This window comes from Diabrotica undecimpunctata, chromosome 7 (genome assembly GCF_040954645.1).
Source record: "Diabrotica undecimpunctata isolate CICGRU chromosome 7, icDiaUnde3, whole genome shotgun sequence".
NCBI lineage: Eukaryota > Metazoa > Arthropoda > Insecta > Coleoptera > Chrysomelidae > Diabrotica > Diabrotica undecimpunctata.
In genome coordinates, this window is record NC_092809.1 from 144996800 (window position 1) to 145068888 (window position 72089).

Below are 72089 nucleotides of genomic sequence, written 5' to 3' on the forward strand. Positions count from 1 at the left end.
CTACTAGATGCCATATAAAGAATACTGTCATAGTCTAGTTTAGAGCGAATTATCGCTCTATATATTTTAAGAAGAGATTCTTCGTCAGCTTCCCAAGAGAAGCTAGCAAGAGATTTAAGTAAATTGATTCTTTGGGTACAGTCTCCTTTAAGTTTCTGAATATGCTGTCTCCAGATAAGCTTTTTATCATAGGCGATACCAAGAAGTGTCAAATAATTAACTGTTTGTAAACGAAGTCCGTTTAGAGTTATAGAAGGTGGATTAGGTCTATGCTTTTTGGTAAAGTGAATTACTTTGGATTTAGGAGCTGAAAATACAAATCCAGCACGCGTAGACAAGGTATCTATTTTGTTTATTGCATTTTGTAGCAAAGTGCTGGTGGTAGCTGTGACTCTGCCTTGGCAGTATAATATAATATCATCAGCATATATCGAGTACCTGACTGGTGGTTCTATATATGAGGAAAGTCATTCATGCTAAGTAAAAATAAGGTAGTGCTTAAAACTGAGCCCTGAGGCAAACCAAAGCATATAGTTTTGATATTTTTCCATTTGTTAATACTCTAAAATACCTATCGACTTGTTAAAAATTTTGTCTAAAATTTTTTAAAAATAAATAAATGTTACCAGTTAAATTATATTCCGTTAATTTTCTTAGAATTAGAGGTCTTTGTACAGTGTCGAAGGCACTTTGGATATCTAAAGTTACTGCTATGACTTCGCTTCTATTCGAAAATGCGTTAACAATGTCAGTATGTAGTGTGACCAGGTTATCCATTGTACTTCGATTTGATCTAAAGCCTGTTTGGGATGGGCCAAGAATATTATTTCTTTCTAGATGCCATCTTTTCTAACAGTTTACATATTGAAGAAGTGAGAGAAATTCGTCTATATGACTTTAGCAGATTTGGAGATGAGTCATTCTTTTTGATAGGACCTGTAGTTGCTTGTCGCCATAACTTTGGGAGCTGGTTTTGAAACCAGATCTTATTATATAACTCTAGCAGTTTCAGATGTGTGTCTGGATGAAGATTTTTTAAGAATATTGATAAGGACCTTAATATGAAAAATTAACAACCAAATATATATTAGAGAACTGTCCAGCATTAACGCCAAAGTGCATGTTCTACAATATATCAAACAAGCTTAGCGATATTTTAGGTCTACAGTACAATATTTCAAACACAAAAAGTTTCTTAACCTTAATTAACAATGTAATACAAATTATTGTTCGCTATCATTGTTTCGCTAATAGCTAATTTGGCTGATGCGATTTTGTTAATAAAAAAAAAAGTACAAATTATACAGATAAATATGTATTATAGTTTTCATATCACTTCATTTTATATAAACATAACAATTTGGTTATTAAATTTTTCCATTAGTGGCCCCATGGTCCAGCTCCCCATCCTCTTAAAGCCAAAGCGGGAACTCCCCAGACTCCAGCAACATTAGGTCCGCTTGGGCCAACAGCTCCACGTCCGGTGACAATTCCAGCAGGTCCAGCGGCTCCAGCTCCAGTAACGATTCCGGAGGGACCAGCAGCACCAGCTCCAGTTACGATTCCAGCAGGTCCTAATGGTCTAAGACCAATGCCAGGGACGCCCAATCCCAAACCTAAGGCAGCAGGACCACCTAAAATACCACCTACATTGGGACCAGTTGGGCCGACAGCACCACGTCCGGTGACTATTCCAGCGGGACCAGCAGCTCCAGCTCCGGTTACGATTCCAGAAGGACCTGCGGCTCCGGCTCCAGTTACGATACCTGAGGGGCCGATTGGGCTAAGAGCACGAGCATGGAGAAGGCCTGGGTTTCCCCATCCCAAACCTAGCCCTAATCCTAAGCCTAAGCGGTCAGCAGATGCGGAAGCTACCAAGGCGACAAAGGTGAGAACAATCTGAAAAAAAAATGTGTAAAAAATAGAAGTGTAACACTAACTTATTTGAATCTAATACATACACATGGTAAAAAAACGAGTAAACACGAATCAGTTAAACTATTAAGGAAATCAGGACATGAGCTAAGTTTTAAGACACGTGACAGTCTAAGGTTAGGAAATGTCATATTTTCATTATCTTGTTACCTGTTACCAGTCGTAATATTCAGACTATATATAGTTACCAAATATTGAGCAAAACCTTCTGCTATCTGTTGCCTATAAACTCAATGTTATTTTTGTAGCATTTGTGTTATAGAAGTAGCACCTTTTATCGGAACAACCACATAAAACGTCATAGATGGAAGATGGTTCTTAATAATTAATCCTTCTAAGACATATAACTCTTATTTCTAGCTCAACATGCCACATTCCGGGTACCTGTATTGATCTGCAGGCTAAACTAAGTAAAGGTAGCCAGAGATAGCCAGGGAACCCTTTGGTCCTGGAATCGGCGTCGATGGCAAATGAGTCAACAAATGGTAAATGGCATAAGACAACAGAAGGCAAAGTGATTGGTTTAAACCAAGATGGGAAGGCAAAGGCTAAAATGAATCCAGCAATAAAAACAAAAACCAATTTACTAATTTTATATGACGATATAGACACAAAAGATAAAATTAAACTAGAATTTAAAAATTGAGAAGATCCAGAGGAAATATGGAACGAAATTAAAAACCAAGTTAACGAAATCTACACAAGTAATGGTTACAGAAATACGAAGAACGAAGAACAGTAAATGGATGATAGAAGATATCTTAAAATTAATCAATAGCCTTAACTTATTAAATCAAATAAATCAGAATATAGACATGTGCCTCGAAGATATAAGAGAAATAAAAATAGCAAAGTAAAAATGGACGAGAGAAAGGTGCGATGGAATGGGTAATATCTAAACACGATTTAATGTGCACAAAAAAGTAAAAAATTAATTGACAAAATTATTGTAGATGAGAACGAAATAAGTCTCAGATAACAACTGCAGGATATTATTCCATGTCCACGAAGATGGAGAAGCCGTTGAAATAATGATCGCTAACGAATAATTCTAATATGGCACGCGAAGAAGGAAATTAATATTAATAGCATAATAGTGACTTCCAACAATTCGAAGAGGTATATATAAATCAATCAACATACACTAAAACAAACAATACTTTTTGCCTTTGGTCAACTGATAATTCGAAATTTTGGACGATTATCCACTAGAACAAGTAAGTCATTTACATTAATTATATGTACAGGGTGTAAAAAACTTTCCTGACAAACGAAGACGAGAGATTCCTCAGATAATTTTAAAACAATTGAACTCAATTCACCTGGCCCTAAAATGATTCCTAAGGCAGCTAGACCTCTTTGAAGATGGCGGCTTGTAATTAGTTTTACTTCAGAACCTACAAACCGCTTCTATTTAGAAAAACGAAAACTGGTACTATTATTTGTTTTCCAGAGTTGAAAATCGATTCCATCAATTGCGAATTTATATTATCGGGTATAGGCGTCTGTTTTGGGCAGGTCAACGGTTATTTTAACGCATAACTTTTTGTCTTTAACTTTTAAGCGTTTGTGATACTAGATAATTAAATTTTCGTTTATTCTAGTACTAAAAGTACTCTTACTTTTAGTCTGGAGAATACACTGTTTTTCGATTTGAAAATTTTTCGTTTTTTCATCATGAAAGTTAGAGTGAAACGTACCTTAATTAATTTTATAATTTATGTTTTTGGTTCAATAAATGCAGCAGACAATTCGTAACAAAAGTTTGGTTGAAGAAGCAAAAAATCAAATTGAAACAAAATTTTATTTAAAGATTTTTAAAAACAAAGCATTTAATACGGTGGAACGAAACTAACACAAAAAAATAAGCATTAAAAGTAGATAGTTATAAAAGATGCTAGATGTGATGGCCATAAGTCTCTATGCATAATTTTGCCTTTTTACTTAGAGAACGCCAAATTCTTTAAAAATTGCAAAGTTATTTTTAAATTCACTGCAAACATCTTGTATCCTTAGACAGAGTTGTGCAGGATTTTGTTTCGAAACGGAATAAACAACTACTTTTATGTATCTCAAAAAAAATCGTAAGGATTCAAATCCGGCGACTTTGCTGGTCAAGCAACTGGGCCGTCTCTTCACATCCAGTGGCCTTCGTAGTTATTATCCAGAAAGTCTCGTATATTCCTACTAAAGTGGGCTGGCAGCTGTCATGTACAAACCATAAGTTTTGCCGAATTAAAGGCACATTATCTAACAAATCAGGTAAAACATTTTGCAGGAAATGTAAGTAATCAGCTTCATTTAAACGAGCAGGTAATTCCACAGGTCTTAGTAGATAATTTTTAACTATCCCTATCCAGATGTTTATACTAAACCTATGAGGATTTCTGCAGTACAAATAAATTACTTATAAATAACTCTCACAAAGAACAACTCAAGTATATCTTTGAAAATACAAGAGTATAAAGATCTATGATCGACTACATTCCTTTAAATAGAGAGCTATTTTCTTCCCAAATTTTGAATGTAAGGCCAATAACATCTTCAGAGATAGGAAGCTATCATAAGCTAGTACTGTGAAAAATCCGAATAAAAACACATTATAACATAAATTTAGAGATAAATGATAAATAGACAAATGCTGAGATGTGTATATTTGCAGACGACAGTATTAATTGCGGAAACTGCAGAAAAACTGAAATACAACTTAGAGAAATGGAACCTAGAAGCAAGCAAATACAACTTAAACGTAAACAAAGGGAAGACTCAAATAATGAAAATATCAAGAAAACAAGGGACGGAAGATCAAATAGAAGTAATGATAGATCAACAAAAAATAATACAGACAAATTCATACAAATACTTAGGAACAGTAATCAACAACAAAGGAGACATCGAGGATGATCTTAACAACAGAATGAAAAACACAGGAAAACTATTCCAAGCACTAAATAGAGGATTCCTCAATAACAAAGAAATATCAACAAAGCCCAAGATGACAATATACAAAACAATATATAGACCTACAGTGACATATTAAGCAGAAAATTGGATATTAAACAAAAGACATCAGAGCAGAATTCAGGCAGCAGAGATGAAATACCTCAGAAGAACGATAGGAGTAAAAAGAACTGATAGAATCAGAAATGAAGAAATAAGAGAAAGACTCAAAATCAAATCGATACTCGAGTCAATCAAAGAGAAAAAATTGGCATGGTTCGGACATCTAACCCGGATGGACAATAATAGACAAGTAAAAAGAGTGTGGGTCGCCAAATCAATAGGGAAGAACGGAAGAGGAAGACCCATTAAAGAATGGAACAGTGACATCTCGCAGATACTGCAGAGTAAGGGTAAGACTTGGCAGGAAGCAACACAGATGGCATCCAATAGGAAGGAATGGAGAAAGTTCGTTAAGAGCTAGGACACCTCAGAAGACTGTCAAATATTATAATTTAATGAATTGTATTTTAAACGGCCCAACACCGAAAGGTACAAATGGGTCTACTGATTAAGTAAAGTAAAGTATAACATAAATATATATATATATATATATATATATATATATATATATATATATATATATATATAACATAAAAATAGAATTGCAGAATAAACCACAAAAATAAAATTGAAAATATACAAGACAACACAACAAGATATTCATGTCAAATAAGAATTAGCAGAAAAATGCAGAAACACATATATCGTCCAAAGCGATGAAGTTGAGAAAAGCTGGGCAAAACTCAAACCAAGCATCTTAGACTCAGCTAAATAAGCTCTGGGAGATAAAAAGATAAATAAAAGCAAGTCTCTCCCAAAGCGAAAATCTTCTTGGTTCTGTACAGAGGTAAAGGAGAAATGAAAGGAAAAGAAAAAAGCTCACCTATAGTACATGTCAAATAAGACACACCAAGCGTACGAAGCTTACAAACAAATACGCAATGAAACACATGCATTTGTAAAAAGAATACAAAACGGGCACTGAGAACGCTAAATTACCTGAAAGAATGGAAGAACTGAAAGAACTAACCCGAATCAAATGGAATTTCCTTGGCCTTAGTGAAACGAGGCTACCAGGAGAACAATGTGCAATACTTAATTCTAGACATTTGTTCTATTAGTTCCATAAAGAGTACAATACACATGTTGGCGGTGTAGTACTATTGGTCCATAAAAAAATCAAATATCTTTTAACAAAAACTGCTGAAATCTTGGAGAGTCTTATACATCGTTCTTAAACTACCAGAAAAGTACAGAATCCTAATAATTTAAGTATACGCTCCCCCTGGCCAGTCGTCATCATTATCCGTGACCACTGATGATGAGCCACCACTGTGGCTCTAAGGTTTTAAATGATGTGAAGGTCAGTTACACGCATAACTCCTTAAAAAGTCCAGCGTTTTATATCTTAAACCGTTATGCAAAATATGCAAAAATAGAGCAAAACAAAACAACTCTGGAATTTAAGTACAACTTGGAAACCTTCAAGAACGAATGCTCAAAAACACTGTACAAAAAACGATAAAACCAAAAAGTCATATGCGAAACTTTGATAGTGTAGAGGGCCAATAATATTGTATAAAAGAATTTTTAAAGGGGGCAGTAAAAGAAGTGTTAGGCAAGTAGGAAAAGACAGTACAAAGAAAGCGCTATTGGAAGGACGAAGAAATCGAAGAGAAAATAAAAATCAAACGTAATAAATACAAAACATCTCTGAACGTAAAAACGGATTAAACTAAAACTGATTACCCAACAGCTCAAAGAGAGGTATGAAGGGAAATACAAAAATACTGGGAGGAAAACTGCTTCAGCATTTGCACTTACTTGGGAATACTTTGAAAAACTAGTGACGGAGGAAAGGGAAGAATGTCTATAAACACAGCAAATACATTCGTATGTACAAGTAAATACAATAGCATCCCCACTTTAAATTAAGAGCAGAAAAGTAAAATAATCATGTCAAATGTTGAAAAATGAAAATTCATCAGATGCAGGTAATATCCCGTCATAACTACTAAAATACGGAACCAACAAGCTATACAGGAAGCTAACCAGCATGTATCAAAAATGTGTAAAAGGAGAGAATATACCGGACGAGTGAGGAGCTTCGGTTAAATCAATCATACATAAAAAGGGAGCTAAAGACATATGTGACAATTACCGAGGAATAGCAGTAGCAGTGATAGGCACGATCTCGAGAGTTTAAGGAAAATTAATACGAGACTAGAGGGAGAATACAGTGATATGAGAAGGTTTTATCGACTATTGACCATCTCTTTACAATTAGCCAACTTATAGAAAAAAAAAAAACGGCACGAAATCAAGCAATACACCTAATATACATATATGTACCTTCGAAAAGCATACGACAGTGTACCATAAACAAAATTATGGAAAGCTTTTAAAAAAACAATTAATGCAACTTTAATCAAGGCAGTGCAACAATTTAAAAACAATACGAGTAAAATAAGGATAGGCTAATAAATATCCAAAGGGTTTGTGATGGATAAAGAACTCAAACAAGGATGCACATTGTCTTTCGCAAGAAAGCCTTTCGGTAATTGAACATCATACTGCGGGATAAAACAATTTTGAGAGAAAATAAACACAGAGTATTAGCATTGTTAAAAGCATTGTTATATATAGAAGCCAAATATGGCCATTGAAGAAGACAGCTATAAAGATTTTAGAAGCAACACGTATGGATAATGATAAGACATGGAAACAAGATAACTTAAGAAATCATGGACGTTAAACACAGACTAACAGAGGACATCAAAATCAACCAACCAAGATGGTACGCGCACGTACAAAGAATGGATGACAGTAGAATCCCAAAAAAGTATTAAACTGGACACTGCAGGAAAGACGAAAGAAGGGCAGACCAATATTAAGTTGGAGAGGAGTTGACAAGAATATAAAAGCAAGAGAAATAGAAGACTACCTTCTGAATGACCGAGACCAATGGAAACTGGAAATCAGAAAACGGCAAAGAACGTTTCAAATTGATAGTATATATATATATATATATATATATATATATATATATATATATATATATATATATATATATATATATATATATATATAGACATGTGGAGAAATATTTATAGTTATCTACAGTTTTTTAAATATATAATAAAAATAATAAAGTACCATACCATGGAGTTCATGTTGGGTGGTTATTGAGACACAAGATCAAACTGATACTACATCGTTTTCGCCCCTGGTTTAAATACTTATCTAAGAGCATTATCTGGCCTTCAAGATTATTAATATTGCTACATATATCTTAAAAATTGTAACGGGTTTTTGGAATAGACTTAACGGCATAATATACATATTTTATATGGACAGTTTTTTAATAATCTTAGAATATATTTATTTCTGTATAATTGATACAATATTTACTACTAAACAAAATATCAAACTTCAGATTATTTATTAGACATACTTCTATGATACGTATATATGGTATGCTAAATGAAGACCAGTATATTATTATAAAAGCTCAATGCAGATTGATTCAGGCAGCTTACGATCATAATTTGGATGGCTTTAAATATTTCTATATCTTTAAAACTGATTAGATTCTATTTTGGACACAACGTATGTCCTTAAAGTTTTGGCACAAAATTCATTTGCTTTAATATTAACAGAAACAAAATAATATTAAGTTACCTTTGAAATCAAACAGTGTTTATTGTCAGTTCAGATTTATATATTTTAAAGTTTTCGCTTTAAGATAAGTATAAGTTACAGATAAGAAATCTATTAAGTTGATTAGCTGCACTGTACTGATGTCGTCCACATGTCTTCTTCTTCTTCTTCTTCTAATGGCGCTACAACCCTTTGTGAGTCTTGGCCTGCTTAACAATGTTCTTCCATTCTGCCCTGTCGGATACTTTCCTTCGCCACTGCCTGATGTTCGTGGTTTTAAGATCCCTCTCTACGTCGTCTATCCATCTTTTACGGGGCCTTCCTTTTGTTCTGTTTCCTTGGGGCTTCCATCTCTGGAATACTTTTACAGCTCGATTATCTGGCATTCTTTCTAGGTGACCAAGCCAGTTTAGTCTTTGTGACTTTACAAATCTGACAATATCTGCGCTCTGCATTAGTTCATCCAGCTCGTGGTTCATTTTAATTCTCCACGAACTATCGCTGCATTGGATTGGTCCAAATATCTTCCTTAGTATTTTGCGCTCAAATATTCTCAGTTGATTTTCATCATTGGTTGAGAGGGTCCACGTTTCACATCCATATGTGACCACTGGTCTAATTACTGTTTTGTAGATTCTCAGCTTAGACTCACGATTCAGTCACTTACTTTTCATTAAGTCTTTGTATGCATAAAAGCACTTATTACCGCTAAGAATCCGTGCTTGTATTTCTTGACTGATGTTGTTGTTGTCCTTTATTATTGAGCCTAGGTAGGGAAAAGTGGAGGTATATTTGTAGGTATGGTTGTCTACTTTCAGATTCTCATGTTCATTCGATTTTGTGCACTCCATATATTTTGTTTTGCTTTCATTTATATATAGACCAAACGTAGCAGCTTCTCGTTTCAGTTCTATAACTTTTTCGCTTAATATTCTTTTGTTGCGGCTTATTATGGCAACATCATCCGCATATGCGCATATTTGCATAGATCTTGTATTAATACAGCCGTTTACATCCAGTTTTCTAACAACAGCTTCTAAAGTTAGATTAAAAAGTGTTGTTGATAAGGCATCCCCTTGTCTAACTCCATTTTCAATATCAAAGGCCTGCGTCATATCTCCATCTATTCTCACCATAGCTTTGGAACCCTCCAGAGTCATTCGTATAAGTTTAACCAACTTATTGGGTATCCCTAACATAGATAGTTGCTTTAACATCTTTTGTCGATCTACTCCATCAAACGCCTGTTTGAAATCGATATACAAGTTGTAAATAGGTATGTTATATTCAACACATTTTTCATGTATACCTCTTAACATATGTATTTGGTCTATAGTTGACCTCTTTGGTCTGAAGCCACATTGGTATTCACCAATAATCTCCTCCGAAAACGATTCCAGGAGGCTATATATAATTCCTGATAATATCTTGTAGATGACATTTAAAACTGTTATGCCCCTATAATTTTTGCAGAGTCGTTTGTCTCCCCCTTTGTACATAGGAAGTATGATTCCCACTTTCCAATCTTCTGGGATGACTTCTAGTGTCCATATGCGGTCAATTAGTTTATGGATACGCCTCCATAGCGCATGTCCACCATTCTTTATCAGTTCTGCAGTTATTCCATCTGTGCCAGGTGCTTTGTTATTTTTTAGATGTTTTATGACGTTTATCGTTTCTTCCAATGTTGGTTGCTCAACTAGTTGTTCTGCTGTGTGGTGGATTATCTCTTCATCTTCGTTTTGTTCTTTTTCTGGGTTTAACAGCTCTTGAAAATGCTCCTTCCACCTTTTCATTATTTCCTCTTTCTCGCTGATAATTGCCCCATTTTTGTCCTTGCAAACTGTTGATCTTGTTATGTATCCTTGGGTGCATTGCTTGATTTCCTTGTAAAATTTTCTAGCCTCTCTTCTGTTATTATAATCTATAATTTGTTGTATTTTTCTATTCAATAATATTTTATTTTTTGTTTTCCTGTTTGCAATACATAACTAATGTCTCCAAAATTTTCCCACTTTTAGTTGTTCGAGCACAGTGGTGCCACCTGCTCTGGTGGCGAAGTACTAAACAATTAAATAAATTGTTTTCTGTCCCCTGACCTGTCGAAAATTTGCAAATATTAGTTGCTTTCAGCAAAAGCTTGCTATTGATCTGATGAAATAAAAGCCATATATGAGCCATATACATATTATGGCATTGGAGCACAACTTAGTCAAACTTTCCAAGTTTGAATCAGAATCAATAGAACGGTATAAGAGTTATTTCAGTATTTCTAGTATGGTAGTCCTAGAATAACCAAAATGAAAGGGTTTAATAAAAGTTCCAAGTCTAGTCAGTATTCTAGAATAACCAAAATGGAAGGGTTCAATAAATGTTCCAATAGTAGTAAAAGAAATTGAAGTTATTATAATAGCTTAGTGCAAAAAAATGTTGACACTGTTTTGATTTTTCTAAATAACAAAATACCAACGTAACATTAATAATCAAGTTCATTCTATCAATTAAAATCTGCGATTCAAATATATCTGCACTAGTAAATCAGGCAAATATAAAATCAAAACCATTATAATCCGTAAGATTTACATACTACGAATAATTTCAAGATCCGTTATATCGGTAAAAAATATTTTCAGCATATTATACTCAATATATTCAATGCATATGATATAATTAAAAATCATTTATAATATTTTGTGTACGTATATAAACCAGGGTACAAGATGAACGATATCAGTTTGATCCTGTGTCTTAATTGAAACAGCTCAACATGAATGCAATGGTACATTTGAAAATATTTGGTTGATCATTAATAAAAAATCGTTTTTAGTGTTTTTGTTTTTAAATAAAAACCCAAAATGCTTTCTTAAATATATTTTATCAAAGATTTGAATCAGATTTTTTTCAAAAATATGTTTATTTTTGAAATGTTTTAATTTCTTTGGATCTTGGTTTAGAACAATTTCTTTCCGTTACACATTTTTTTTGCAAAAGCATTTTGATAATATTTAGAATAAGAATATATACTCTCTTAATTATAAAATTTAAATTTTTTACAGATTACCCTTACTTTTGCCGCCTTACTAGCGACTGCCTCTGCCTCACACCTAGGTCTAGGTTTAGGATTGGGACCTGCCGGTCTCGTCCACCCCCATGCCCTTAGCCCGATTGGTCCCTCTGGAATCGTCACCGGAGCTGGCGCAGCCGGTCCCTCTGGAGTCGTAACCGGAGCTGGAGCTGCTGGACCCGCTGGAGTAGTCAACGGTCATGGAGCTGTGGGTCCAACTGGCCCCAACGGACATGGCGCCATCCTTGCTGGTCCTGGTGCTTTAGGTTTAGGTTTGGGATTGGGTCTTGCTCGCCATGCTTACAGCCCGGTAGGTCCCTCTGGAATCGTTACTGGTGCCGGTGCTGCAGGTCCATCTGGAGTCGTTACTGGAGCTGGTGCTGCTGGACCCGCTGGTGTAGTCAACGGACATGGAGCTGTAGGACCAACTGGCCCCAATGGTCATGGTGCTATCCTCGCCACTGCTGCCTTAGGTTTGGGTTTGAGATTGGGACATGCCGGTTTAGGACTTGGTGGATGGGGTCATGGAGTTGGTCATTTGGGTCTTCATGGTTGATAACAAATAGCACTTTCTAGGAAATAAACTTTTTATTGAATTTTGCAATGTACTGATATTATTTATAGTAAATGCTGTATTAAAAATATTTCGAAGTTTTTATTTATATATGTATTTTAATACAAATATTGACGAAATGTTTATACGAATAATAGTATTCTACACTTAAAGTGTATATAATGTTGCTTTTGTCATTTGACACTGCTGTTTTACAGGTTTATATTCTACTAACGGTAAGTAAAAGCATTTTACACATATAATTAATTATTTTTTCTTTTTTTACTTTACTCTTCAGTGAAGTGAAATAAGTAAATAATAAGACTACGTTTAAATCTTCGAAATAATTCAGCAATCTAGCCAGTTTTTAGTTAATGTTTACCTATAAAAAGAAAACTTACATGTTTATTGTAAAGAATTCGGTGTTGTTTTTAATCTACTTAAATTAAGTGAAAAAAATGATTTTCTTTGAATGTTGAATAACTAGTCAAATGGTAATTAAAATACAATTCCAAAATGTTGTCTTTTATAAAATTAAAAAAACTTAAAAATAGCATATTCTGAAAATTGTAAAATTAATTTGTTGCTTCAAAACTACAAAATCTCACAGACAAATTTAATAAAAACCAGAAAATTTAAACAATACATATAGAAAATTTAATTTCAAAAATAGAAAGAGGAATAAATATTTGAGCAGTTTCCCATTTCACGTGGGGAACAGATTTCGATATTTATTTTTTCAATATACAGGGTGATTAATTAAGAATAATATTTCTTGCGGTTGTAGATTCTAGACCTCAAAATATGATTATTCTGCCCAACATGCCTTATACCAATATTGCTAGTTTCCGAGATACCGCGTGTTTAAAGTTTAAATATGGATTTTAATTCTCGCAATAATTTAGTTAGTAATTTTTAGTTAACGCTTTAGTAGTTAATGTTTTCACAATTTCTATTTAAAAATTGACAATTTTACGTATTTTGTTCCGAGGATTGCTAATTTAGACTCTAATTTAGCTTTGCCAATAAATTTGGTTTGATTTGGTTAAATTTACAATAATAAATTTTATTTTCTAAATGTATAACAATAACAAATTAAAGAAATAAAAAATAAAAAAACAAAAACCTTCTAAAAATACCTTTTTGGGTTACATTTATTGTAAATATTTAAAATATGTTATCACATACCTCAATACACTGTATGATCCGATTTCGCAAAGATCTCTTATTATCAAATAATCTTTATCTATTAATTTTAATCACATTCGTAACTTTTTCGATTTTCTGTCTCAATTCATAAATTAATTCTTATTTTTTTTGTAAAATAATGCTTTTATTTGCGACCAAATTGAAAAATCCAAAGGATTAAAATCAGGACTTCTTGGTGGCCTAACAAACTTACTTCTACGATCAATCCATCGATGCGAAAACGATATTGATTTAAGTATTGATGAATTTCTAAAGAATAATGTGGTGGTGCCCCGTCATGTAAAAATCACATGCTTTGTCTTAAGGCGAGAGGTATATTCTCTAGTAACTCGTATAAATGTTCTTGAAGAAAATCCAAATACAGAGGTCCATTGAAATTGGTTGGCAGTTCAAAAGGACCTATTAAGTAGTCTCATATTACATGACACCAAATGTTAACAGTAGAGTCGTGCTGAAAATGAGTTTCTCTCTTAGCATGAGGATACCACAAATGATTAATTTTCCAATGAAATATTCCTCGTCTGGTAAATGTTGCCTTATCTGTAAAAAGAATTGTATCCAGAAAATCTGGATAAATATTTTGTTTATTTTATAAAAATTTAGCAAATTGTAAACGAGCAGGTAAATCTTCAGGTAGTTAATTCTGAACAGAAGTGTAATGGCATGAATGCAGTTTTTACATCTTCGATATTATAAAAGCAAGCGATTGGCTTATCCCTGCTGCTAGACTTAATCGGCGAAAGCTGTTATCTGGATTCTCTGCAACACGAATTAAAATTCCATCTTCTTCATCGACAGTAATGGTTTTTGAAGCTTCGTGATGACTTTTAGCACATAGAGACTCTGTTTCACCTAGGCGGCTGTAAAGAAACAGTTTGTAGTTGGGTTGAATTCGATTTGAGTATAATTGTGAATATCTTCTAGCCGCAGCAGTTCCACTGTAATTTAATTGAGTAAAAACACATTTCATATCACGCATCTTATTGTTGAAAAGATCGTTATGCATAGGCATTATTTGCGAAATAACTTTTTTTCTTATTAATTCCCTAATTGTTAAGACATAGTTTACTAATTCAACCCGTAATCTTTTTATTATCAAATAATATTAACGGCAAGTTTAATTGCTAAACTAACTGTCTAAAAATGACACACGACTACTTAAACAAATAAACACTCTTCCACGGAGTTCATAACTGCATTGACAACGACACAAGCCTATTCAGAAAAGAAAAAAATCAAGTTGCGTCTAAATTCGTGAATGTAAGGTTTATTTTATATTAAGAGATCTTAGCGAAACCAGATCATAATGGCGAAGGTACTAACATAACGCCGTACCGTAATGAAATATATTAATAAGAATATTCTTTTTGACTAATTAAAAAATCAATTTCTTCTCAGAGAGCCAACTGAAAAGGTACTCATTATTCCAGATGGTAATGCATCTCACTGCAACTCAGTTGAAATGCTTGAGTTTGCCGAGGCTAATGAAATAATTTTGCTCAGTTTAGGTAGCTATATATTGGCAATAATAGAAATACTAATACTTAAGTTATTATTGATGAACGAGATTTACATGAAACAATGAATTGTTCCAAGATGACAGGCAAACATATAGAGCAATGCAAATCAAGAAAGAACTAAAATTAAAAAATCTGAAGATCTTTATGCAATAAAATCTGCCAAAACCAAGAAGTTCAACTAGACCAGATACAATTTTAGGTGAACTCTTAAAAATAATACAAGAGGACAGCATCAGTATTCTAGTTAAGCTTTTTAATGACCTGTGTACTACTGGTGAAATATCTGAGTAATGGTTTAAGTCTGTTTTTATATCAATTTTGAAGAAGTAGCAGGCAAAAAGATTCGACAAATTAATTAGTGGGATGACATACCAGCCACACATTGAAAATTTTTGTTGTCATTATTCATCGAAGAATAAGAAGTTATTACGAAAGTACCAAGTCTCTTTGAAACCCAGTTTGGATTTAAGAATATGCTTGGTACCTGTGAGACACTTTTTTGCTTAACTGTACTTCTCCAACAATTTTGAGATTAACGTAAATATATTTATGAGGTTTTCATTGATTACAAAAGGCATTTGATAGGGTACAGCATCAAGTGCTTTTAAAAATATTAAGAACCAAAGGCATTGATTGTAGAGACCTACGTATCATAGAAAACTTGTATTGAAAGCAGATAGCAGTCGTTGGAGTCGTTGGGCGATTAACCAATGAATGTTATTAAGAGGTGTCAGATAGGGATGTAATTCTATTCGCGGTGTTATTTAATATCTTAGACTTAATTGCAATTTATTAAATATTCAATATAATCATCGATAAAGTCATAAAAAGCGTCAGTAAAGGAAGACGATACAGAATGGGAAACAAGGAGAGACCGAATAAGGACTGACGACATTAAAACAAAATGTAATGTACAGGTTATAAAAGAGTAGACAATAACTAGAAACAAAAAATGGAACAATCCCATCAGTGAATTGGAGGACTGACAAGAGTCGTTATAAGAGCAAAGGCCATCACGTGGCACAAAGCACCAAGTGGTAAGGACAAGCAAAATAAACGCTACTATGCGAAGGGCACTCAGGGGGTTGTTGGAGAGCTGGGGTCGTGGATAAGTTGAAATAAATGGGTCGGATTGGGGTATCTACACAATCAATGAAATAAAGGTGTCCTTACACAAATCTCCTGGACACTTGGCAAATAGGGACAACAAGAAAAAGAATATCTAGCTATTTGAAAGGAAAAGACGCCGCTTCGAAAAATCCTAAACTTGCCGGATTTAGGAAAAAAATCCCTAAAATAAAAACACATAAAAGGGTTAGGAGATTATTCTAAAATAAAGCAAACAAAGTAGTTCAGAGAAATGGAATAAACATTTATTTCTGTCTCAAACAAACAGTTATCAAACATATAAGTGGCATAAAAAATATACTATATAAATAATTGCCAAATACAGAATAAAAAAACTTACATGTGGCCGTTTAGAAACTTCGTTTACAAAGGGGTTGGAGATACTACAAAACTTACAAATGTTATCGCACAGAGATTAACCTTTTTTTAAACAAACAAAACAAATGAATATCGAAAAGAACAAAGCTAGCTGTCATATGTTAACATTACATAAAAAAAAACAATTAAAATGACAGCTGTTAAACCATAAAATTTACAATTTATTATTTATTACAAATCCTTTAAATTTTAATGAAAGCAATTATTGTTTTAGCAAAAAAATATCTGTCTTTACTTTAAAATTAAAATGTTAATTGTTACCTGATTTCACTGTTTAGCACTTAACTTTCAAAAAAAAACTTGTTAACATCTATGGGACTGGAGCTGCAAAGGATATAACTCTCAACTTGAATAAAAATAAACCATTTCCATACGTAGGCAGGAACGATTGGAACAGAAACTTGATGGAGGAAATCAAACTGTCGACGGGAACATTCTATATAAACATTTTCCAAATTTCATCATTGCCGGTGTACTGCACAAATCTTATGGGTGATTACTCTGATCTAAACTGCCACATTGCATAGAGTATCATCACCTTAACCGGTCTTAAGATATTACACAAAAAAAATTGAATCGACTCGCGATTCAAAATCTCTTCTGTCTGCTCTGCTTGGGGCTTAAATGTCGACTCCTCGATGCCTTACATTTTACAAATTTCAACGCAAAATAAATTTCCCTTTACGTCTCACAGCTAGTTTTTGCCTACAAACTTAAAACAAACAATCTACCCTTTTTTGACCTTGTTCTTAGCAACGAACCGACAAAAAACTTCTTGAGTATTTACTTTTAAATTGGTTAACTGGAAATTTTTTACCTCACAATACATACAGAGAATAGGGGAATATTAATGTAAACAAAGACAAAAAAATATTCTCAGTTAATACGTCTTAGAAAAACCGTATACCTGACTTGCAATATTATATTAGGGGACTCGAAACAACTTTTAAATATTCCAGTTTATTGCGTTTTAACGACGGAAGACAAAAACAGCTGAATACCAAAACTTGATATTTAGAATATCAACTTAAAATGCCATAATATATTGATAGTTTTAAAATTCATTTGCAAACAGAAAAACAATAATATTCCACCAAATTTAAAACGCTACAACTTATGAATATTGCATTTTAATTTGTATTGTATTATATTGAATTATGTTGCACTGTATTGTAGTGTATTTTTTTATGTATATTATTGTCATTTTTAAATACTTAGGAATATTGCATTTTAATTTGTATTGTATTATTATATTGAATTATGTTGCAGTGTATTGTATTGTATTTTTATATTAATAATAAAATAAACAATGAATTTTACTGCAGAGTATGTGTAAAAAAATGTTTGCATCCAACTCCTTTCATACATATATGAAAATAAAAATATAGATTTTCATCAAAATATTGATTCAATCCTTCTGCTATGTCTTACCTATAGCATTACATATGTAACGATTTTGCAGATTGACTCCCAAATAAATTTGTAACGGCGAATGCGTGTATAGAAGTGTAACTTCTACCGGCAGTCCCACTGGACTGCCACACCCGTTTTTTTTAATAAACATACAAAGTTATAGGTACCAAGATATAGATATGACCAGTTTCGGTTAATCAATTTGATTCAGGTATTACAATTGTTTTTAAGATTAAAGTGCTTAACAAAACCTTAAAATTTAAGATCAATCCGTTATTTATTTGAAAAGAGATTCAATTTGTTTATCACCTATGTCCTTTTTTGTAGATTTACTCAAGAAATGGTGAAGGTACTAATTTAAAAAAAGTATCATTAATATGAATAAAAAAAGCGAGAAAAATCATTTCTTTAGCAAAATGTTTTTTAAAAAATTACTGTCGTATATTTAACTTAAAAACATTTAGATTAACTTTTAACATTACTGCTCGTAAATAATAGTGTATTACTTTATGAGGCGGAGAAGCATGACTTTTCTTGACGCGCCCGATATTACGCGCTGAACGAAGTGAGGCGCGTAATAGAGGGCAAGTCAAGAAAAGTCGCTTCTTTGCCGAATAAAGTATACTATGTTTTTTTTCAAACGTATCAATTTTCAACCATAAATAGTACAATTAATAATAATAATAATAATAAATGTCTTTATTAACAACAGATTAAATTTTCTTTACAATGAAATATAATATCAGTAGGGCGAGATTCAGTTTGTGCACCACTGTGCAACAGCGGCACACAACTGCTCTTCCATCTAACCCCCCGAAAATAGGATAGATAGACTATATCTAAATAACGAAATTGTATTTACAATAAAACATAAAAATATTAAGTACATATTAAATTTATAAATTATAAACTATTTATTTATTTTTTTAATTCTTAAATTTTTAAATTACTGTTCAGCTAACAACTGCTCATAAATTAATCTCTTGAACTTGACTCTAGACAGATTTTTAATATTGTAGGACAAACTGTTAATATTGCAAGCAATTGAATATGAAAATGAACGTTTGAAAAAGGATGTTGTATGTTTAGGTAAAGTGAGGGTATTCTTGTGTCTAAGATTAAGATTATGAACGTCCGTCCTATAAGTTATTCGATTGTACAGGTATGGTGGAACTCTCTCTTGAATGATTTTATGGTAAAAACATAAAGCATGGAGTTTCCGACGATTTTTCATATTTAGCCACTTGACTACAGTGAAAACATGACTTATCCTTTGAAATTTCCTGATGCCAAAAATCAAAAGCAAACAAGAATTTTGCAATTTCTGTATTCTCCATGAATCAAATTCAGTGAGACACGCATTGTAAAGCACGTCACAATAATTTAATTTTGATAATACCAGATCATTACATAATAATGACTTTGTGGCCCTACTTAATAAATTGCGGCTTTGATACAGTAATTTTAAAACGGCGTAAGCCTGTTGTAAACAAATACTTACATGATGTGTAAACCTTAAATCTTCGTCGAACCAAAGCTTTTAATCTTTTTGCTAAAAATTAAATTGTCATTTCCTAAGATAATTCGATTGGCATAATTCTCTAAAAATATTTTCTTATGGAGATTCCTCTCAAAAATGATACCCTGAGTTTTTGATGTATTCAATTTTAAACAATGATTTTGAGAAAAAATCTGCAGCTGAAGAAGGTCATGATTTATTGCATTTACCGCTTGATCACACCATTTGGATAAAATGACATATAGAGTTGGGTATCGTCTGCATAATAATGTTGTGAACAGGTCAAAAACACAGAAGGAAAATTAGATGTGTATATAGAGAATAAAATTGGACCTAATATAGATCCTTGAGGCACACCAGTATTAAGATCTAGAAATGAAGAAATATTTTGATTCAATTTTACTGCTTGACATCTATTAGAAAGATAGGATTTCATTAAATCAACTGCTCTCGCTTCTAGACCAATATATTTTAAAATAGAGAATAACAAATTATGGTTAATTGTATCAAAAGCTTTTGAGTAGTCTAGAAGAATTAGAATTGATATTTTGTTTTGGTCATAGGCTCTAAAAATATCATCTGTAATATTTAATAAAGCAGAAAGACAGCTATATCTGGACCTAAAACCGCGTTTATAAATGCGTTTGTAACTGAATATCAATCACCTTTTCCAAAATTTTAGATAATGTAGGCAGTACACTTACTGGTCTTAATTCATTCATGCTTTCTGTATTTTTAGTCTTCGGTAGCGGAATAACATGTGCCCGTTTCTATTTAGTGGAAAAAATTGAATTTGTTAAGCAAAAGTTAATGATATGTGTGATATACGGTAGAAAAAAGGGAATACACAGTTGAAGCGTTAATATGTTAATACCATCATCACCAATAGCTTTACTTTTAATATTATTAATAATATGTAAAATATTAATTTCAGATACTGTTTTAAAGGTAAGAAAAGAACTGAGGGAATGCTTAGTCATTTTCATAGAATATTTGTGTATCAATGTCTACTTTCATGTTTGGTATGACTTCAATAAAGTGTTTATTTATCTCATTTGCATTCCACACGTTTTTAATTTCAAAGTTATTTTTGGTTTTGCAATTATTTACCAAAAATTTTAAATTATTCCACATATCTTTAGAAGATTGATCATGTATGTTTTTAAAATATGATTTTTTCTCCCTTATAGTCATGGCTGTTACTAAGTTACGCAATACTTTGTAGTCATTCCATTGATTTATATTTTTAGTTAACTTGTAAGCAGTAAGTGCTTTATCCCTATCTAACATTAATTGCCTGATGGTATTAGTTAACCATGGAGCATATTTCTTTGAGATTCTAAAAGTCTGATATGGAACATGTATGTCAAGTAAAGTAATGATATTATTAGAAAGAAAATCGACTTTACTGTCTATATCTGGCAATTCATATATTATTCTTCATGGTATAGATTCCAGATCAGATTTAAATTGACTGTAATTTAAATTTTTGAAATTCCGAGTAGTAATAAATTTATTTGTATTAGATTTGACATCACAACCAAATTTTAAAACAACCAATTCATGATCGCTTATTTCTGGGATATGTTTTACTTCGATAGACAAGATTTTATCCTCAGTAGATGTGATTACATAATCAAGCAGAGTCGATGTAAACTGGGTGATTCTAGTTGCTTGATTTACCATCTGCTTTAGTCCAAGACCATCTAATACATCTGTAATGAACTGATTCATACTCTATTTTTACTCGAAATTAACTGTGACAACTATCAAAGTCGTCTAGATGTTAGAAATTAAAATAATTAAGTCGTAGGTGGGATTTGCGTCTCCCTGGTTACAGTTGTTTGACAGTTGTTTGCAATTATTAAAGACAGCTTATTGTTGTTGCAACCACAAGCGCAAATTTAGTGCGAAAATGGAAAACCTAAACGAAATTGAGTCCGCGGCTAATGATGCAGTAGCACGTTGAAATGATTGCTGAAAGTTGTTCTCGACCATCAGTATCATCAATTACCAATGTGTATCAAGAGTCGGGAACCTTTTTGCACGGTTTCAATTTTGAAAATGCCTCATTAACTAATTGTACTTTTAATATTACTATAAATAAAAATGATGTTTAATTGTTGTTAATGACATTTGTATTGTTGCTTTGTGACATGTTTCATATTGTTGCCATGACAACATTTTTACCTCCGCCGTAAAGAAATGGGAAAAAAAACTGCTGCCGGCGGAGACATCAAACTTTGACAGGATCAAGTTAGATAAGTAATGTCATCATTATTTGACATTTGAAGAAAAAATAATTTTCCATATTCGACATGCTGACATTTTTATACAAATTTAAAAAAAAATCTTTAAATTTTTCTATTTTTTTTGTTAATATTAATGATAATATTAATAACAAATGTTAAATTTTGAAGAATATATATTTTTTTAAATTATAACTAACATACACTAGGAAATAATTATTTCTATCAATTAAAATCCGCTTTGAAAATAACTGCACCGGTAAATCAGCCAAATAGAAAACAAAACCATTAAAATCTATAAGATTTACATACCGCTAACAATTTCAAGACACCGTTATATGGACAAAAAGATATTTTCAGCGAAATGCATATTTAGTCGAAGGTCATTCGAACATATGTGTATGTATATAAACCAGGGGTGCAAGATAAACGATATCAGTTTGGTCCTGTGTCTTAATCGCAACAGCTTAACATGAACGCTTTGGTAGGTTATTTTGAAAACATTTGATTGATTAAAAATCGTTTCTGAGTTCCACTTCTTCGAATACAAAATAATATTTTATCTAAAATTTGAGTTAGATTATTTTTTAAATCTGTTGTTAATATTGAAATATTATTCAGCTCTTTGGTTTTGATTTAAAGCTGTATACTCGTATTCAGTAAATAGTAAATATTTTTACAAAAGCAATTTGATAAACTTGTTGATGCTTTTGTGCATCTGTGTTTTTTATTTATTTATATTGTTTTTTTCTAGTGTAGTTGTATCTAAATGAAATGTCTTGACGGGTCCATAGATGAGAATCGATTTTCCACAACTTACTATTATCTTAACACTTTAATACATAACTGATATCTTATCACTATTATGGCAACATTTATTTCTTTTCTTTCTTATTCATTTGTTTTTTTACTTTTTCTTTTTAGATTTGTAATATAAGTGTTATGACTGGTTGGCGGTAGCCCATGCCAAAGAATATATTGTTTTCTATATCATTTAACCCTCTGTATTTTTTATAGATTGCTCTCACTTTCGCCGCCATGGTAGCGGCCACTTCCGCCTCGCACCTCGGACTCGGATTAGGTTGGGGATTGGGACATGCCGGTATTGTCAACCCTCACGCTCTTAGCCCCATTGGTCCCTCTGGAATCGTCACTGGAGCCGGCGCAGCCGGTCCCTCTGGAGTCGTAACTGGAGCTGGAGCTGCTGGACCCGCTGGAGTAGTCAACGGACATGGTGCTGTAGGTCCAACTGGTCCCAACGGACATGGTGCTATCCTTGCTGGTCCCGGTGCCTTAGGTTTGGGATGGGGTCTTGCTGGCCATGCCCTTAGCCCAGTAGGTCCCTCTGGAATCGTCACCGGTGCCGGTGCTGCTGGTCCATCCGGAGTCGTAACTGGAGCTGGAGCTGCTGGACCTGCTGGTGTAGTCAACGGACACGGAGCTGTAGGACCAACTGGCCCCAACGGACACGGTGCTATCCTTGCCCCTGCTGCCTTAGGTTTGGGTTTGGGATTGGGACATGCCGGTTTAGGACTTAGACTTGGCGGATGGGGTCATGGAGCTGGTCATTTAGGTCTTCATGGTTAGATAACGATTAAAATTTCCTAGGAAATGAACTTTTTATTGATTTTTGCAATGAACTGATATTATTTATATTAAAAAAATAAATGCTGTATGTAAAAATATTTCGAATTTTTATTTACAAAACAATTTTGACACAAACACTGGCAAAATATAAATATAATTATATAGGTATAGCAAACTTTTTTTTATGTACAATTTGCTTCAACCGTATTATAAGGTTATTAGCATTAAATTGTATTTACATGAAATGTGAAAGAGGAAAAAGTGAAAGTTTACATGAAAAAGCTAATATTAAATTTGGTTACTCGGTCCTATGGCACGTAAAAACTTGAGAATTTTAAATGTATTATTTTCACATTCTTAAAAGGTATTAGGTAAATGTTGTTGTTGTCGTTCTAGCACTTAGAGAGGACAGTCTATTAATATATGTTGCATTGTTAGTTCACTGTCACACACATCACACATTCCTTCATTACTATAAAATCATGGGTTATCTTTGTATGTCCAAGTCGCAATTTGGACATAATCACTTGGTCTCCTCTCTTAGTAAAAAGTTTCCACGGCAGCTTACTTTCTTTAATAGTTTTTAATGTAGAGTTTGAACTATTCTAATTTATTTGCCATGATTTTTTTTTAAATATTGCTTTAAATCAGTATGAACACAGGTAGTTATGATTTCTGTTAACGGGTTCTCACTTGTATTTTTGCTAATATGTCAGCTTTATCATTTCCACCTCTGACGACCTTCTATTGTACTTGACAATAGTATTTTAGGTAGTCTACCGTCTTATATCCTCTGTATGTTTCCTAGATATTCTTAATTGTTATGGTCTATTCTCTATTTTTATAGTAATTTCAAAGAAGCAGCGGGCAAAATAGGTGGCGAGGCGAATACAACTTAATTAGCCTCATAACATATTAGTCACATACAGAATAGTTTTCTTTGCAATATTTATGGAATAATAAAAAGCTTCTGGGAAGGAGACCTAGATAAAAGGCAGTTTGGGTTTAGAAATAAGCTTGGTATAAGTGAGATACGTATACCAAGCTGCATTTGAGACAAAAATTTAAGATATTTAGTCGCCAACCTTACGACAATGCTTCCCTACAGATAGATCAACAAAACCTTGAAATAGTTACTTACTTTAAATATCTGGGATGCTACATGACAGACCAACTAGAGCCAAGTAGTGAGACCGAATACAGAATTATGGCAGCTCGCAAAACGTTTCTAAAAATGAAATCATTCTTCTGTAATCACAACTTAAACCTAAAATTACGTCAAAGAATGATCAAATGCTATATTTGGTCAATGTTGTTAGATTTTATCAGCCCATAGAACAGGAGGGTTTTAGAAAAGGCTATGGAACAAATGATCACCTACTGGTAATAAAAAATCTTATAGAAAAATGCACTGAATATAATAAACCACTAGCTTTAATATTTGTCGACTATGAAAAGGCATTCGACACCGTAAATCAACAAAAAATGTTGGAAGCCTTGACAGAATGCCGAATTGACTATCGGTATATAAATATAATTAAACACATATACCAAAACGCAACAGCCAGTGTTAGAGTGGGTGATCGTCAAACCCAGAAATTCCCGATACAACGTGGAGTACGCCAGGGGGACACCATATCGCCGAAACTGTTCACTACGCTTTTGGAATATATATGTAAAAGGGCAAAACTGACCGACAAGGGCATAAACATAAACGGAGAAAAGCTTAGCCATCTAAGGTTTGCAAATGATATTGTACTAATAGCTGATAGGATAGATGAGGCAAAAGAACTTTTAAATCAGCTCTACCTTTCCTAGCTAGATGGGGGATTGAAAATAAATATATCTAAAACCCAGATGATGACAAATCTTGTAGTCAGCGAAGATATATGCGTAGGAACAAGATCCATAGACCAGGTAATGGCCTATAAATACCTAGGTCATGAGATTCGCATAGGAAAAAATAACCAAACCGTTGAGCTTCTCCGTCGTATAAGACTGACTTGGGCAGCCTTCGACAAGCTGAACCATATTTTCAAATCGTCTGATATACCAATATGCCTTAAAAGAAAAACGTTTAATCAGTGTGTTTTGCCAGTGTTAACTTACGGTGCGGAAACGTTGACCATGACAAGGAGAACAGTTCAAAAGATCCGTGTGTGTCAAAGGGCGATGGAGCGTGCTATGTTGGGCGTTTCACTACGAGACAAGATCCCAAATCGCCAGCTACGACAAAGAACAGGAGTGGCTGATGCAGTAGAGAGAGTAGCAACACTAAAATGGAACTGGGCAGGTCACGTGGCTAGAATGACAGATAATAGATGGACAAAGCGGATACTGGAATGGAGACCAAGAGATGATGCCTACCGAAGCAGAGGTCGTCCACCAACACGTTGGACTGACGATCTAAAACGTTGTTATAGGAATTGTATGCAAGAGGCACAAGATCGAAATAGATGGAAAATTATGAGGGAGATCTATGTCCAGAAGTGGATAAGCGAAGATTGAATGATGTTAGATGGCACCGAGATTTTAACTCTGAAGGTGATATGATTAATTGCTTAGATGCGTTTGAGATAGCGTTACATAGAAGAATGCTCCGAATACCCTAGATAGTGATGCAGACCAACGAATCTGTGTTAAATAGAGCATATGCCGTTCGTGAGTTGTTGAAAACTATTAAAATAAGAAAATTTTTATACCTAGTGAATGTTCTCTCAGATAAGACCAGTATAGATTCCTTCAGCTCACCATGAAAGATAAAATCGAGGACCGTAGAGGAATCGGAAGATAGCAAATGTCTTGGCTCAAGAAAGAAGAAAACAGGAATATGTAGAATGTGTAGTATGAAGACCGTGAACAACTCAATAATAAGGAGGACCAAATATGACACCAAAATAAGAAGAAGAAGTTAGATTAAACTGTTCATGTAAAACCTATAAATTAAAAATTACAATGATGACTTACAAAAAACAAAGTTTATGATCATTTTAAAGATAACTTTCCGGGTATTTAAGCCATAAACAATGAGCAGATAGAGAGAGAGAAGAGGGAGAGAGAGAAGAGATAGAGAGAGAGAGTATAAATACCATAGTAGCTAGTTAGCCGAAAGGCTAAATTCTTTACATAAAATAAATGTCAGAATAAAAACAGCAATATTAGTGTTTATAAAGGTCAGACGATTTGAAAGGCAGAAAATATTCTGAACTGACAGAGAAACGAATGTAGGGCTTCCTTTTTATACGTTTTGTATCTTTGTGTAGTCTTACGGCCCTGGTTACATTATTGTTTATATTCGCGATCAGTTTGGAGCACCGATAATCCATGCGACTTCCCCAACGATCTCATTACGTTATTAATTTCTATCGTATCGAATGATTTGCGAAAGTCTACGATAGCCAGGTCCAGTGGTCAGTTTTATTCGGTGAATTTTTCTATAATCCCCTTTATATAGTGGAGGTGGTCGTTGGTACCAAAATTTTTCCTAAAACCTGCCTGTTCCCTAGGTTGGTAAAAATCTAATTTGGTTTTTAGTCCATTTGTTATTGTTATTATTCTTGTGAATATTTTATAGAGGTGGTTTAATAGGCTTATGGGTCGGTAATTTTTGAGGTCTCTTGGATAGCCCTTTTTGTATAATAAAATGGTAAATGCACTGTGCCAAATTGTAAGTGTTTCACTTTGGTGCAGACATAAGTTAAACAGTTTTTTTATGATCTCTAAAAGTCTGTCTCCTCCAATTTTTACGGCTTCTATAACGATATTATCTTCTCTCGGCATTTTTTTTTCTTTACATTTTCTTTACTGCGTTCCTTTTTCGTCTGTTGATATATCAGGCTTCAATATCGATTCTTGGTTGACTAATCTTTTTCCTAAATTTTTTAACTTTTCTGTTAGTTGCTCATCATGGTTTTGTTGACTGTATAATTCTGTATAGAAATCTTCTACTGCCTTAGTAATTCATCTCTGTTGATGATGATATTTCTATCTTTATCCTTTAATTTTATCATTTCTTTTTTTTCATTTGTCAATTTTCTATTTAGAACTTGGATTTGTTCACTTTTATTCTTTCGATTTTCCATCCTAATAGATTTTTGTATCCTTTTAATTATCTCTCTAAGTTAATGATGTTCTTTGCTTCTATAACTTTGCATTTTTCTCCTATCTTCTACTAATGCTTGTGTTTGGAGACTTATTATTTCGTTACATAATTTTTTTTGGCAGTGGATCTTGTGGGTTTTCTCTATAGCTTCTATTATAATGTCATTCAGGGTTTTCTTATTTGGGTTTGTATTCTTTTGGCTTTCGAGAATACTGTTGATGTGTTGTTTAAACGCATTTATATTATTAGGCTCTGTCTAGGTAGGTGTAGACTTCTTTTAGATCATGCGGTATCTCTCTTTCCCAAGGTCTATTTTTGACGAAGCTTTCAGCATTCTGTGGTAGCTACCTGTTCAAAAATTGGTTCAGGACTGTAATACCTTCAAAGATTTGCCGCTTGTCAGTGATCATAAAATCGATATCGTTCTTAATTTTTTCATTCGGGCTCTGCCAAGTCCATTTCCTATGTTATTTAATAGATTTTTTCCAGTAGAAAACTAAGTAAAGTTTCACCGCGCTCGTTCCTATTTCTCAAATTAAATTTTCCCAGCATGTTTCTGTCTTATCTGCCTTCTCCCCGTTTTAGCGTTGAAGTCAACACATATTATGGTAAAGTGTGCTTTTGTTTTATTTAGAGCTAAAATAATGTCATCGTAGCATTTTTCCTTTTCATAGTCTGAGTGGTCACTGATTAGGGCATATACTTGTATCACTTTTAATCTCTATCCTTCACTTACTTTTATTAAGATTATAGAAGATACTCTGGTAGATAAACTTTTTACCAATACAATGTTGTTTTCATATTTTCTGTGTACGAAGAAGCCAACGTCTCCCACTATTTTAGTTTCACTACCGACCTGATAAAACAAGTGACCCAATTTCAGCTTTTTCAGGCTCTCCACACTTTGTTTTACCTGGCTAATGCCTACCGGATCCCATTTAATTTTCGACATTTCTACTTCAATCTCTATGAATCTTTCTTCTGTTGATGTGGATCTAGTAATATATGTAGCGACGTTAAATTTTAAGAATTTTCTTATTTTGGTATGTTTACTTGTAAGAATCTTGTACCCTTCAGAATCTGTGGAAGAGACTAGCAGTTTAGTTGCAAGATTCTAGAAATCTTTTCTTTGCCTGAGGTAATACATTTTGAGATAATGACGTATTCATTTAATTTTAGGGGGTATTTGGCATGATTTTAAAACCTGCCATGCTTGCCAAGAGGTGTTGGCCGGTTTAGGTAGGGAGATAGTTTGGAAAAAGACAGAAAAGCGTATAAGGACCTGACTCCCTCATAATAGGAAGGAGGTACGTCAGTGGCTAGCATAAGGCAGGTCACTAAGCCCTGTAGCAGCCTCTTCTTGACCGGGATAGTAGAAAAGTGCTACCTGCTACTTCTGTTTCGACTTACAACACTTGACTTGTTAAGAACAGTGGTAAATAAATTTAGGATCGCCATATTGATTTTTACGAGGGAACCTTAAGAAGAATAAAAGGCGAAAATTAAAAATTTCTAGCCAAACTACACCCATCGATACGAAGAATGAACACACCTTCAAGTTTTGATAAAATGGTCTAAATACACTTTAATTTTTATTGTAACTTTTATCTTCGATTGACAAGCGGTAATAGAGGGTTTTAAAATATGTTTTAGGCAGCAAATGCGTACAAAAACTATTATTTAAAGATAACTATGCACACTTACAAATTATTACAAAAAAAAATTAAACAAATTTGTACTATTCAATTATCAAAAAAAAAAAAAAAAATAAATAACAAGGAAACCTATACAAATTATTTCTCGATTTAATTATTATCTCGTGTTATCTCGACTAGCATGTATAACGGCATTCATTCTTCTGAGCATATTGTTAATTAAGTTTAAAACTTCAGCCGCTTTCAGCTAACCTAAGGTAAGAAGAGCAGTTACATGGTTTTGAATACTTCTATTAAGTTTTACTCAGAATATTGTTCACCATCTCTTCTCGAGACTATTCCGCGATCATCTGGGTAACGTAGACAAAATCTGGACTCATTGGTAAAAATCACATTTCTCCAATTGTCTGCACTCCAATTGCGATGCCCCCTAGCGAAATTTAATCTGACTCATTTATTTATAACATTAATATATTATAGTACAACATTCCATGATTATTATCTAAAATTTTGGTCGAAAAATACCAAAAAATTGGAAAATGACAGCTTATTTTCCAAGATTTTTGAAATATTTTTGTTACAATTTGACTAATTATATATTGTAAAATTAATTATAACAACAAATTAGTCAATATCTCGACATTCTTTCGACATTTTCTAATCACATCTTTTACCTTCTTTTAAACTAGAGGCAATAGCTATAACTTGTTGGCGTCCCAATAAACTCACAATTTCTAATTTATACGTTCCTCTCAAATACCCTCTCAAGGGGGAAGAACTGCTAAACCTACTATTTGCACTATACTATATATGTGTTGTGGGGTTTCAATCACACATATGGTAGAGGTCAAATTTTAAAAAATGTTATTAACTGCAAAAAATTCCTTTATAAAAATATAATATAAAAAAATATGAATTTTCTGCAAATTCTGCAAAAATTGATTAAGTATTATATACCAATGCTTCCAAAAGAGATGTGGAGGTTGGCTGTTTAGTTACCTGTAAAAACAATCTCATTTGTACTTCTTTTATTTCTCTTTTGTGTAGCGTACATACTGGAGAATTGTATAGTGTTCTACAGACTGTTAAGCATAGTAACCTTTCGAACAAAAATATTGCCATTTGTACAGGCTCTCTAGCTTCCATTTTATGCAATCAGGAATTATTTACCGACCATCCTCTTGTCCAAAATATCCATCACCCTTACCATTACCTTTCTACATTAAACACTAAGATTACCTTGATATGAATTCAGTTTCACATTGGTATAGCTGGCAACGAACTCGCAGATCAGAATGCTAAAGCGACTTCAACAGATACCTCATCAACAACTCACATTCAAATTTAAAAAGATTTAAAAACAGAAGCATACAGATTCACTAGGAGATTATGACAAACACACTGAAGTTCCTTACTTACATCCTTACGTGACCTCATTGTATATTGTATAAGCCATTATAATCTTGCTCCACGGAGCTAGGGAGATAAGATCTTACAATTATACGAAGAATCCATATAGGCTATACCCAACTAACAAGCAGCTTCCTGATGACGTCCGATGTCCGGCCTATCTGTCAAACATGCCAGTGCTAACTAACGGTAAAACACATTCTTACCGATTGTCATCAATGCAGTGAAGTAAGACGACAGCTAAATCTCAAACTGCAGCTAGGCGACATTCTCAGTAATCCCAACCAGATAGACAGAGTTCTTCTGTTTTTTAGGAAAATATTATTGTATCATAAACTCTAAAATATTTTTATATGCCATAACTTATTAATGCTACTATACCCCCTGTAATGTTGTTTGTAATCGCTCCCGTGCAAGTGACCATAGTTGCCAAGCACATAAATGTAAATTTAACAAATTGTTTTACATTTTTTCATGTAAAAAATGTTTTACATGTTTTAATTCAATGAGAATATTATAAAAAATGTTAAAATTTGGAGAATATTTTTTTTCTAAAATTGTTATACTAACTTATACCTAACTTACACTAGGAAATAATTTTTTCTGTAAATTAAAATCCGCATTGAAAATAACTGCACCCGTAAATCAGCAAACAGAAAACAAAACCATTAAAATCTATAAGATTTACATACGCGAACAATTTCAAGACACCGTTATATTGGCAAAAAGATATTTTCAGCGAAATGCATATTCAGTCGAAGGTCATACGAACATTTGTGTATGTATATAAACCGGGGGTGCAAGATGAACGGTATCAGTTTGGTCCTCTGTCTTAATCGCAACAGCTCAACATGAACGCTTTGGTAGGTTATTTTGAAAACCTTTGATTGATCAAAAATCATTTTTGGATTCCATATCTTTGAATAAAAACATAATGTTTTACTTAAAATTTTAATTAGATTATTTTTCAAAAATCTGTTGATTTCATTGACATATTTTTATTTATTTGGTTTTGAGTTAATGTTAATATTTATGTTGTTTTCTAATGTAGTTGTGTCTAAATGAAATATCTTGAGAGGATCCTAGATGAGAAGCGATTGTCCATGTTTTACTCCTACCTTTAACAGCTGTTACTGTTTAGTTTTTTATTTTTGTTTTGAGATTTATAATAGAATTATTTTGAATGGCTAAGTGGCGGTAGTCCATCCCCAAAAATGGCATAGGCTACCGCTCATTAGAATATCTTTATATCATTTATCTTTACCTCTTTGTGTTTTTTATAGATTGCCCTCACATTTGCCGCCATGGTAGCTACCGCTTCCGCCTCACACCTTGGTCTAGGTTGGGGATTGGGACATGCCGGTATCGTCAACCCCCATGCCCTTAGCCCCATTGGACCCTCTGGAATCGTCACTGGAGCCGGCGCAGCTGGTCCCTCTGGAGTCGTAACTGGAGCTGGAGCTGTTGGACCCGCTGGAGTAGTCAACGGACATGGTGCTGTAGGTCCAACTGGTCCCAACGGACATGGTGCCATCCTTGCTGGTCCCGGTGCCTTAGGTTTGGGATTAGGTCTTGCTGGTCATGCTCTTAGCCCTGTAGGTCCCTCTGGAATCGTCACCGGTGCCGGTGCTGCTGGTCCATCTGGAGTTGTAACTGGAGCTGGAGCTGCTGGACCCGCTGGTATAGTCAACGGACACGGAGCTGTAGGACCAACTGGCCCCAACGGACACGGTGCTATCCTAGCCCCTGCTGCTTTAGGTTTGGGTTTGGGATTGGGACATGCCGGTTTAGGTCTTGGACTTGGCGGATGGGGACATGGCGCTGGTCATTTGGGTCTTCATGGTTGATAACAAATAGCAATTCCTAGGAAATGAACTTTTTATTGATTTTTGCAATGAACTGATATTATTTATATTAAAAAATAAATGTTGTATATAAAAATATTTGAATTTTTTATTTACAGAACCATTTTAACACAAACAGTGACGAAATATAAATATGAATAAATTCATTCGTCATTTATATACGTAAAATCAATTATTCTTTTTGTTGTCATTTTAATATGCCCTATTTTTGCACTATTCTTGTCTTTAACTACTTTTATTAACACCTTTTCTAAATATTTGGTTTCACAAAAATTCAAAGATTCTTTGGCTGTTATGAATTTTATTCTGTTTTCCGTTAAATTGTTCCACGACAAATCTTAAATATTTAAGTGTTATCTTTTGAAATAGTTGACCATATCTTCCTTTTTCTTAGGTGACATATTGGTTCCTCTAAAACTTACCTGCCGATAGTATCAAATTTCACTTGCTGTCTAGTTTTTTTTTAATTGCCGTATTGCCAGACTCCAGTAAGAGCCTAAGAAGGTATCCATTAAATTCTGACAGGCAACGGTAAGGGGAAATCTTTTTTGGACATCTACGTCAAGGAACAAGACACCCTGACATCTTTCGGCCAAGTAAGATACTAGGCCAGAAGACCCCAGGGTAGTGCCGGATTAACCGTGTTCCGGCTAAAACCTTAACCACTGTTCCAGAGAGGTGGTCTTGTCACTCAATGAACAACTAAAAAAAAACTAAAAATTTATAAATATCCATACCTATTACCGTAAATCAGAAAATGTTTCAGACGTTAGGCCATAAACTAATAAATAATATTAACCATAAATTTCAGATCCCTGCCTTAATTTCCTCCTCTGTCCTCCTGCTCCTTTTTCTTTATCACCCCAAAAATCAGACAGTGTACTTCCCTCTATACTTTATCTCCTCTCAACATTATGTTTACAACGTTTCTTTCATCCAGCCCGAAACCCATTCGCCTCTCGAAATCTCCTCTCTCATTTGCCCATCTCTGGCAGTTAAAAATGTAGGCGGAAGCGTCCGGTATCCCACAAATAGTACAGTCTGCCGAGGCATATTTGCCTATTCTATTTGTGAAGGTGCCAAAACTACCATGTCCGGTCAGAAACTGCTTCAGGAAGTAGTCTAGTTTCTTGAACTCACATTCCCACAACGGCCTCAGATCGGGAATAAGCTCCTTCGTCCACCTTGCCTTTCTCTCCCATTTTCATCTATATTTACATCCATCCTCCTCGCATAGACCCTCGCTCGCTCTTTGCACAACAAAACAATCGGTGTCATCGCTCCAATGACATATAGAGACTCATTTGAAACTGTTCTATATGCGCTAGATTCTCTGACGAGCATTCGTCTTTGCGAAGTCTCCATCGGCTTACCGTATTTTGTAGTGTTTAGTACGCTAAACCACACGGGGGCAGCATAAATGACCACAGACTGGAAAACTCCATTTAATACCTTTCTTTTGGTGCTACCTGGGCCTCCAATGTTTGGCATCAGCCGTATCAACGCCTCCAGATTTCGGTTCGCCTTCTCTACCGTCTTTTGGATGTATACTCCGAACCTTAGTCCTTCCGACAACCAGACTCCCAGATACTTACTCGATTTAACCGATGCAACCTCCACACCTTCCACTATAAAGCAAGGAGAGGATTTTCCCGGCTTCCTTTGAGAACTAACACCTCAGTTTTTTGAGGCGCTAGGTGTAGATCGTTCTTCTGATCCACCTACTAATGCGACGCAAGGCTGTGTTAGCCGCATTAGCCACGTCGGTTTTCTGATTCGCCTTCGCAACCAGCGCGAGATCATCGGCATAAGCTACAATAGTGCATCCCCTTGGCATTTGTAGCTTTAACACCCAGTCGTACAGGACATTCCAGAGGATGGGACCTAGTACTGAACCCTGCGGAATACCCTGCGACAAACTGATGCTGGTATCTTTTTCTCTTATAGACCTGTCAGTAAAGTATCTGTCAATTACATTGACCAGGTACTCACTGACGCCCAATTCTCTCAGCCAGGATATGGTTTTTTCCCATGATGCCGTATTAAACGCATTCTTGACATCAAGCAGGATAAGCGCCACCCATCTCTTTGTATCCTGCGTAACTAAAGAGGTTACTTCTGTGACTGCATCTATGGCAGACCTTTTGGCCCTAAAACCATATTGGCGGTCGCTCAGCGCATGCTTTTTTTCTAGCTCTCGCTCAAGGCGGCCTTTTACAATCTGTTCGTACAATTTAGCTATCGAACTAACAAGGTAAATTGGCCGAAATCATACCTATTCCTCTTCACCTTTACCTTGCGAAATAAAGACAACCTTAGTTTCTTTCAACATTGTTTAGCAATCTCAGGAAAACCTGCGGGTATCTTAGTGCGGCGAGTCTCTATGTCAGGTGCCCTTCGGATCTTCATCTGTTCAACAGCCTCGCCGAGTTCCAACTTAGTTTCGCATCTACGAAACCAATAACCCTTTCACACCTATCTTCCACCTAAGGAAAGAGTTCCTATGCTGTTAGCTAATAAAATTTGCCTCTAGTTTGATTTTGCTATATTTTGCTATAAAGAAATGTCTTTTATTAAGTATTTTAAATACAAATTTTGATATTCTTTTGTATGCTGTGCTTTTTAGTTATATGTTAAGAGTTTCCGTTTCGTAGATTTTCAAGTATATATACATTTTTACTCTTTCTCTCCAGGTAAGTGATTCTCAACCTGTGGGCGCGTTCCTCTAGGTGGTGCGCTATTACGAATAGGGGGCATAAGCATATCTGAAAAACAAAAACACCAACAACATTGACTTATTTACTAAAATCAAAGCCAAACAAAATTCTTACAAAATAAAACACACATGAACACTGATTAGTACTACACATGAACTTATCAATACTAAATTATGAACAAATTCTGAACAAGTTTAATATATATTAGTGCCTTCTTTGGGTCTGTTTTGCAGAGCAAAGTTGATGGAAACGTATAATATTAGAAATAGACGCTTTCAGTTATTGTTCTATATTTAGTTGCGATCTATATCTGGTCTTCAAAGCAGCAGCCTCAAAAAATCCTGTTTTGCAAAGGTAGGATATTGAAAACGGTAATATTATACGGAACGCTCTGGTTTTCAGTGCAAAAAACTCATCATTTACCCCTGCCCAGATTTCAAAGAGGGATTTATTATTAAACTGTTTGTTAATTTTATCATTTGCCGTGAAGTCTATGAAGATTTATTCTTCGGCAGTAGAGAGCCTTTCGGGTTTAATTTGAAACGCATTCCTAACCCACTCGAAATTTTAATAAATTTGTTGTCGACAAAAAATATTTTTTTAAATTTTTTGTCAGCTTCGCTAAATTTTTTTTATTGGTTACAAGAACCAGTTTTACGTATTATTCTTCAAACTTGTAAGTTTAATACATTCATCCATTATTGCAAACATTTCTAGGTTTTCTTGCTTTAAATTTCGGCTCCACAATTAAAATTTTTTACAAAAATCATTAACTTTATCACTCGTATCCAATATATGTGTATTGGCTACTTGAAGCTAAAGGTTCAAAATATTTAGTTTCTCGAATATGTTAACCAATTGTTACACATAAAGTTAAACTACTTAATGCTAAAGTAACTGGACCAGATTGCACTTGTCATAAGAAATGTATGGCGGATTTCACATTTGAAGAAAAACGTTCAATCTTTGCAATCATTTATGGTGGAAGACCAAAAAATGAAAAAGATACATACTTAATCGGCTTAACAGAAAGACATCATCCTGCGTCAGCAAAAGCTAGACAGTTTTCTTCTTCTTTTAAGTATTTTGCTATGAAAAGTACGAGCAGAGTTGAAATTTGCCGCAATACTTATATAAGTTTACATGCTCTCTCCAGCAAAGCCGTACAACGCAATACAACGCAATCATTTGGTCTTCCAAAAAACAATAAAAATAATAACTTCCAAGTAAAACTTCTAACAAATACCGATATACTGGATTTCAAAGTCTAATGGGCACAATTTTTTTAAAAGACTGTCACAGATGTTGAAAAAAAAGTCATTTACCATAAGCACATTCAGACATTTAATATAGAAATACTTAAATAATGAAATGCTGTCATGGCGCCTGAATTCATTAATGGTTTCACCTATGGTCTTTTTAATATAAAGAAACAAGATAATGTGCACCTTCCCATCTCGAAAGCATGTAATGGCAAACTTCCTATCAACTCCAAGAAGTTAGATGTTTCCAAAATGCCATTTGTTTCAAGTTTGTTTCTGAAATAAAAATTAGTTCTTTATAAATGCCCTGTTTTATTTTGTTTTATTCATGTTTTCGATTTTGAGTGGATAAAGGATAAAATTTTTGTACTTTCATATATCAATAACTACTTCCCTAATAGGCATGGACTCTTAGTACTTGGGCATTAAATGTACCTTGTCAAAGTACACAAATGTTCAATAGAAACGTTTTTAGTAAAACTAGCGGCTCCGGCGCAAAGCAGTTTTTTTTTATTTTTTAAAAACATGGTTCGCAGGAATGTTATTTTTTTTTCCAATCACCCATTCAATTATGGTTTAGAAAGTGACCTGCGTACGTAGATTCTATTTTTCTATTATTGAAAGCTTTTTTGTGTTCTGGTATGTTTGTTAAAAGTTCTACCAGTTTGACCGATGTAAACTTTTGGGCAGTTGCCACATTTAAGGTTGTATATACTACAGTGTAAGTGCTTTTTCTTTTGGCTGTTGTTGTTCTTAATACATCTGCCTGTTGTTTCTTATTGGTCTTTCTTTTTTATGTTGGGCTATTTTTGTTGATATCTTGGCTGTAAAAGTAATCGAGCAGAAGGTATTAGGTTTTTTCTCTGGTGATGTTTCAGAGCTTTCTTATGTAGTTTTTGATTTAAAATTTAATTTATTGTTTGTTCATTATTTACTGCTATTTGCTTAATGATATTTAGTTCTATCTCAAAGTTGTTTTTCGACATGAAAATTTCCTTATTAAAAATTAATTAAATTAAATTAAGTTAATTAAAAATTAATCTATGTAACATGCTGTAGTAGGCTGTACCATACAAACAAACATTACCCATGCCGTTCTGAGACTGTGAATTTGCGCACAGTACGTACGTTCAGGATTATATATCGTTTGTAGAAAATATATCATAGGTTAATATTAAATTTGGTTGTTTGTAGTATTTGAATAAAAATACTATGCATTTTATATATACAAAATTTTATTTTAATTTAATATCAGTTCCATAAACAGTCACCAATTACGATCATTCCGTTTTGTTGCGAATTATTTTTTAACCATGTAGACCCAAATGGCCAGCTCCCAATCCATGACCCCATCCGCCAAGTCCAAGACCCAAACCGGCGTGTCCCAATCCCAATCCAAGTCCTAAGGCACCAGGGGCAAGAATGGCACCGTGTCCGTTGGGTCCAGTTGGTCCTACAGCTCCGTGTCCGTTAACTACTCCAGCGGGTCCAGCGGCTCCAGCTCCGGTTACGACTCCAGAGGGACCGGCTGCTCCGGCTCCAGTGACGATTCCAGAGGGTCCAATTGGGCTAAGGGCGTGTGGGTTGACGAGACCGGCGTGTCCCCATCCTCCCAAGCCCAAACCCAAACCCAAACCCAGGTGGGAGGCAGAGGCGGTAGCTACCATAGCGACGAAAGCGAAGACAATCTAAAACAAAAAAGAATATATTAAGTATCGCTACAAGAAAATACTCCTAATTAGACAAATTTGTTTAATTTTGGACTACGTAAAAGTTGGTTAGATAGATTCAAGCAAAATGTTTTTGTACTCAGTCAAATAAGTAATTCAATTATTTCTGTCATAGTTGCTGAACTTCCCTAATATCTATCCAATCATATAAGTAGTATCTAATGCTAACACTGTGTCAACTGAAAAATACGACAAATGCATCAAATAGAAAACACAGAACAGAACAATACTATACAAAATAGACTGAAAAGATCACTGGCTAGCTAAATCAATGACATAGAAAGATCGAGAAAATCAAATTATATTTTCATCAGAAATGATGAAATTAAAAACCTGACAAAAAAGACAAAGAAAAATAAAAAAAGAAAAGAAGAAATAATGTAAAAGTAAATAAAGAGAGAAATGTGGTTAAATACCTTTTACTTCGCTTTTGTGGAATTATTGTCAACAATATCAAACATGTTGATGATACAGCTATAATAGTCAACAATTTGGGAGACTTTCAAAGACTTTTTGATAAAGTATCTATGGTTAGAGTGACGTACAGTTTACATATCAATATCATAAAAACCAAAATCATGGTCCTTTTCAAAAAAAGTTTTTAATGGACAGGTTTAATTTATCAGTACAAATATCTTAAAATTATTGTCAAAGAGACTAACCAACATTTAGAAGAAATTCGTTCACGCATTGAACTAGCTGTAAACTTTGTTCGTCAAACGGAAAAACTGTTAATAGCACCGTATTTTTCTAAGACTCCAAAAACTAGAATGGTAAGGTGTTTTGTGTTTTCCTTACTGATGTACGGTGTTGAAAGCTGTATAATAAACAATAAACTCCTTTAAAAGAACGAGGATTTTGAAATTTGGTTCTACAGAAGAGTTTTCAGACTGTCTTGGATGGATAAAGTCTTAAATCAGGCAGTGCTTAAAAGACTTAATATTAAACCTAAAAATTTTTCATTAATATCAAGAAGAAAAAACTTAAGTTTCTTGACCACATCTTTAAAGGTACAAGATATGAGTTCTTACAGCTTAAAATGCAAAGAAAGATAGTGGGACGAAAAAACGTGAAACAGAAGAATTTCTTGGCTCTGAAACCTTTGTGAATAGTGCGGAATAACGTCGGTCGAATTATTCCATGCAGCAGTTTTGAAAATGCAAATAACCATGCTGAACAGCAACCTCTACAAGGGACGCTGAATGCAAGAAGAAAACTTTTGTAAAATAAAGGCCTTTAAGAGTGAAAACTTAATTTGCACAACTTTAAGCAGACACTAACATTAAGGAAACTTTGCCAAATATAATAAGAGACAACTACTGGTACAAAAGTCAGTCCTATATATTATGCTCTAACCCATTTCTGATACGAGTATAATACCTTTCTACACAAAAACCGCAAATAACTAAATTTAACTGGCAACTAAACAAAAACTGCAAATAATTAAAAAAAAAGGATGGTAAAGGGAGGCTACTAATAAATGTGCTTGCTTACTAAAATTTTTTTTTTCCATCAAATTTGTTATTGTTTTAGAGTTTTCTTAAATTAATCTGACCACAAGAATAAAAATAGGGGATACAATTGTTATAGTTCAAAAACTACTTACCATGGAGTTCATGTTGAGTAGTTGACTGAGACACAGGACCAAACTGATACTATTTCCATTTTACCCTGTGTTTATATACATATTCAAATACCGAAAATGACCTTCGACAACATTTCGCCCCGTCGTTATGCCGATAAACGATTGTTCTTTCGAATTAAACAAACCAATGCACTGGCCATAAGTACTGTGTACCCATAGCGCCCATAATAAATGAGCTTTGATTTTTTTATCGATTTTCTGGTACGCGATAACCGGTAACGACTATTCTCATTGTTGGTACTGGCGTGAAAGGAGAAACATTATGTCAAAGTTTATACTAAATAAATTTATTGTTGTAAAAACGTTCTACGAGAATTTGTTAGTGACAAATTTGTGTTTGTTTGCTTGTTTTTTCTTTATTCAGATATTGTCTTATTCAATACAAAAAGAGTCGACCATAGTAATTATAGTCAAAACTTAACATATTCATTTAAACTTGTGTTAAACATTATTTCTTAATTTTACCGCCTATTATAAATGGTTTGACAACAATATCCAAGAATATTTTCACAAATAAAATCACAAATCGGAATATTTGGTGTGCATGTTCATCGTTTGATGTGCGTTTGTGCATGAAGAAAAACCACAGTTTAAGGGGTTTTAAGTCATCTACTTCGTAAATTAGGAGATGTAAAGTAGATATCTCAGCTTACTTATGATATCCACAAGTCCTCTTCTTCCTAGATACCGCCGTAATGTTGTTTATTCTACTAAACTGCGAAAATGTTCAGATTAAAGCCATATTATGACTCTACTTATGGAGAAAATTCACTCATTATAGATACCTATAATATCAAAAAGGTTCTTTGTGCTATTAACTTTATAATGAGTTTCAAAAGTTATAATCAAAGTGGTTGTATATTGCAAGCGGGTTTGTCATATTTCGCCCATTCTGTGAATTATCATAAATAAATCTTCCTTTTGTATTCCAAAGCAGTTAACAACGATAATCCTCTACAAGTACCTGCCTAATACTTTCATTTGATTCTTTTTCTCTTCTAAAGGTTATTAAATATGTTTTTTATTTCTAATAAGTATTTTCATATTTTATGAACCTATTAAAATCCCATTATTCATTATAGCAGTCATTAAAAAGACAATGTTTACTATCCATGTAATTACTACAATCCCATTTCTTCCAATATATACTAAAAATATAATTTTGTAACGAAATTGTTGAGAATCTTTGATTTTATGTTTTTCGTAAGGTTGCTGCCGTGAAGAGCGGCAACGTTGTCAAAAAAATTCTTATTTAGTTTGCATAGTATCCTTCGTACACTGCATTGTATGTCTAAAATACGCAATAGGTGACATATAATGATATTATTATTTTGTCGTTACATCTTTTTTTCTGATGTTTTTTAATTGTGAGAGCAGAAAGATTTTTTTGTGCAGCAAATACTTGGAGTAGCTGCTCATGATCCAAGGAAAAACAATTACAATTTTGGTGAATTGGACAGTTTTCTTGGGTCACTTAAACAATATGTATATTATATAGAGTACCGAGGTAAGTTTGCTGCTATGACTGAAGATAGTTCATTGCTCTTAGTCGTTATGACTCTGGAAATCCATAGAGTTTATTCGGAGTTTTAGTTTCCGTCAGCTATATCTTGGTCTTTTTAACAATTTAAGAAAACCTTGTTTTTTTTGGGTGAGCAATATGTGGCTAATTTTACTATTTTCTCGATGAAATTATTAACACCAAATGTTATTACCTGTTGTCATTAAAACAACTGCTAAAAAAAAGCAAAAAACTACGATATACATATGATATTTGTGCATTTATCGGGGACTTACGACCCGTACAAATATTACAACTCTGGTAAGGAATGTCAAAATTCTGAAAAGAAACACAGAAAAATACACAAAACTGTGTATCAAAATGGGGATGATAATTATATGATTTTGACGCGAAGATTTTTAAAGGCATGAACTGGATTGGTGGACGATGTCTTCTTACGATTAAGGAAGGGTCTCTATGTTAAAGGTAACTAAGTGCCTTCATCTATTTTATTGAGACAATTTTGGCGATTTTCAGTTTCAATAGCTTATAGAATACTTCTTTATATAATTAGATGGAAGCTAGTTTTAGATTTTTTTTATGATCTGTACGGAGATGATGTTGACCTACAGCAAAAATTGAATCGTAATTTCGAATGAAAATGGAATGTTCATAAGATCTATTTAGGATTCTTCAATTGGTTTGGCCTATGTAAGGTCATGAACAGTCTGCAGAAGGAATTTCGTAAAATCCGTGTTGTTTGGGATGTGGTCTGCAGACGGTTCAGACAAAAGATGAATGTTTTGGGTGAGAGGTAAATACTGTCGTTATTCCCTTTGATTTGAAAATTTTATCGGTTTTGTCAGTGATACATTTAATATAAAGACAAAAGCTTTTTTATAATAAGGGCCTGATTATTTCAATTAAGGTTAAATAAAAGAAATATGCCTGTGGATGCTTCTATTGATATGATGTAGAATCTATACCTAAAGAAGGATATTAGAGACTGAAGACTAAAGAATTTGTGAAGATGAACGATACGAGTTGGCATAAAAATAGCGGATGGTAACAAATAGAGTAATAGAAACCTTGGGGTTGCTTTTTGTTTACGAGTACGTCGAGGAGTTGTAATGATGAATCAGTTTCCATCTCCATCTCCAAAGTGCTCGGATCTCGAAGTCTTCCATGAACTTATTGTCAATTACTGGAGAGAGTTGAGAGCCCATTGAGGCACCATCGACTTTCTAAAATTGTGTTACCCTTCTTTAATAATGGCTTCTATAATATTTTTTAATCTTGTGTTAACAATTTTGGAGCGTATTTTATGGATTATATTCAAAAAACTGATAGTCTATAGAGACGTCTACAGTTTTTCCAATATTTCATATATGTAACATGTAATTAGCGTTTCTAAAGATTTAATTACTGTATAAATAAATTATTATCCTACATAATTGAATATAAATTTGCAAATTATCTTTTATAAGAACATTATCCATTCAATACAATTCTGTTTTATTTCATTATACATATATGTATCTGCATACATCGAGTAAGAAAAGTAGTGTTACTTTAGATAATTTGTTATGTTTGACATTTAGAATTATTTCTGCTTTGTGTTTTACTAATTAATATGGAAAATTATTGGAAAATATCTCACAAGAGTTATTACGATAATTATTGACATGAATGTACCTTTTTTTAAAAAATTTTATGAGTTTAATATTTAAATATAAATACTATTAAATGATTAATACTAAAATAAAAGCAAATAGGAAGAAATTATTTTGAAACTTTTCTTATTTGAGAAAGCAATTTAATCACTTATTTATACCGCTTGTAGGTAGATTACTCAGTACTCTGAATGATGTGGCAGATATAAATTGTTTATTATCAATATAGTTTGTGTATGTACTACATTTTTATGTTTTTTAAAGCGAAGCTTCCATACTGGCGTTGTATCACTTTTTTCTCTATAGTAAAATGCTAAGTCGAGCGTCACGGAACTAGCGCCACAAGATGGCGACGTCACGGATCTTCACATCGATTCTCTACTCTCTTCTTCTTCTTGCATAAAAGAGCCAGTCTTTTCACCTCCAGATAAATATTACCTATCCGACACATAGTTATCTGGAGTATAGACTATATTCACAGAATAAAATATATCCGTCTTTTCACGTCAAATTATGTAAAATTGTCTAAATTTTGACTTCTCGCTAGGTTATAGAATGTTGCTGTAGATTAGAACGGTTGAATCTTTTCAACTTTACAGCCACTTCCATTAGATAAAATAGTAGTAGTTCTGTTACGTATCTGGTTTTATTATGCAATTAAACATAGAAAATTTCTTCATGGATTGTTTAGTGTATTCCTTAAAAATGGCTTCACTGTATAATCAGAATCTTTAAGCAACAACCCATTACTATTATCTCCATTTAAACTGCTTATCAATAATACAGAATTATTTATACCTATATATTTTTCATTTTGGAATCCTAATAGGTACTACTATTATTTAATCAGTAGCACCAATATCTCTTGGAAAACGTTAATGAATCTATTTTTGAATTGTCAAAATTATAAAAACATTAATGCCGAAAATAAGTGAAGAAAGAGAGGTAGAATACCTACTTTTATATTCTTTTATTAACAACTATTTACAATATATTCTCAGAATATAGATCTCTGTCGGATTACTTAATCTTAACCTCTTAAAAAGTCTTTATCATTACAAAAATTAAAATGGTCGATTCTGCCTCAAATATTAAATTCTCGTACTATGTTTATAAACAATAAACATCACAACCTTGCTTGAAACTAGATCGAGAAATTGCACACAGGGTACGGGCTGGTTGATTTAACTGGAAGCTAATGGGTACTTTAAATCGAAAAATTGGGAACATGTTAAAAGGAAAGATATACAAGAGTGTGGTGAGACCTGAGTTGGTGTATGGAGGTGTGGCGTATGGACGTGTGGCCAGTAAAAAATATTCAAAAAAAGAAGATGAATGTAGCTGAAATTAAAATTTACGGTGGATGTTTGGTAAGACTAGAAGAGACAGGATAAGGAATGACTTGATTAGGGAAACAGCGGAAACGGCGGTGGAACGAGGGTGACTACAGTCTCAAAAAAGACTCAGGAACAAAGACTGCAATGGTTTGGTTATATCAGGCTTAGTTGTGAAAATTATGTGGGACGAAGGATAGAGCTGTAAGAAGTTGATGTAAGAAGAGATAGAGGAAAAGGGGAGAGGAGATGGAAGGACTGTGACAAAGACTTGATGGACATAAATGAGTGGCGATGAAGAGTAAGGAACGTGTATCTCTAACAAGGGAAAAGCTGAGGAAGACGAAGAAGAAGATTACACAACTTATTTCTACTTAAAAAAATTGAAGGTATTCCCGAAATTTAAGGAAACTAAAAATATTTCCAAAAGTAGTAGGTTTAGGTATAGAGAATGCTTCATGAAAAATGAAATATTAAAAAAAAATAAAATATAGGGTTGTAAATTTAAAAAAATATGAAAAAATCATAATTTTTTTTTGTAGTTCACCCTGTACACGAATATTTGTCAATGATATCTGTTAAACTAATTTCAAAACTAGAACATATTGTTTATCTTATTATGTAAAATAAATAATTATTAATGTATTCCTTCGTTATATACAGAGTGTTCATTTAATAGCGATATCGAAATCAAAATGGTGATAATTCGTTAAGGACCATATATAGTAAATGTGAAACTTCATATTGTAAGAACAAGCATTATGAGAGGAATCTAAGTATAGAAATATAAGAAAATATACAGGGTGTTTTCTTTAAAAAAATGTATTTTTGCTTTACCAAGTAGATATTAATCATCCTGTAGAATTCGACATATTTTTCAAGCGTAGAGAATATCATTGTCTACATTTTTTCTAAATAACTTTTTTGGATGTATATTATTGGAATTATCGACCAATGTTCAATTAAAAACTCACCCAGGAGAAAGTAGAAAATTGTATATATAAATTAGCGTTGGGACATATACCGGGTGGTCCAATAAGCCGATCTCTCGGCTATATATCAGAAACAATTCATGTTATAACTTTAGGAGAACAAATTCCTTAGTAAAAGTGGCCAAGAGAAATCGCTGGAAATAACTTTCAAGTTTCTGGGTTAACCGTTAGGGGGCGTAACTTGTGAAGAAGAATTTGAAAACCAGTTTTTTGTGAAATATGTCCAATTATACCAAGTGTTAAATAAGTAAACTAGAAAGAGGCCTAAATTCCGCACAAAGTTGTTCAAGTACTTTTTTTTATTTTTTCAAATAAAGGGTGGGGGAGAGTGGGAAAGTATTTGTGGATAAATACCTATAACTTTGGTTTGGATTAAAAAAAAATAAAATTTGTTTTTCTTCAAAATGTTTAATAGAAACACCTATTTATTGTAAATTATAATGGAACTGGATTAAATTCGTAAAAAAATGGCGCAAACCGCATGTTGATACCTTTTGTCGAACTCGAGATATGAATAAAATCGCATAAACATAAGTAAGGATAGTATTGACCCACTCTTTATTATAACTTAAAATTAAATATGTGAAAGATCATACGAGTATCTGGATCTTTAAAACTTAATGTCCAATTAAATGTTCAAATTGTTTTCCATCGTTGTCCACACAAAGATGTAATCTTTCGCGCGTAGACATAACAGCTGCTTCAATGTCAGCTGCTGATATACTATTTATTGCGTTTATAATGCGCTGTTTCATGTCGTCTCGAGTGATTGGTCGAGTTTGGTACACTAAGTCCTTTAATCTTCCCCACAGATAAAAGTTCAGATATGTTAAGTCTGGAGATCTAGCTGGCCATGAAAGTATACTTCCCCTTACAATCCATTTATTTGGATAAATTGCATACAAATAATCTCAAACTCGTCTGGAAAAGTGCGCAGGACACCCTTCATGTTGTAATATCATATCTCTTCTTGTTTGTAAGGAAATATCTTCCAATAAAACAGGCAACTGATTTTCCAGAAAATCCAAATATGTTTCGCCATTTAAAGTTCTATCAAAGAAATATGGACCTACGATCTTTCCATCAACTATACCACACCAAACATTAAGACTACATCTACCTTGAACCTACACCTCATGTATCAAGTGCGGATTTTCTTCAGCCCAATAATGCATATTATGCAGATTAACACCACCCGCACTATTAAACGTAGCCTCGTCTGTCCACAAAATCTTTGACATGATATGCGGTGTTCTGCTAGCAGACCTAACATCCAATTGCAGTAATTTAGCTTTGCATTAAAAGCTCTCTTATGTAAAGCTTGGTGGAGAACTACATGATAAGGATGCAGTCTAAAAAAGAGAACAACAAATATTGGGGAAAAAGAAACCACTGTATTTACTAAAAGTCAACAAATCTTGAAAAATCCACAATTGTTTCACAAGATAAATCGTGCATAAGTATTTTTAAGAAACGGATAAAAGGATAAAAGCGCCGTGTTACCGTTTTTATCGGAATATTAAAATAACAGTTGAATCTAAAGTTTAAAGGTAATTCCAAGTTTCTGACCTAAACGTTCACTTTATAATATGAAAAACCAGCCTGTGATGTTTTAAAATCCTTAGAACAGTAGTGTTGGGTATGTGTAATTCTATAGAGATTTGCCGACTACTTATATGTGGATTCTATTGAATTAAAGCAAGAACATTGATTGAATTATCTTCGGTCATACCTCTACTACGTCTTTTAAAACAAGGACGATGAAAACTACCAGTTTTTCTTAATCTTCTTGCCTTTCTTTCAAATACTTCTTTGCCATAATGTCTCCTGTCAGGATATCTTACAGAATATATACGTGAGGCAATAGCGGCATTTTGGTGACATTCGAAAAAAACTCCAATCATATCATACAATTCTGCATTTGATATACTCATCACGAATTATTAGTAGTGATAATTAATTACTAATATTACCAATATTAATATCTATTGAAAAAAGTGCAATCTTTAATTCGAATTATAATATAACACTTCTTAACAATGTTTAGATTGCTGTCAATAAATAAACAATATGAACTCCCCGTCAAATTCATTGTCGTAGCCTACTTAGTTTCAAAAAAACTATTTTTAATCATATGAAATCACAATGGTCAAAACAGGTATCAACATTAAGATTTTTCTGCTACAAAAAAATTTAAAAGTACCTACTGACTTATTTTTTAATTTAATTTATAATACAGGGTGAGTCAATACTATACTTACTTATGTTTATGCGTTTTTATTCATATCTCAAGTTCGACAAAAGCTATTAACATGCGGTTTGCGCCATTGTGTTACGAATTTAATCCAGTTTCATTATAATTTACAATAAATATGTGTTTTTATTAAACATTTTGAAGAAAAACAAATTTCAATTTTTTCTATTCGAAAGTACCCTTTACCTATGACAATTAAAACTAAATGCAATTATTTTATAGTAGATATAAATTAATTCATCCACACTCTTTCTAATGACACCAATTTCGTTAAAATCGGTTGATCCAAACCAAAGTTATAGGTATTTATCCACAAATAGTTTCCCACTCTCCCCAACCTTTTATTTGAAAAAATAAAAAAAAAGTACTCGAACAACTTTCTGCAGAATTTAGGCCTCTTTCTAGTTTACTTATTTAACACTTGGTCTAATTGGGCATATTTCCCAAAAAACTGGTTTTCAAAGTTTACTTCACAGGTTACGCCCCCTAGCGGTTAACCCAGAAACTTGAAAGTTGTTTCCAGCGATTTCTCTTGGCCAGTTTTACTAAGGAATTTTTTCTCCTAAAGTTATTACATGAATAGTTTCTGATATATAGTCGAGAGATCGGCTTATTGGACCACCCGGTACAATTGCTTTGAATCCCTTGTGTGGGATGCACCAATCTTCTAAAAAAAGACTTATTCCAAGACCTGCTCTAATTACGATCATTTCCAATGACTCTGTATGTTGAAGTTTATTAAGTGTTGTATTTTCTAAACCTTTTAGTAGTTTTGTTAAAACCAATTGTTTTGATTTGTGGGATTTAATTATTCTTCTTATTTTCTACTTTGGTATACATAAATACAGTTATATATTAGTTTTTAATAAACAAAAAATTATTATTGATTATTTGTACAAAAAAGCAGAAAATAAACTTTATAAAACACTTTAAGAAAAATACGGATGTGATTTTATTCGTGTCGCTGTCGTCGAAAATTGAAAATGATTTAAAGTGTTTCGAAAAGCGACCAAGACCATGGATTCCAGCTTGCAGCGTTCCAGCAGCGAGTCCGCTCGTGTACATAATTATAGAAGAGGGATTTTAAAACTCAAATATGTTCTTCACAAAGTACATCGTAATTTTCATCAGAGTGCTTTTTCCTAATTAAAGTAATTATAAAGTAGGATCTCAATCAACACAAGATCTAAGGAATAGCGATTTTAATAATGTAAAAGGACCAGCTACTGGATATAAAACAGTATGTTACGGCAAAAGAAAATTGCAAAAAAATAAGGTGTATCTTTATATATAATGTAGAATACTTTTCGTAAGAAAAACATTTCAAGGCAGTTGAAAAATTAACTAAAACATATACACAAAGTAGCTTGAAATAACTGTGAGAATTACCAAGACGCTTTTTCTGCGTTATATGACATGACTGCTTTAAATCGTTGACTGCCATCGTAATAGATTTTGCTTGAAAATTATTAGGTTTGTTCTAGCATCACTTTGAAACGGTTTGAAATTATTCGAAGCATGCGCATTTGTTTGATAGCGTTCAAGCATCCAAATTACTAGTTTAAAACTACTAGTCGAGCATTCTAACAAAAGTAAATTTTCCCATCATCAAGCCCAACAAACCTAAAGATAAGCCCACTTCTTACCACCCCATCTGGCTTACCTGTAGTATGTGTAAAATCTTGGAAAAAATTTTAAACCTTCGTCTAGTATGGCACCTGGAAAATAATAATCTACTTTCCCCTTATCAAAGTGGCTTTCGAAGAGGTAGATCGACGTCAGATAACCATGTTGCTTTACAAACCTCAATTAATGAAGCTTTTGCAAACAACCAAAAACTGATTGCTATTTTTTTGACATAAGCCAAGCTTTTGAGAGAACTTGGAGACACTGCATTTTGAAAAATCTAAGCGATAACGGGATTCAAGGTAACATACTAGCATTTGTAAACAATTTTTTAAATAATCGATCAATAGAAATTAGAACAAATGGCCTTAAAAGCTCAACAAGACCATTAGACAATGGAATCCCTCAAGGTTCCATCATAAGTCCAACATTATTCTTAATAGCTATTAATAGAGTTATTCATGAAATTAGAGCACCAATTAAAGCCAATCTTTATGCTGACGACATCGTCGTTTATACTAAATCAAACAATATAAATTCGGTGTAAACTAAAATTTTACAAATTTTTTTAACTCGGATTGAAAATTGGACGTTAAAAACTGGGTTTAACTTCTCTACAGAAAAAACACATTACATAATTTTTAATAAAAACAGATCTCGGTATTCAACTTACCTAACTTTAAATAATTTAGCATTAAAACAATCAGAAGAAGATAATTTTCGAGGTTTAACTTTTACCAGAACCTTAAATTGGAACTTGCATATCAATAATCTACAACATTCCTGCCAATCTAGCTTAAATATACTCAAAATTATGTCTAATAAAGTTTGGGGCGCAGATACTAAAATATTAATAAACTTATATAAATCACTCATTAGGAGTAAACTAGATTAAGGTTTCATTTGTTATAACTCTGCAAGCAAAACTACCTTAAAAAGGCTTAACGGTATTCAATCTACAGCTTTGAGATTTGCACTTGGTGCATTTAGAACTAGTCCCACTAGTAATTTACAAGTTCTAGCTAAAGAGCCACCTCTAAACATAAGGCGACAACAATTATCACTAAACTATATTGCCAAAATTTTAATTCAAAAACAACATCCTCTTTTCTCCCAAATTTTCCACCCTGGCATCCTCTCTTTTAAAAAGACAACAAACTGTATTCCTCTAATAGAAAGATTAAAAGTTACAAATTTTAACATGGATCAACTTAGTCTATTGCTATATACAAATGCAATCTCTCCTCCATGGACAACCCGCCTACTTACCATTGACCTAACACTAAGAAAGTATCCCAAACTTCTCGATAATTAAACATCTTTTTGCAGAAATCATAACAAATTACCCCAACTACTTACAAATATTTACCGACGCCTCTAAAACCCAAGATGGACATGCTGCTGCTTACTATTCTGATGAAGAAAACTCCTACAGCATACACTTACCTACAAATTGTAGTATACTCACAGGTGAAACCACAGCTATATTAAAAGCCTTAACTTTTTTCAAAACGAGTAACAATATGAAGTGCGTCATCATTACAGATTCACTTAATGCGTTATTGAAATTAAAGCAAATTTATACAACAAATCCCATTATACAAGCAATAAAAAATGAATAAGAAACACTTCATTCCATGGGAAAGGACATAGCTTTCATTTGGGTACCATCGCATACTGCAATCTGGGGAAATGAAAAAGCAGATCAACTAGCAACTACAAGCCGTATCAACTTAGAAGATTCTACAAAAATGACAAAATATCCTTATTGTGACATGAAACATCTGATCAAAGATCATTGCAGTAACATTTGGCAAAATTACTGGGAAAATTCAGTAACCAAATTAACCCCAATATACCCAAAGGTGAACAGATCTTTGAATAACCCCACAAGTAGACGAGATCAAGTAATTATAAACCGTTTAAGAATTGGTCATACTGCTGTCACACACAAATTTTTAATCACTAAAGATCCACCGCCAATTTGCAATAACTGCTCCACTTCATTGACAGTGAAACACTTCCTGCTTGACTGCCCATGTTTCCAAAATCAAAGAAGAATACATGGAATTTCAGACGACCTCAAATCCATCTTGACAGATAAAAATTTAAATGTATTAAGTTATTTAAAAAAAATAAAATTGTATAATACTATTTAATGTACATATTCGTATTAAAACTATTGTGTTTGTCATCCCACTAATAACCCTGCGTGGTTGATGTGGTATAAGTGTTTTAAATAAAAAAAAAGTAAATTTTGATTTGAAAACTAGCATGAATTGAACGGTCAAAAGAGATTGCGGATTTTGTTCGGATTTTCAGTTAGTGACTTGCGCAGTGGAATTATTTGTTTAAGGGTTATGCTATGTTTATTTCTTTATAAATTTGATTGTTATCTTTATTATTGAATTTAAAAAAGTTTGTCACAGAAAAAGCTAGAAACTCAGTAAATTTACTTTATTAACTGCAATCAGTGTTTGATTTAATCATTTACTTGGGTAAATAGAGTAAGATTGTAAATAATTTCAAATCAAAGTCTAATAATCTTTTTTACCCTTTAATTTACATTTATGTTTTTTAGGTATTTAATGTCAGACTAGTCAGACTCATCACTCAGATGATGATGATGTGATGATGATTATGAGTTATTTTTTCATAATACAAAGAGGCCCAAAAATGAAAAATATGCAAGTAACTGTCCCTCTTTACAATGACAATGACATCTTTATGATATTGGTCAAAAATTTGAACAAAGTAATTTTTAATATCAGACTGGGGGATATGGAAAACTTTCAGCTTATACACAGACACTTATATTTTTGTTGTACGCAGGTCATGCAATAGCTTCATTTAGAGATGTAGCTGACCGCTTCGACATTACACACGAAGACTACGTAAGACCAGGAATATCTTCGAGAAGAACAGGATCCAGAGGATATTTAGATCCACCCATAGACTGATCGACCACCTGATCAGGGTCTAGAAAACCAGGCATGCAGGGAAGTAGCTACGTTTGCCGATACAAGTACCTACAGAAGCAGACGAGGACACCACCAAGGAAAATCCAGGAGCCGAGAGGAAGAAGTAACAAACGCTGGCGGTGCAAAAGCGATACGCCGGAGAAAGAAGGATGAACTTTTATTTAAGTTGTGACATGTACATATATTTTTAAGGCAATAAACGTTTTTATTTTTCGGTAAGATAGTTTCGAAACAAATTCAGATTTCTGCTTTAATCTGGGGCCTTCTAAAAATTGCAAGACACGACCAGACGATGATAAAAGATGTTAAAGAAGACATGGGGAATCTAAAATTTGCATTCCACGACATGTCTATTCATCTAGGCAGAAATCCTAACGAATTTGTTTCTCGTACTCATACAGAGTAGATCCGAAGAAAATGAAAAAGACAGAAAAGATTTTATTTCACGTTCAAATCGTCTATGTATCTATTGATACGTATTTCGCTTTAATAAAGCTCATCAGAATAGTTATTCATAGCCGTTCTTAACGTGAAAAATAAAATTCTCTGTCTTATTAGAAGTAACAATAACATGACTTCGTTATGGACGCAATAGCGACATCTGATAGAAAAATCGGTAAGATAGTTTCGAAACAAATTCAGATTTCTGCTTTAATCTGGGGCCTTCTAAAAATTGCAAGACACGACCAGACGATGATAAAAGATGTTAAAGAAGACATGGGGAATCTAAAATTTGCATTCCACGACATGTCTATTCATCTAGGCAGAAATCCTAACGAATTTGTTTCTCGTACTCATACAGAGTAGATCCGAAGAAAATGAAAAAGACAGAAAAGATTTTATTTCACGTTCAAATCGTCTATGTATCTATTGATACGTATTTCGCTTTAATAAAGCTCATCAGAATAGTTATTCATAGCCGTTCTTAACGTGAAAAATAAAATTCTCTGTCTTATTAGAAGTAACAATAACATGACTTCGTTATGGACGCAATAGCGACATCTGATAGAAAAATCGGTAAGATAGTTTCGAAACAAATTCAGATTTCTGCTTTAATCTGGGGCCTTCTAAAAATTGCAAGACACGACCAGACGATGATAAAAGATGTTAAAGAAGACATGGGGAATCTAAAATTTGCATTCCACGACATGTCTATTCATCTAGGCAGAAATCCTAACGAATTTGTTTCTCGTACTCATACAGAGTAGATCCGAAGAAAATGAAAAAGACAGAAAAGATTTTATTTCACGTTCAAATCGTCTATGTATCTATTGATACGTATTTCGCTTTAATAAAGCTCATCAGAACATTTTAGATTCCCCATGTCTTCTTTAACATCTTTTATCATCGTCTGGTCGTGTCTTGCAATTTTTAGAAGGCCCCAGATTAAAGCAGAAATCTGAATTTGTTTCGAAACTATCTTACCGATTTTTCTATCAGATGTCGCTATTGCGTCCATAACGAAGTCATGTTATTGTTACTTCTAATAAGACAGAGAATTTTATTTTTCACGTTAAGAACGGCTATGAATAACTATTCTGATGAGCTTTATTAAAGCGAAATACGTATCAATAGATACATAGACGATTTGAACGTGAAATAAAATCTTTTCTGTCTTTTTCATTTTCTTCGGATCTACTCTGTATGAGTACGAGAAACAAATTCGTTAGGATTTCTGCCTAGATGAATAGACATGTCGTGGAATGCAAATTTTAGATTCCCCATGTCTTCTTTAACATCTTTTATCATCGTCTGGTCGTGTCTTGCAATTTTTAGAAGGCCCCAGATTAAAGCAGAAATCTGAATTTGTTTCGAAACTATCTTACCGATTTTTCTATCAGATGTCGCTATTGCGTCCATAACGAAGTCATGTTATTGTTACTTCTAATAAGACAGAGAATTTTATTTTTCACGTTAAGAACGGCTATGAATAACTATTCTGATGAGCTTTATTAAAGCGAAATACGTATCAATAGATACATAGACGATTTGAACGTGAAATAAAATCTTTTCTGTCTTTTTCATTTTCTTCGGATCTACTCTGTATGAGTACGAGAAACAAATTCGTTAGGATTTCTGCCTAGATGAATAGACATGTCGTGGAATGCAAATTTTAGATTCCCCATGTCTTCTTTAACATCTTTTATCATCGTCTGGTCGTGTCTTGCAATTTTTAGAAGGCCCCAGATTAAAGCAGAAATCTGAATTTGTTTCGAAACTATCTTACCGATTTTTCTATCAGATGTCGCTATTGCGTCCATAACGAAGTCATGTTATTGTTACTTCTAATAAGACAGAGAATTTTATTTTTCACGTTAAGAACGGCTATGAATAACTATTCTGATGAGCTTTATTAAAGCGAAATACGTATCAATAGATACATAGACGATTTGAACGTGAAATAAAATCTTTTCTGTCTTTTTCATTTTCTTCGGATCTACTCTGTATGAGTACGAGAAACAAATTCGTTAGGATTTCTGCCTAGATGAATAGACATGTCGTGGAATGCAAATTTTAGATTCCCCATGTCTTCTTTAACATCTTTTATCATCGTCTGGTCGTGTCTTGCAATTTTTAGAAGGCCCCAGATTAAAGCAGAAATCTGAATTTGTTTCGAAACTATCTTACCGATTTTTCTATCAGATGTCGCTATTGCGTCCATAACGAAGTCATGTTATTGTTACTTCTAATAAGACAGAGAATTTTATTTTTCACGTTAAGAACGGCTATGAATAACTATTCTGATGAGCTTTATTAAAGCGAAATACGTATCAATAGATACATAGACGATTTGAACGTGAAATAAAATCTTTTCTGTCTTTTTCGTTTTTATTTTTATTTTTTATTTTATTCGACATTAAAGTTAGCTGCCTATTTTACATTATAAGAAGAAGGCTATACTTTCTTAGTAACCTATGTACAAATGCTATTAAATGGCCAACAAACCAAGAATAGATAATAATCGAACAGCATTTTAGAGAGAAAAGGTATCCAGGAGTAATAGGAGCAATTGATGGGATACATGTGAAAATCGACAAACCAAATCACGACCCTGATTCATATTTGTATAGGAAACATTACTATTCTATTCAGGTAAGTCTTTGCTATATTATTAACTTGAAAGCATGTCAGTAAATATCTGCACTAACAGGATTTCAAATTATTGTTTGTTTCAATTTACATGACAATTAATGAATTGATTATTTTAAGGTACAAGCTGTTTGTGACCACTAACTAAGAATCGGGGATATTTTTATCGGTTATCCTGGTTCTGTGCATGATAGTAGAGGTTTCGGAAATTCCCCACTGAATTCCACTTTGGAAGAAAAATTTGGAGATTATTATATACTGGGTGATATTGATTACCCTTACATGAGACATATTTTGATCCCATATAGACAACCTTACAGAAGTTAAAACAAATTATAATTTGAAATTGGCTAAAAAAAGATATATAGTTGAACATTGTTTTTTTTTGTCTCCTGAAACAAAAATGGAAGCAATTATATCATTTGACACTTCGAAAGATTGAAAATGCTATTCATTGTATGAGAGCTTAATGTGTAGTTCATAATTTGTCTTTCTCTTTGTCAACCATTTTCCATCTACTCCTAAATGTAGGTCTCTCCCAATTGCTTCCATCTTTCTCTATCTTGCGCCAATCTAATCCACTGTTTGCCTGTCACTGCTCTTATGTCAACTACCCATCTTTTTTGAGGTCTTCTCATGTTTATTTTTGTAATTTCTTCCACAATATCCCTAATCTTCGTTCTACGTCTTATCTAGGTGTTTCTAATTTTGTCTCTCAGTAATATTCCATGATTCGTTCCATTGCTCTTTGCGTTGTTTCTAATTTTTTAGCAGATTTTTTGGTAAGGGCTACTGTCTCCAAGCCGTAGGTACAAAATAGTAGTATGCATGTGTTATACACCTTTTTCTTTAAGTTTACAGGAATGGAGGTGTTGTTCAATATATATGCTAGTTTGCCAAAAGCGCCCCATGCCAGTTGTGTTCTTTTTTTAATTTCAGCATCTTGATTTGGTTTTCCTAGTTTGATGACATGACCTAGATATACATAATGTTCAACATTTTCTATGGTATGGTTTTGTATTGTTTTATTTGTCTGGTCTCGGTTCAGTATTTTTGTTTTACTGTAGTTCATTTTTAAGCCTACCGCTCCTGAAACTGCATTCAATTGTTGTAACATATCATTTAGTTCTTGGATATTATCGGCTATTCAAACTATGTCATCTGCGAATCTCAAGTGGTTTAAGTATGATCCGTCGACTTTGATACCCTTGTTGTTCCATTCTAGTTTTTTAAAAATGTCTTCTAGAATAAGGGTACCTAAATAGTTTGGAAGAGATGGTGTCTCCTTGTGTTACTTCCCGTTATAGTCTTATGGGATTAGTTTTTGTGCTTTCGTCCAGCTTTATCTGCATGGTGGCATTTTCTTATATGTTTTTAATTATGTTAGTATATCTTGAATCTATTCGTGCATTTTCTAGAGACTCAAGCACTGCCCATAATTCGATGGAATCCAAATGCTTTATGGAAATCGAGAACGTCATATGAATTGGAATATTATACTCGGTGCATTTTTCTATCAGTGTTCTTACGGTGTGCAAGTGGTCTATGGTAGTAAAATGTTTTCTGAATTCTGCTGAAATAGAAGATAGGTTGATAAAAATCGAGCTTATGTGTTAGGCGGTTGGTTATGATTTTAGTTAGTAATTTATACAGATGTGATAGCAAGGATATTGGTGGGTAATTCTCGATGTTTGCTATGTCTCCTTTCTTGAATAGTAGAATGACTTCGGAGTTTTGTCGGAGTTTTTGTTCGGAGATAATTTGTCTTTAAGGGGTGAAATACCAGATTAAGAAATTTAAGTAACAAACCCAGTTCTACCCGCTAATGTTGATGTTCAGGAAGAAAATGAAATTAATAACGTAGATCCTGCTGTTGATTTTTATATTTTGTAGCTAGATGAATTTTGACACAGCGCTAGGAATACATACTATTGTATTTTTTTAATATAAAAATAAAGTTTAATTGTAAGAGTTTTATTTTACCTACTCACTGTTTACCTTAATAAATACAACTAAGTTTTAGTAAATTGTGTTTATAAATGAAAAATACATTTTAACTAAGCATATATATATATATATATATATTTCAAATTATTTTTTCGACCGTACTGTTTTAAATATTGATTTATAGTATCAGCAATCGGTCAGGAAATAAAACTCATTTGTTCAGTCTCAATATTTCGTCACGATTTTGTGACTTCTTCAGGAGAAAACTGTAAATTAAATAGAATAATTATATGTAAACAAAATGAATATTTTAATACTTACAACTATAAGAATGAAAATTTAAATTTTTTTGGCATATCTAAATAGATGACATATTTGTTTGATTTTATTTAGGAGTTATGTTAAACCGCAATATTTTATACAGTGAATTCCCATTGTACAATTTTCAGTGAGTAGGTTAAAATAAACAATTACTATGACAGTATTATCCATATTATAAAGTGGAAAGATGGAATTAATAGAATTGAGAAAGAATCAGGAACATGATAAATTGTATGTAGTAGTATGTAGTCAGTTATTGCAATACTGATATTTAGGAATGTAATAAAATTATAGGTACAGTTACTAGAGAATTACTAAGTTTGTGTTTAAAGGTTAAGATCTATCATATTATATATTGTTTAGTATGTTGCAGTAGATATTACTTAAATGATTGGTGTCTGTCTTATAATTGATAGATTCAGGAGTTTTATTAATGTGTACCATTTCAAGGAAAAGCCGATTTTTATAATTATCAACTTGTTCCAAGATTTTTACATTATTAAAGTCAAAGTTATGTCCTGTCTTCAAGTGGTGGTCCACTAAGGCACAAGAGTTTTTTTAAAATAATCATTTCAAAAACATTAAAAAATATATATGTATGGAAATTTTTACATTAGTAAATTAACAAAAATCTTATTGTAATCTAAGAGTCTTGGAGGTAGTGATTTTTATCTAAAGTAAAAAAATAGCACTTCTGTTTATACTTAAACTTATTTTTTCCAATAGGGTATTTCTGGCCTCAAACAATTCATTGTGCTTGAAAGATATAAATTTTTCAATTTTATATTTTTCAAGTTTTAATCTGTATTCCTGATATTTTTTTTATCAATTTGAATCTCGTAGAATTGTGTCAGAAGTCCATTTCTGTTGCTCTAAGCATTTTCTCTGTTCTGTCTTTTAGAGGCCACACTTCGCATCCATATGTTGTGGTACTTTTTATTATGCTGTTGTATATTCTTCTTTTATTTTCCTTAGAGATGTTTTTATTCCACAGTACGCTATTCAGTAAGGCTATGCCTTTTCTTCCCTGTGTATTTCGTTCCTTAATGGCTGCATCTAATTTTCCGTCCTGAGTGATCTTTACTCCTAGGTATTTGTATTTGTCACATAGTTTGATCTCTTGATTTTCCTCTACGAGAAGGTTATGCTGATCTCCTTCGATACTCATGTACTCAGTTTTTTCCATATTCACTTCCAAACCCCACTCTGTAAACTCTTCTAATAGTTTTCGCATCATGTAACTAAGGTCTTAAGAGTCCTGTGCGATGATGACCTGGTCATCCGCAAAACACAGAGTGTTCAAAGTTAAGTCCATTAGTGGCATGCCCATATTCGTACATTTTTTCTTCCATTTGTTAAGTGCTGCTTCGAGGTATATTTTGAATAATGTTGAGGATATACAGCCTCCTTGTCTTAGTCCTTTAGTCACTTTGAATCCCGGTGTTATCAGATTTCCTGTTTTAATTCTTGTTGTTTGTTGGTAGTACAACGTTTTTACCGCTTCAATCAATTCTATATTTATATTTGTTTTCCCCAGTGCCTCCCATAATTTATCAAGCGAGACACTATCATATGCTTTCCTAAGGTCTACGAACGTCAGGTGGACTTCTTGGCCACGAGCAACTTTCTTTTCAATTATCTGAGTAATAGAGAAGACATGGTCTATATTGTAGATCGACCTGCACGAAAACCAGCCTGTGAACATATATACATATATTTATATATATATATATATATATATATATATATATATATATATATATATATATATATATATATATATATACATATCTGAAAATCTGGTTCTCTCGTACAACAGGAAAGAATTCTGTTAATTAAACTACTAAGACTTATTTTATTCTTTTTATAAAATCATATATATTAATTCTATAGTATATGGAACTAATAAGCATGAAAAATTGCTTTAAACAAAACAGTTATTCTTAATGCTACACATATTATAATTGTAAACTAGGCGTGGCCTTTTTTATTCAATAAACACAAAAAATCAACAACGTACGTTTAAAACAAGTAGCAAGGTTTTTCCGTTTAAAATTAGTCAACCCAATAAATTGATATTATATAATGTACCTATAGACACCTTAATTGAACTGATTATCAGCTGAGATTATATTCACTACACGGTTCATATGCCGGTAGATATTTTTATTATGTACCAAACAAATTCTTTAATCTGCAACGACATAATAGGAAGTTCAATAAAACTACTAAAGTGTGACGTTAGTTGTCAGTAAAGAAAATTTAAGGATAAATTAATGGAGTCCAAAGTCCAAATTCTAAATTTTCCTTGGAAATCAAATCAATTGAAAAATTTTCACTCTACTTCTTTTTCTTAGTTGTAGGGATTTGCCTTTTTGTCGTATTGTGGCATTAAAGTTTGACATATCTTTTAAATAGTCGTCAATTCGTCGCATTCCTGGTGGTCTAATGCCTGTTGGTCGTAGGTATCGTTGATGTAATAGGCTGGTTACAATCTTTTTTGTTATTCCTTAATGTTATGGAAATGCTGAAGAAAATCGATCTAGATCGAGAAGATACTTAAATAATTACTAACTTCTATTGAAACCAGATCACTTCACTTGATAAAAATACATCAGCAGAGAGACGTATCCTATGGGAAATACGACAGGGTTATGTGATGTTCCAAGCCACGTTAAACGAGCAAGTGACTGCAATTAGAGACGAATCGAACGAAGAACAAACGATCAAATATATTACAGAAATAGTGCAAAATATAAAGGATAAACACTTGAAGACAGATAGATTAATGAAGAAAAAATCATGGATGACAGATGAGATCCTGAAACTAATGGACGAGAGAAGAGAAGCCGAAAATTATCCAGACAAATATAAAACCATAAATATATTAATAAGAACGAAAATCATAGAAGCGAAAGAAAAAGAAGCAAGGGAAAGATGCGAAGAAATTGAGACTCTGCAGTCAAAGTACGATAGTTACAATGTACATAGAAAAGTTAAAAACCTTACTTAGATTCTGACGGAAACATCATCTTGGACAAACAGAGTAAAATAAGAACGTGGAAAGAATATCTAGAAAAATTATTTGAAGACCAAAGAGATAACACCTTTGAGCTAGAAGAAGAGGTAAATGATGGACCAAGAATATTACAGCAGGAAGTTTACTCCGCAATAACATAGTTAAAGGATGGCAAAGCGGCAGGCCCTGATAATACACAAACAGAACTTCTCAAACTAATGGACAACGAATCAATAGCAATAATCGCAAAGATATTCAACAACATATACAACTCTGGAAAAATACCAACAGAATGGCTAAAATCTGAGTTTATTGCACTTCCAAAAAAAAACAGGAGCCAAAAAATGCGAAGATTACCGTACTATAAGCCTCATGAAATTGTTCCTAAAGATAATTCATAAGATAATCCAGAAGCTGTGTGAAAGTCAAATTTCCCCCAACCAGTTCGGGCTCACAAATGCTGTTGGTACTAGAGAGGCTTTGTTCTCAGTACAAGTCTTATTCCAGATATGCAGAGACGTCAACTGCGACGTACACACATGTCTGATTGATTACGAGAAAGCGTTTGATCGAGTACAGCACGCCAAGATGATGCAAATACTAAAAGAAACACGAATTAACAACCAAGATCTGAAAAGTCTCTACTGGAATCAGACACCAAATCTCAGAGTTGAAGGTGAACACATTGACTATGTGAAAATCATGCGTGGAGTGAGGCAAGGCTGTATTTTGTCTCCTCTAATCTTCAATCTGTACTCTAAAAGAATATTTATCGAAGCTTTGCACGAAACTGAAAAAGGTAATCTACTAAATGGTTACAGGCTAAACAACATCAGATATGCAGATGACACTATAGTATTTGCGGACAACTTAGAAGACCTACAAGTTCTTATGAACAAAATCACGTATTACAGTCAACAATATGTACTCAATATAAACGTTAAGAAGACAAAGCTTATGATAATTAGCAAGAAAAGAATAACAGATGGTCAACTCTACGCAACCAATTCCCTGTAGAAAGAGTGACGCACTACAACTACCTAGGCACCATAATAGATGAAGAATGGACCAACAACCAGGAGATTAGAGCACGCATCGGTAAAGCTAGATCCACCTTCAATCGGATGGGGCCTTCTTCAAGAGTCACAACCTGTCTCTTGATACAAAAGTAAGAATGCTGCGATGCTACGTCAACTCTGTTCTTTTTTATGGTGTTGAATCGTGAACCTTGAACGAAGATATGTGCAGAAAATTCTAAGCATTTGAGATGTGGCTATATTGGAGAATGCTTAAGATCCCGTGGACTGACCGAATCACAAATGAGGAGGTCCTCAGAAGAATGAATAAGAACCGATAGGTACTGACCACCATCAAATCCCGAAAGTTACAGTTCTTCGGACATATTATGCAAAATGAATCCAGATATACTCTCCTTCAAGCCATCCTACAAGGAAAAATATTTGGAAAACGAGGTCCAGGAAGAACATCTTGGTTAAAGAACGTCAGAATCTGGTTCAATACAACATATGTGCAGCTTTTCCGCGCTGCTGTAGATAAGATAAAGATTGCCATGATGATCGCCAACATTCGTAACGGATAGGCACATCAAGAAGAAGAATGTAATGTTCAATCTTACTGTTCAATTTATACTTTAAATTTATTTTTATTGAAATCTTGGAATATAGATAAAGTGCTTGTTAATGGAATAACGAATAAAACGTAAAATATGTGATCGACACTGTTTTATTGACCACCAATCTAGAAGATATACAGATATTATATATACAGAAGATATACAGATTACAGTATTAGGTATGGTGACAATTAAAAGCGCAGAATTTAGCATAAAACTCAATGTTAAAACGACAAAATAGATGGTAGTAAGCAAGGATCGCGAGATCAATAGCAATCAAGATAGAATCACAGTAAATAATAATATCGAGAGAGTTACAACTTAAATATCTTGGTCCTTTTTAAATGAAAAGTATAACAAAAATATATCAGATGTAGAATTGAGAAGGCAAGGCAATTCTGTCTAAAATTAAAAACAATGTCACGAAGATACTGATCGTCAGCTACGAAAGTGCCACGGAATCTCTAAAAATCAGTCGAACTAGCTGTCAGAATAGAATCAGAAAAATTAAAGTTACCATATATAAAACACTAATAAGGCCAGTGTTAACATACGGGTCAGAAACGTGGTCACCTACACAGAACGACCAAGAATTGCTTAAACGTTTCGAGAGAAAAATTCTAAGGAAAATATATGGAGGAGTCCAAGAACAGGGTTTGTGGCGTAGGAGCTACAACTTTCAGTTATACAGAAGCTTTGGGAAACCTGACGTTGTAAAAGGTATTAAATTAACACGCCTTCGATGAATAGGACATGTAATTAGGCGAGATAAAGATGCAACGATCAGAAAAATTTTCCACCGAAGAGGACCAGTGTGAAGACGAGACAGAGAAAGACGGAGTTAAAGCATGGAAAAGAGTTGTCAGAGACAGGGGCGAATGGAAGATTATTCTAAAGAAGGCTTTGGCTCATTTCGAGCTGTAATGCCACTGATGATGATGATTATTGTTTGTTAATCACTTTTAAGTGGGCGGTATCTTTTGCTATTCTATATATTTCTTTCATTATTTTGTAATCCAAAGCTTGTTTTCCATATACAAAATTTTTAATTTGACTAATATACGTTTTCCATGATTGCTTATGTGTTTGACTTAAAATTCATTCGGCCTCGTTTCGAGTTTCTCTATATAGGTCTTTGTTTTCTGAGCTCTTATTTTGTAAGTACTTGAAATATGTCCTTTTATATCTCGCGTTCATTATTTATATCCAGTTTTGTAAATTGCTGTTCCAGGTGTTTACATAATAATTAATTATAATAAAAATTTCTTCGTCATAAGAACAATTATTGACAAAATGAGTTCTTTGACAAATATCACTATCAATGACCAAATTATAACTCTTTATTACTTAGTTGTTCTTTTCAGCTGCAATCTATTTTTGTTTAGTGTATTTCTAGTTCTTAAGGTGAAATGCACTATACATTTTTTTTGTCATACACTTTCTAGTAGAAGTTTTTGTCAAAATAAGTAGTACGGAAAGCTAGAGTGCTGACGCAAGTATATATGTGAGTTGCATTGATATATTTGGCATATTTATCATTAGATGTCACCTTGATTGTTACGCTTGGTTGAGATTTTCGTCACTATGGTTCACTTAATTAAAAAAGTTTTCTTATATAATAATATTACCGGTTTTTTATACCAAAAAATCTCATAATAGATAAATAACAACAAAACAAAAAGTATATACTGTTTATAAAAGGTAAGGTTCACTACTTAAAAAGTATTTTTTAAACAGGAGGATGACGAGGCTGAGGCCAGTACTAAGGAAGATCAAATTTTGAATAGAACTCCATAGAGGGGGTTAAAACCCAAAATTTTTTTAACCTTACCCAAGAATTAGAGTGAAGAAATTTTCTAGAATTGTAAAATAGTAAAAGAGTGAAAGAGTTTATAGATTTGAGCTCCTAGAAATAAAAATATTACAGATCAAAGGACATATTTATGTGGTTTGACCACCTATTACGAATTAGTAAGAGAGATAGCTTAAATTCACTACTGTTCAGTTTAGTATTAGACAAAATCATAAAAGACATAAAAAAATTAGGCAAAGTTTGGACAAAAAACAAATAAAAGTTTGCTATGCAGACAACGCAGTCATAACAGGTACCAGGTTTTACAAGAACAGTACTAAGATTAAATAGGAGAAAAAGAAGGAGTTCGTTCATGAAAGACACTTAAATATACGAAAAGTCCGGCACCTCTGATCAACAAGGGAAAGGAAAAACCAAAAGAAACTTGCACGAAGCTAACACGAATTCAACTAGTACAAGTGTAGTGCAAGACAGGCGTGGAATTAAGACGAATATCTCCGCTAAAATAAATATGCAAAACCTGGTCTGTAACATTTATTATACTACTTTTTAAACAATAACAAAAATGACCTCTGAAAATGAACCAGTTTATGAACACTGTATTAATACACGGTTTTTATGCAACCGTTATTTAATGCAATGGTTCACTCTCATCCGATATTAACGTAATATTAGTTAAATTTAACTACATTTATGAATACTCTAATTATGTTTTTAAAAAACAGTAACTGATACAATTATATAATTTAATATAAAATTGGTGTAGACATAACAACTAATATCAAACTTATATAAGTAGTTTTAACAAATAATATTTTAATATTTTAATATTTTAATAAATAATATAACTCATTCTTCGGAAAGAAACCCCAACGTAAGTGGACATGGAAGAGTCCGAACCAAAGAACAAACAATGAGATTGATTTCACAATATCAAATCGGAAAGATATTGTTCAGGATGTAACAGTATTGAATAAATTTTCAACAGGGAGCGACCATAGACTAGTTAGAGCAAAAACCACTTTTAACACGGAAGTTGAAAGAACAAAAATGATCCTCAAAAAGAAAAGTGGAAGGTGGCTGTTCCCAGAAGATATAACACCTTACGAAGAAAATATTAAGACTAGTTTGGATACACACGACTTAGAGAATATCAGCATTAATGAAATGAACAATAATATTACCCAAATATTGAAAGAAGCTGAAAAGAAATACTGTCCTCGTCCTGAAAATAATAACAAAAAATTAAGCCACAACACAAAAAATCTTCTAGAGGAAAGAAGAAAACTTAGGGAAAATCAGGATCATGAGCAAAATGAACTAAGAATTTTGAATAAGAATATTAAAAAGGAAGTTAGAAAAGATCTGAGACGATACAATACGATGGAAATAACTAGAGTAATAGAAGAAAACAAAAGCTTGAAAGTACTCAGACAGAGCATGTCCATTGGAAGAAAAAACATCCACAAATTAAGAAATGAACAGGGGCAAATCATTGATAGAATTCAAATTATGAATACGATAGAGAGTTTTTATAGACAACTATATAAAGAACAGCAATGTAACCGGAGTGGATCATTACCAAAGATAATCAATCAGGGATCTGAAATTTTACCGGACGTAACACCCAATGAAGTTCGAAGGTCAGTGCAAGAAATGAAAAATAATAAGTCCCCCGGAGGCGATGAAATAGTGGCAGATGCCTTGAAGGTGGCTGGAAAAAGATTATGGCAGGTCCTTGCCAAACTATTCACTAGATGTGTGCAGGAAGCAATAACACCAACCCAGTGGTATAACGCAGAAATTATCATACTTCATAAAAAAGGGGATGCTACCGACCTCAGGAATTACAGGCCCATAAGTCTACTTTCACATATTTATAAACTATTTACAAAAATAATTACGAAACGACTAGAAAATAAATTGGAATTTTATCAGCCCATAGAACAGGCGGGTTTTAGAAAAGGCTATGGAACAAACGATCACCTACTGGTAATAAAAAATCTTATAGAAAAATGCACTGAATATAATAAACCACTAGCTTTAATATTTGTCGACTATGAAAAGGCATTCGACACCGTAAATCAACAAAAAATGTTGGAAGCCTTGACAGAATGCCGAATTGACTATCGGTATATAAATATAATTAAACATATATACCAAAACGCAACAGCCAGTGTTAGAGTGGGTGATGGTCAAACCCAGAAATTCCCGATACAACGTGGAGTACGCCAGGGGGACACCATATCGCCGAAACTGTTCACTACGCTTTTGGAATATATATGTAAAAGGGCAAAACTGACCGACAAGGGCATAAACATAAACGGAGAAAAGCTTAGCCATCTAAGGTTTGCAGATGATATTGTACTAATAGCTGATAGGATAGATGAGGCCAAAGAACTTTTAAATCAGCTCTACCTTTCCTCGCTAGAAGGGGGATTGAAAATAAATATATCTAAAACCCAGATGATGACAAATCTTGTAGTCAGCGAAGATATATGCGTAGGAACAAGATCCATAGACCAGGTAATGGCCTATAAATACCTAGGTCATGAGATTCGCATAGAAAAAGATAACCAAACCGTTGAGCTTCTCCGTCGTATAAGACTGACTTGGACAGCCTTCGGCAAGCTGAACCATATTTTCAAATCGTCTGATATACCAATATGCCTTAAAAGAAAAACGTTTAATCAGTGTGTTTTGCCAGTGTTAACTTACGGTGCCGAAACGTTGACCATGACAAGGAGAACAGTTCAAAAGATCCGTGTGTGCCAAAGGGCGATGGAGCGTGCTGAGCGTGTTGGGCGTTTTACTACGAGACAAGATCCCAAATCGCCAGCTACGACAAAGAACAGGAGTGGCTGATGCAGTAGAGAGAGTAGCAACACTAAAATGGAGCTGGGCAGGTCACGTGGCTCGAATGACAGACAATAGATGGACAAAGCAGATACTGGAATGGAGACCAAGAGATGATGCCTACCGAAGTAGAGGTCGTCCACCAACACGTTGGACTGACGATCTAAAACGTTGTCATAGGAATTGGATGCAAGAGGCACAAGATCGAAATAGATGGAAAATTATGAGGGAGATCTATGTCCAGCAGTGGATAAGCGAAGATTAAATGATGATGAGGAACAAATATATAAACATTGCTGTTAGTTGCCATGTCAATGACCATTAGACAACGAGACAAGTAAATTTAAAATAAAAAAAAATCGGTATAAAATTTCGATCAAGATTCTTTTAAATCTTTTATTTCTAGAATGTCAACAAAATCACATTAGCAAGATCTACTTAGAAAGGAAGTAATACACGTGAGATAGTTTTTTGTAATTAATTCTTCCGTTAAGCTTTGAGGCAATGAAAACCACAAGATTCAAGTTTAACTGTAACGATTGCAGTTATTAAATCATTGAAAGTAACTACTTATCAATACATTGCCACGCCATAATAAAAGAGCGGTTTAGAAATATCAGAGAGGTACTTTAAAACTAGTATGTATATTAAAAAAAAATTAATAAATAAGACAAGTTTCAAGAAGTTTTTATCTTCTCCTTTTTCGAATCAATATTTATGCCTTTTAGCGTTGGATTGTTTATTTTATTGCTTATCCACCTCTTCCTGCGTTTTCGTTCCATATTCATATTCATCTCTTGCTCAAAAATGTCGAGACCAACAAAAAGATCTTTTCGTTGGGTTTATAGACTACGAGAAAGCTTTCGACAAAGTTAAACATAACATTCTCATTGAATGTCCATGAGAAAAGGACTCGAAAATGTGCTGATGAAGGTGATAGCCTATCACCGAAAATTTCACATTTCGAATAAAGTTCTACACCAAACTGGCTTATACCATCTTTAGCCAATCCTTGACTTGACGCTTTCCCGAAAGTTACCTACCAAAGAATTATATATATATATATATATATATATATATATATATATATATATACATATATATATATATATATACATATATATATATATATATATATATATATATATATATATATATATATATATATATATATATATATATATATATAAGTAAAATGTAATGGCATGTCTCGCAAAACAGAAAACCAAATAAGGTATATCCATGGAAGGCAATCGTATATACATATTTCTGACTATTGGTCGTCTTCAGTACGGTGCAGCCAAGTTAGAAAAGGAGCATGTTAATTTGGGAAAGGATCACAACAGGAGCAATACAACCAATTTGTGGCATTAGAGTTAGAAGACCCTGATGGTTTCCAGGGCAACAACTAACAATAACCACAAAGGAAGCTACAGCTATCTGGGGAAAGGAATGCCAAACGTTGAAACGTTTAAAACAAATAGAAAAGGATAATGCGAGTGAATAATAAAAGTAAAATGTAATGGCATGTCTCGCAAAACAGAAAACCAAAAATAATGGTATATCAATGAAAGGCAACCGTATATACGTATTTCTGACTATTGGTCGCCTTTAGTACGGTGCAGCCAAGTTAGAAAACGAGAAAAAAAAAGAATACTGTACATATTAAGTTTACGACAGGTGTGCCAAGGGGCAATGGACAAGAACAACGTGTCAATAACGTTCGATTTGATTTGTCATATGCTAAGATTTGGCTACTTATTTATTTTATACTCAGTCAGAAGCCTTCTCCAAGTCAATAAAGCAAATTTACCTTATGTGTCTATTGTCATCCATAGCGTCATTTTGTCAAGAGTTATCCAGAATCTCTATTGGAATCAAAAGGCACGTGTGAGGCTGAACAAATCAACAAACACAGAGGAATTCGAAATTTTACGAGGGGTGCGACAGGGGTGTATTTTGTCTCCTATGCTGTTCAACCTCTATGTGGAGAATGTTTTTGCAGAGGCACTTGAAGGCACTGATTGTGGTATAAAGGTCAACGGGTACCCGATAAATAACATTCGTTACGCTGACGACACCGCAATAATCACAGATAACGAACATGATATGCAGTTGATACTAAATAAAATAAACACCACAGGAAAAACATATGGCCTGAAGATAAATGCTGGAAAAACAAAATGCATGACAATAAGAAAGGGCGCATTTTTCAGAGTACAACTGCACGTAGATAATGCTCCAATCGAGCAAGTGAAAACATTCAAATACTTGGGAATGATGGTGAATGACCAATGGGATCCTCAACAAGAAATAAAACGCCGTACCGAACAAGCAAGACAAGCTTTTCTTAAATTTAAACCGCTACTTTGTAACCGCAATCTTTCCTTCAATCTCCGTTACAGAATGGTTAAGTGCTATGTATGGTCCATATTGTTATACGGCATGGAGACATGGACGTTGAAAATATCTTCCATTAACAAGTTGAAAGCCTTCGAAATGTGGACCTTGCGAAGAATGTTCCGCATACCATGGACAGATAGGGTGAGAAACGAGGAAGTCCTAAGAAGAGCAAATACTGAGAGAGAATTGCTCAGCTTGATCAAGGCACGAAAGATTGGATACCTGGGCCACATCCTGAGAGGGGAAAAATACGCAATCCCTCAACTAATTATCCAAGGAAAGATTGAGGGCAAGAGGGGAGTAGGTCGCAAACAAATGTCGTGGCTGCGAAATATAAAGAACTGGACAGGCGTAACTAACACTGGCGAACTTTTGCATACCGCAAAAGACAGACGTTTGACCTTAAGATAATTCGCCAACGCACTATAGGTGCACGGCACCATAAGAAGAGTGTCATTTTGTTAGTCGCCTTGATTGTTTTTTATACCTCAATATATTTTTTATATCCTTCTCTTTCATTTGCTATGCCCCACGTTAAGATTCGATCAGTAGTTTATTTTGTACTTAGGCAGAGGCGTTCTTTAGGTCAATAAATTAAAATTTGTTTTATAGTTAATCTATTTTTATCCATAGTGTTCTATGATATCTTGTGTATAACTATTCGTTCATTAATAATGAAGATACTGTGTAGTGCCCTTTTGGCAGTCGCCTTGTTTGTTTTTTCTATCTTATTATATTCGCTATATCCCCCCTTTTATTTTATACATCACACTCTCCAATCGGACCAATAACAACGGAGATATGATGTAATGCCTTTTTGGAAATGCCGCTATACATATTTTTTCTATCTCAGCATTATCCCCTCTCCTTTCCAATGATGTATCATACGTCACGATCCGCTACAAAATACACAAAAAATGTGCAGAAAAGTCCTTAGCGTTTTCTTATGGGATTTTACATGGGCAATGAGACAGAAACGGTATAGCTTCTAACTTTACTTTTCTTCTTCTTAAAGTTCTATCTCCTATCGGAGGTTGGATATCATAACGGCTATGGTCACTTTGTTAGCTGCTGCTCTGAAAAGTTGTAGTGAACTACAGTTAAACCATTCTCTAAGGTTCTTCAGCCAGGAGATGCGTCTTCTTCCTATGCTTCTTCTTCCTTGGATCCTTCCTTGCATAATAATTCTCAGCAGCTCATATTTTTCTCCTCTGGTTATGTGAACTTTACTTTTACTTCCAACATAATGTTTTAAATTATTTTGCTTAATAAATCTTACCTTACAATTACAGTAACCTATATTTTTAGAAATTTTACGAAAAAATTAACTACTGATGAATTAGTAAAATCTCCGAATAAGGATATTTGAATCATCAATTTGTAGAATGAATTAGCAATAAATCAACCGTATCATTTCCTGGACAAACTGCGTGACGTGTCATCCTAACCTTTTATATAGATACATAAGAAGAAATATTTATGTCAGTAAAAAAGAAATATAGCACACATACCAAAAATACATCAATAATGAGTATGAAACAATTCCATGAAAATTAAAAAGTTATACCGTTTTTAGTTAAATAATATCCACCTGAACATAATTTATTTTGAACTTTACATTTTCTAATGCGTTCGTGCTCCACCCATGTCCGTCTTGCCTTCAGTCATTTCCCTATTACCTGCACTTGCACTAGATACACGTATATGGATCTGGTTGCAAGAAATATTTTAATTAATGGTCAAGGTTACGCCAACAACTGCTCTTACTCTTTCGTATCGAACATTCGACATCTGATAGCGGTGTTGTTGTACCTTTTCCGATATTTTTATGTAGATTTATTCAGGATCGGGTTTTTTTAATAAATAATGAACTATAAGGCTATTTTGATTTTTGTTAATTGCTTTACCAGCAATAAATTTAATAAGCTAATGAAAAACTAAGTAGGTAAATGAAAAAGAGGAACGCGTAAATAAAAAGACTTAATAAGCTGTACAACCTTTCCTAAATAGCATAACTATTCAAATTTAAATATATAAAATTTAAAACACATTATTCAGCTTTAAATAAAACACAATATAATAATATTGCAATAAACGCAATGAAACCATGCATTATGAATGAAGGATTTTCGTTTTCTTCTTCTTCTATTTCCGTCTAGGTACATATTTATATTGTTGTATTTCGTTTTTAAGTTCAGATGTCCTGTTTGTGTCTTTAAGGCGTCTTGCTATGGTACTTGCTTTCGCCACTTGTTCCCGGACTTTTTCTCGATGTTGTTGTCATTTGATAAATTGATTTCAATATATTTCAATTTCATTACTTCTTACAGTATTTTGTTTTCGATGTCTAGTCTGCATTTTATCGGTTCCGTTGATATTAATAAGGTTTTTGTTTTTTTTTTGTGGCGATATTTTCATATTGAACTCCTTACCCTTCATGTTGAAATGATCCATTTATTCCTTTATTTTGTGCTATCAGAACTGAGTCATTTGCATGGCACACTATTTTATTTCCTTATTTCTTATTCGATATTTCATTTTTACTTGTTTCATTATCTCAACCAATATTTTTTTTTTGAACCTATTCTCTATCCTTCCATTGTTGGATGCAGGTCTCACCCAGTTCTCTTCATCTTTCCCTATCTTGAGCTGTTCTCTGCTATGTGGGACATCCTTGTTTCCTGATGTCATCTTTCCACCTCATCTGTGGTCTGCCTCTTGATCTCTTTGCATTGTATGGACGCCACTTTCCGATGGCATTGTTTCATCGTCCGTCTTGAAGACGTTCATTGTGTCCAGCCCATTTCCATTTCAGTTTTGCTGCTTGTTCTATCGCGTCTACTGCCTTCTGTTCTGATTCTAATCCACTGGTTACGTTTTCTATCTTTAAGTGATATACCCAACATTTGTCTCTCCATCGCTCTTTGTGCCTTCCTTATCCTATCCAAATTGGCCTGTGTAAATGTCCGTGTCTGTGATCCGTAGGTGAGCACCGGTATTATACAGGAGTTATATACCTTGCTTCGTAAGTATAGAGGGATT

At 33.5% G+C, this 72089-nt stretch overlaps 4 protein-coding genes across 4 annotated transcripts; 3 read left to right on the forward strand and 1 right to left on the reverse strand.

Moving 5' to 3' along the window:
* The first annotated feature begins 745 nt into the window (after positions 1-745).
* LOC140446657 (uncharacterized) lies at positions 746-12246 on the forward strand. Its single transcript, XM_072539247.1, has 3 exons — positions 746-751; positions 1385-1888; positions 11655-12246. The coding sequence occupies exons 1-3, from the start codon at positions 746-748 to the stop codon at positions 12216-12218; spliced, it is 1074 nt and encodes a 357-aa protein (XP_072395348.1). The 3' UTR covers positions 12219-12246.
* Positions 12247-22065: 9819 nt separating this feature from the next.
* On the forward strand, positions 22066-23308 carry LOC140447017 (uncharacterized). Its single transcript, XM_072539605.1, has 2 exons — positions 22066-22115; positions 22649-23308. Exons 1-2 carry the CDS (start codon positions 22104-22106, stop codon positions 23216-23218), a joined length of 582 nt encoding a protein of 193 aa, XP_072395706.1. The 5' UTR covers positions 22066-22103; the 3' UTR covers positions 23219-23308.
* Positions 23309-31152: 7844 nt separating this feature from the next.
* On the forward strand, positions 31153-32328 carry LOC140447018 (uncharacterized). The gene is made up of 2 exons (XM_072539606.1): positions 31153-31248; positions 31669-32328. Exons 1-2 carry the CDS (start codon positions 31237-31239, stop codon positions 32230-32232), a joined length of 576 nt encoding a protein of 191 aa, XP_072395707.1. The 5' UTR covers positions 31153-31236; the 3' UTR covers positions 32233-32328.
* A 5118-nt stretch (positions 32329-37446) lies between these two features.
* Positions 37447-39689, reverse strand: LOC140447019 (uncharacterized). The gene is made up of 2 exons (XM_072539607.1): positions 39566-39689; positions 37447-37917 (listed from the first exon to the last, which is right to left on the reverse strand). Exons 1-2 carry the CDS (start codon positions 39575-39577, stop codon positions 37537-37539), a joined length of 393 nt encoding a protein of 130 aa, XP_072395708.1. The 5' UTR covers positions 39578-39689; the 3' UTR covers positions 37447-37536.
* Between the last annotated feature and the right edge of the window lie 32400 nt (positions 39690-72089).

Excerpts from the sequence above, each read along its gene's own strand:
- LOC140446657 (XM_072539247.1), top strand. Across the intron at positions 1,889-11,654 it reads AAGCTACCAAGGCGACAAAG|ATTACCCTTACTTTTGCCGC; the intron begins GTGAGAACAATC and ends AATTTTTTACAG.